Raw genomic sequence first — 57,450 nt, 5'->3', positions numbered from 1 at the left:
CTTATTCCTCAATTTAAAGAAAACAAAGGAGATCATTGTGGATTTCAGGAAATGCAAATTGGATTTCCAGCCACTCATTATTGAAGGGATTTGTGTGGAACGGGTTTTGGTGTTTAGATTTCTGGGAATAGAGCTGAGAGATGACCTGACATGGGGAGCAAACACCAAAGATCTGGTGAAGAGAGCACAGCAGAGATTATACTTCTTGAGAGTTCTCTGGAGGACTAATCTCTCAAGTAATCTATTGTTGGTGTTTTATCGCTGTGCTATAGAGAGTGTGTTGACTTATGGGATCTGTGCGTGGTTGGGGAGTTGTATAGCCAGAGAAAGAACACTGCTGTCCAAGGTTTTTAAGACTGTGGAGAAAATAATTAGGTGTACTCTTCCTACCTTAGATCAAATTTATGCCACTAGGTGTTATAATAAAGCTGTAGAGATAGCGCAGGATCCCACGCACCCTGGAAATGATCTTTTTCAGCTTCTGCCTTCGAGAAGGAGGTATAGGGTCTTAAAGATCAGGACCAGCCGCTTGAGGAGTAGCTTCTACCCAAAAGCGGTCTCAGCTTTGAACGCAGCAAAACACAGCTTCTGAGGGGTTTTTTGTATTTAGTTTTTAGAGTTTTTTAGTGGGTTTTTAGTGGGTTGATGGGAGCGGGGCGTATGGGTATATGTTTAGATTATTCTTGTTAGGTCCTGTAGTAGTGGTTGTAGATTCTTTTCAATCTCGTTGTTCTGCACAGGACAATGACAATAAAGATCTATCTATCTATCTATCTATCTATCTATCTGTCTATCTATCTATCTATCTATCTATCTATCTATCTATCTATCTATCTATCTATCTATTGGAAAGGACCCCAGCAAGCATGCCCCAAGTACCTTCTCAGAAACACTGCTGAGGCTTAGTAGGGCTCCTTTTCTCTTCAAAGGGCCCCACCACTGCTGGTGAAAGTGCATCAGTATGTGAAGGGGAGCCATGGGAAGAGACCCTTCTGTGCAGTGCCAGGGGGGCTCTACAGAGTACTCAGCTTCACTCATTCAGAGTTGAAGTGCTTCACAAGCCAGATAGAGAGTTATGGCATCAACTCCAACTGTGGAGTTAATCATCTGAAAGGAAATACCAAAGGGAAGCAGAATTCAAATGGTATGTCTTGGACGTGATTACTCTTTGAAATACTTGAGCCATACATTAACCCCTGCTAACTTGGCAAAGAGGCACCTTTTTAATGTGGTGGTTCTCTTTATTTAGCAGGGGGAGAGTAACTGGCCCTATCCATCCCCAGCACAGCATCCCTCCAATGGCTGTTGCTGGTGTCTATCTTGTGTTTCTTTTTAGATTGTGAGCCCTTTGGGGACAGGGATCCATCTTATTTATTTATTGTTTCTCTTTGTAAACTGCCCTGAGCCATTTTTGGAAAGGCAGTATAGAAATCAAACAAGCAAACAAATGGGCTCAATCTCTGGTCATGTTTCTGCCTTACCTGCAATGGCATGGTTGCTGCCTTCCCCCATGGTTTCTGTCCTGCTGCTCCATTTAACCCTCTACATCCAGATGGTTAGAATGTATTGCATGCTTACTTCCCACAACAGCAGTGCCTTTGCCATTTGGGGGTGGTCATCAGATTGGTACAGAACCATGCAGTCTGTCTAAAGCACTGTGGCAGAAAATGAAACATGCCCAGGAACAGTGTGGGCACAACAATGAAGGCAATGGCAATTGTGCTACCCCAGTTATTGCATGGACTGGGTGACCTCCCTGGGGACCTTTACAAGGGAGGAGAACTTTTGCTCTTGAGCCACCAGTCTGAATTTGTGGGCCGGGTGGCAGGAACCACTACTCTCAATTGCTCTCTGTAGGGATGGTTAGGCATTTTCCTTTCTCTTTCTCACCCTTGCAGCCTCTTTTGGTCACCTCCTGCTGAAATCAGATAATGAGACTTGCAGCAACCCTCCACCCTTTGTTAAATATTTAAGAGAGCGTCTTCTTCGCTATGAGTCCCACTGTCCATTGAGATCATCAGGAGAGGTCCGTCTGCAGTCAGCTCGTCTGGTGGCTACTCAGGGACAGGCCTTTTCCATTGCTGCCCTGAGGCTCTGGAACACGCTCCCTGCTGAAATAAGAGCCTCCCCATCTCTTACAACTTTTAAAAAGGCAGTCAAGACACATTTGTTCACCAGGCTTTTAATTAGATAGATAGATAGATAGATAGATAGATAGATAGATAGATAGATAGATGAAGGTTTGTTTTATTTTGTAAATCGGTTGGATGGAAAAGCCGGCATAGATTTTTGCATGCGGTAGGAGAACTGTGCATTTTTAGCTCTGTTAATGAAATAAATACTTGAGCTGAGCCAGGGTGGCTTGCTAATAAGGCGAGATGAGGTAATGGCCTCAGTTGGCACCTGCACCAAGGGGTGGTGAGAGCAGGCGCCCTGCCGCCACCACCTGTGGGCATCACCTCACTTGCCTGCTGCTCCCCGGCTCTGTGCTGACAGCCACCTTCCCCTTCTCCTAGCTGCTTTCCTCAGTGGCAGCAGTGTGGAAGGAGCTTTTAGCATGGAGCGGCAGCTTGGCTTCTCTCTCACAGCTGAGCTAGCTGGATGACTCTCTCTTTCCCCGATGTACTAGTGAAGCGGTGAGACAGAAGCCAAACAGCACCATGCTAAAAGCACCTCCCAGGCTGTGGTCATTGAGGAAAGCAGCCTGGAGAAGGGGAAGGCAGTGTGTGAGGGAGGTGTGGGGCTGGGGCAGCTCCACCTCCTTCAACCTCACACATCACCTTCCTCTTCTCCCAGCTGCTCACCTTCTAGCCAGGTTGGGGAAGAGGTTTTAAAGCTCCATCCCAGGCATACCCAGAGAGTAAGCAACCAAGAAGTGGGGAAGGTGGCACATGAAGGCCAGGGAGGTGGAGCTGACCTGGCTGGCCCAACCCCTTGATACTGGTGTCTGCGTCAGGGGTGTGGCCCGCAGCAGCATGGCACCACCTCAAGTAGCACCAGCACCCAAACAGGCACTGAGCTGATCATGTGCTAAGGGGCACCTTAAGTGTGTGTCCTGCCTTTGAACAAGAAAATGGCAAGGAAAGAGTTGTGGGTGGTGAGGAGGGGGTGGAGTTTGTTTTAAGATTTCAAAAGCAAGGAGTGAATTTTTGCCTGGAGTGGGGAAGAATGTTTGCAGAAAGTGTAGTGAGGTGGTTCTTTATCTTTGTCAGGGAGGGAGAGGCTGTCATTTTCAGCGAAAGACAATTACTGGGAGTAATATGCACAAGATCAGGCTGTTTTTCTTGCTGAAGTGGCAGGGTGGAGAGTATGCTCATATGCAAACTTGGTTCTGGATGGGGTTGCTCTTGAAAGAGCAGGTGCACAGCTTGGGGGTATTGCCTTTGCACGGCTTTGGCTAGTGCACCAGCTGTGTCCCTTTCTCAAGAAGACAGATCTGGCCACTGTTACTCACACTTTAGTCACGTAATGGCTGGATTACTGTAATGCATTCTACGTGCGGCTGCTCTCGAAGAATATTCAGAACCTGTAGCTAGTGCAAAATGGGGCAACTATGATATTATGGAGCTGCCCACTGGGATCAGATTACATCCATTTTGAAAGAGCTACATTGGCTGCCAATCTGTTTCCAGGTCCAATTCAAGGTGCTAGTTTTGACCTTTAAAGCGCTTAAGGGTTTGGGCCCTGGATACCTGAGGGACCGCCTGCTCCCAAGGGTTTCTGCCCACTCAACAAGGTCACTAGAGGGGACCCTGCTCCATGTTCCGACAATGAGGGATGCTCACCTGTCGTGTACCGGGACAGGGCCTTCTCAGTCATTGTCCCCAGACTTTGGAATGCTCTTCCGGAGGGTATCTGCACCCTAGTCTCCATCACAGTTTTTAGAAAGCAAGTAAAATCTTGGCTTTTTACCCTGGCTTTTATGTGAGTGTTTTGGTGCAGCTGCTTTGTATCTTATGATTATATTGTACATGTTTTTTAAACTTTTTAATTAGATTTGTATTTTTATATTCCAGTTTAATTTATATTGCACATGTTTTATAGTTTTATATTGTTTTAAATGTCTTGTAAATCACCTTGAGATTATTTTAATGAAAGGTGGTATAAAACATTAACAATCAATCAGTCAATCAATATGCAGCCCTATGCACAATTACATGTCGGGACCAGTTGAGTATCTCATAAGTTCAGCTTTCCCTATCTCTGAAATGGGGCTGAACTGTAGAAGTGCAAAAGTCTACAGAAATCTACTATTGTCTTGCCAGCAGCAAGAGCACTGAAAAGCAGTCTGCACTTGCCTCTCTGTAAATAATATCTGTCTCATTAAATTGTTAATATTCCAGATTCAACTCCACTGACTTGTCATTGCACTCCACAACTATTTCCTCTGGATTCTGCAGATGTTTGCTAAGGTCCACCATTTCCATGCCTTCATTCCAGAAATCCTCCATTTCCCACAACTCTTAAGTAGGGAAAGAACAATTCCATGGCTGCCCTGTGGTCTTGTTCCTCCTCTATGGAGGCATTTAATACAGTTGGAAGTCAGAGGTGAAATACTGGTTTAAATGGCTCATTTGCAGGATTACATAAAGCATATACTTCACCCTCCAGCATCTCACTGATGAAATTTTGGCACATGTGTCTGTGAACGTGTAGGGATGTGTGTGACCAAGCAACCTGGCATGGTATTGTGACTCCATTCTGACTGCAATTCTGTAGGTGAGCCAGCCAAGCCCATAGACACACTTATAACAACTGAGTCATATGAAGGGTTACTGTCCAGCACCTGCCCAACAGTGTGCATTGCTGAAGACTGGTTTAGTTCTTACTAGAACAACTTGTTAGTTGTTAGCAATAGCAATAGCAATAGCACTTACATTTATATACCGCTCTATAGCCGGAGCTCTCTAAGCGGTTTACAATGATTTAGCATATTGCCCCCAACATTCTGGGTACTCATTTTACCGACCTCGGAAGGATGGAAGGCTGAGTCAACCTTGAGCCCCTGGTCAGGATCAAACTTGTAACCTTCTGGTTACAGGGCAGCAGTTTTACCACTGCGCCACCAGGGACTGGTTAGTTGTTGGACTTGTCATTCTGGGATTCAGCTTCCTCCTTAGAGTTTTTCGAAATTAATTTTCCGAGTGGGTGGACAGATGCATCATGTTTCCGGGCCTCCAAGGAAATGGGTATGTAAACTTTTCTAGGATCTGCGCAGCGCGCGCGCTCATCTCTGACGCTGCTACGTATGCGGTGCGCGTGCGGCAGCATCAGAGACGAGCGCGTGTGCCATGCAGGGTGCATGTGCGCCGCTAGCGCTCGTCTCTTTTGCACCTTAAGGAACAATGACGGGGGCAGGGGCGGCAGGGAGGAACTCTGCCGCCCCAAGAAGATTTTTCAAAGGACCAGCGCCAGAGGGGGAAGAGTGGCGGGGGGTGGTAAGTAATACCACCCCCCTGCTTAAAGTTACAGTCCCCCGCCCATCCGAACCTCCGGACCGGTCCGGAGGTCATTCCAATGGTGCCGGACCAAAACCATGCACACCCCTATATTCTAGTATTTCAGAAAGACAGTTAAAATGAGAGAAAGAGAGTAAGAAACTCCCAGTGGGCCTTAATACTAAGGATTTCACACTGATTCAAAGACAAATTCACCATTAATAGCCATATTATTAAGACATCACATTTAACTCACTTATCACAAGAAGCAAAGTAAGAGCAAATGAATATGATCCTAGCTCATAAGCTTCAGCTCAGTATTGACAAACCCTGATTCTCTGTACATAGCGACAAACTGAATATGTGTAAGGTGACTTATATTATATTAAATTTAAAAATTACCTGTAGCCCCTTTGTGGGGCTTCCTAAAGACTGTGGGGGGATCTGAAAAGGTTCCCCCCCCCCCCGCTGGCCTCTAGGGCCTCGCAAGGACCATTTGACCATGTGCGGTGGCTATTTTTAAAATATTTTTTTTTAAAAAAATGGCCACTGAAAACAAAATGGCCACCATGCATGCACAAATGGCCTCTGCGAGGCCTGGCATGGCCTAGGGCCTCACAGAGTCCATTTGAGCATGCACAGTGGCCATTTTGTTTCCAGCGGCCATTTTTTTAATTTTAAAAAATGGCGCCCCCTTTCAAGTGGCACCCGGGGCATGTGCCCTGCCTGCCCCACCCTAGATATGCCCCTGGATGCCAGAGTTTTGGCAGTTCCGGCAGACATGCTTCGGGTACCATCTGGTCCTAATGTGTTGGATTCTTTTCCATTAGTGCAGCCTGAGGATGTGGACAAGATCCTAGGCAGTGTGCGGGCAACATCATGCGCTCTTGACCCTTGCCCTTCATGGCTAATAAAATCTGCCAGGGAGGATACAGACAGATGGTTGGAGGCTATAATCAATGCTTCATTAAGGGAGGGCAAGATACCAGCATGCCTCAAGGAGGCAATGGTAAAACCATTATTGAAAAAGCCCTCCCATGATCCCTCCAACCTGGACAATTATAGATCTGTTTCTAACCTTCCCTTTTTGTGCATGGTAACAGAGCATGTGATGGTGTCCCGGCTACAGATGGTCTTAGATGACAAGGATTATCTAGACCGGTGTTCCTTAGTGTTTTCGGAGTCAAGGACTGGCACATTCTTCACACACAGTTTCCTGGACCAGCAGTTAGTAAATGGGTTTCAAGTTGAAGTTTGTTTGTTTAACAAATTTCTATACTGCTCAAAACTGGGCTATTTACAATTAAAATCATATTATAAGCATTAAAATAATTAAAATTAAAATCTTTTAAAAGCAAACACTAAGTATTAAAACTATAAATCTAATTAAATAAATCTAATTGCTCCCTAGCTAGAGCAACTAGACAGGATTGAAAGAGAGAGAGACTCGTGCTAGGGATGATGGGAGTTATAGTTCAACAACTGCTGGAGGGCCAAGTTTGCTCACCCCTGCCCTAAGGGGAATAATGTACAGTGATCACATGTAGATTCAAATGCAAAACAGGGTAGACCTTGCTTAGCAAATGGGACAATGCATGTTTGCTACCACAAAAACCAGCTTATCAACTTAATTGATAGGAAGCTTAAAACACAAAATCTCAGATCATACTGGAAGTCTGGAACCAAACATCATCCAAAAAACCTCCAAGCAGTACACTCACACAACTAAAACACACAGCCCTTGAAAAGGTAATGTTATGGTAATGAACGTAACACATAAATATGGCATCCACATTAGAAAAGTAAACCACAGGGAATGGGGTGGGAGATTAAACCTTCATATAACCTTCATATAACACATTCATATATATCCAGGTTTTTACAACTGTAATGATTTTTAAGCAGACGTTTAAGGAGAAAAAGTGCTGTGTACCCACACATGAGTGGGAAAACTTTCCATGGGTATCTTCTTCGTCCTTCTTTCCCTCCTTCCCTCTCCTCCATTCACAATTTCATGCCTTGCTACACCCAGCCCCCACTCCATCCCCTTTCTCGTGATCTCTTTTTTCCACTGGTTTCCTCAGTTCACACACATTGCACTAGTTCTCTCTCCTGCCTGCATGCTTGCTTCTAAAAATCCCAGTTTATGTTATCTCCATCCCCCTTTTGGTAAGTCAGTAGCCCACCCCAGCCACCCCTTTCTTCATCTCCCTCATTCCCCCGCCCCCCCCCCAAAAAATTTGATTTCTCTTTTGCATTTTAAATTTTTATTGGCTTTTACAATTAAGTAAATATTGACTTCCCGCTTACCTATCTGCGCGGTTCACGTTAACTATACATATAAACCATTGCTATAATAATTCAAAACATAGATACTCCACATTACTACTTGATTTTACCCAACCCAACCTGCTGTTATTACTATATTTCAAACCCTGCTGAAAAGTCCATATTAGAAAAATTGTTCTTTAAGTAAAGTAAAAATGGTTCCCAATCTTCTTTGAAAGATTCCAAATTTTCATCCCTTATAAGTGCTATAAGCTTTGCCGTCTCAGCATATTCCAAAATTTTTATCAACTAGTCTTCTTTTGAGGGCATTTTAGTGTCTCTCCATTTCTGCGCATATACTATCCTAGCCGCTGTGGTTGCATACATTAAAAATGTTAAATTTCTTCTGGAAAACTCTCCTTGTGTTGTTCCCAGCAGGAAGGATTCTGGCCTCTTAGGAAATTTCATTTAAATTTTTTTCTTCAACTCATTATATATCATATCTCAAAAAGCCTTTGCCTTCCCGCATGACCACCACATATGGAAAAAAGTTCCTTCACATTGTCCACATTTCCAACATTTGTTTGAAACATTTTTATACATTAATGCTAATTTTTTGGTGTCAGATACCACCTATACATCATCTTATAATAATTTTCTTTTAAAGTATAACATGCAGTAAACTTTAAATCAGTTTTCCATAATTTTTCCCAAGCAGCCATATCTATATTATGACCAACATCTTGAGCCCATTTTATCATAGTCATTTTAACCACTTCATCTCTTGTCTCCTCCAAAAGCAACAACTTATACATCTTAGAGACTAATCTTTCATCATTGTCACACAACTCCTTCTCGAATCTCGACATTTGATCCACAAATCCAACTTTAATATCCTTTTTATAAATGTCATTTAGCTGATGATACTGAAACCAATTACTAACCAAATTTTGTACTTCATTTAAATTTTTTAATTTACAGCCCTTCTCTTGAAAACATAACAAATCCCTATAGGTACCCCATTCAGATTGCATATTTGTCTCTTTACGTGCCAAAGCCTCAATCGGGGATACTCATAATGGAGTTTTACACTCCAACCATTTTTTTATATTTTGCCCATGCTCCCATCAGACTCCTTCTTACATAGTGATTAAGAAAGTCTCTATGCACTTTGCTTTTATTATACCACAAATATGAGTGCCAGCCAAACCTTCTATCAAATCCTTCCAAATCAAGTATTCTGGGATTTCTTAATGTTATCCATTCCTTTAACCACATCAAACAGACAGCATCAAAATACAGCCTTAAATCCGGCAGGGTAAGACCACCTCTTTCTTTAGCATCTGTTAAGTTTTTAAATTTAATTCTTGGTCTTTTACCCTTGCCATACAAATTTAGTTATGTCCTTTTGCCATTGCTTGAAACAGGTTAGCGTATTGATTATAGGAATAGTCTGAAAAAGAAACAACATTTTAGGTAAGACATTCATCTTCACAGCTGAAATTCTTCCCATTAAAGATAAGTTCATTCTCGTCCATCTTTGCAAATCAATTTTTACTGTATTCCATATTTTAATATAATTATTTGAAAACAACAAAGAGTTTTTATTTGTCAACCAGACACCCAAATATTTAATTTTCTTCTCCACTTTCAATTCACTTATTTCATAAAGTATATCAATGGATTTCTGGTCCATATTTTATGTCAACGCCTTCATTTTGCTCTTGTTTATATTAAACACGGCCAATTGGCCAAATAGTTCTCTTTTCCCCCAAGAGCCTTCCAACCTTTCCTAATGGATTTTCGAGAAAAAACGCCACATCACCCCAAAAGGCTCTGAGTTTATACTCCTGTTTTCCTACTTTTGGGCCTTGTATTTGGCCATCTTCTCTGATGTTTCTACAAAGCACTTCCAGAACTAATATAAAAAGTAATGGGGAAAGCGGACAACCTTGTCTAGTTCCTTTTTGTATTTTACAATTATCTGATACTTCTCCATGTATAATAATTGTGACATATTGCTCCAAATATATTGTCTTAATGGCCCTAATAAAATTATTGCCAACTCCCATTGCATCCAATAATTTCCACATAAACTGCCAGGAGACATTGTCAAATGCTTTCTCTGCATCCAAAAAGGTCATAGCTATCTGTTTATCGCTATGTTTTTCATAATACTCCAGTACTTTCAAGACTGTTCTCACATTGTCTCTTAGTTGCCTTTTTGGCAAAAAAAAACCCTGCTTGATCTTCATGAATAAAAACTCTTAGTACATTTGATCTCTCAGTTTACACAAATTGTACTTGTTCTCTCCTGCATGCTTGCTTTTAAAAATTCCATTTTATTTGCTCTTCATCCCCTTTTGGTGAGTCCGTCAATGATCAGCCCGCCCCTCACCCTCACCCCCACCCTTTTCATTCGTCTTATCTCTCCCTCACCTTCCTCTTCTTTTTTCATTTGATCAGCACTGTTGCTTACTCTTTTTTTTTTTGTTTCTTATCTTTTGCCTTCCTTCCTTCCTCGTTCCTCCTCTGTAGTAGCAGTCAGACTCAGAACAGAGTTAAGGCATGAGCACTCCAGCCAAGACAAGACAAGCACTCCCTCTCCCTCACCCCATGTGTGTGTTTTTTGCGGGGTGGCTGCATACTAGTGACGTCTCTCGCTCTCAGTCTCTCCTCTCATCACGTGAGAGACTGGAGAGATTGGCTGGGAGCAAGAAACGGCTGCCTGGGGCTCGAGAGGAAGGCAGAGCCCTGCAGCAAGGGCTGCCTTTTTAAAAAGTAACTCCAGAGAGGTCCCGGCGGTGGCGGCGGCGGTGGTGGCAGTGGCCCCCACTGGCTCAAAATTGGGTGTGTGTGTGTTGAATTCTTCAAGTACTGGCACGGACCAGCACTCAACTCCTCATGGACCAGCACTGGTTTGCGGACCGGTGGTTGAGAAACACCAATCCAGCCCCCTTTAAATCTGGCTTCCGTTTTGGATATGGGGCTGAAACTGCTGATACACCCTAGTGACTTACGCCGGGAGCTTGACAGGGGAATGCATCCCTGTTGGTTCTGCTGGACCAGGCATGGAGCCTGACTGCCAGTGGTCTGTGTGCAGCCGCAGTGGTGGCCCCACTTATCCCTCCGTGTCATAGGAAACATAGGAAACTGCCATATACTGAGTCAGACCATTGGTCTATCTAGCTCAGTATTGTCTTCACAGACTGGCAGCGGCTTCTCCAAGGTTGCAGGCAGGAATCTCTCTCAGCCCTAGCTTGGAGAAGCCAGGGAGGGAACTTGGAACCTTCTGCTCTTCCCAGAGCGGCTTCATCCCCTGAGGGGAATATCTTGCAGTGCTGACACATCAAGTCTCCCATTCATATGCAACCAGGGCAGACCCTGCTTAGCTATGGGGACAAGTCATGCTTGCTACCACAAGACTAGCTGATGTCAGACGTGGGGGGCATGGTCTGGCTCCTGAACGGAGCCCTGCGGCTCCGTTCGGGAATGTATATCAGGCCATATAACTCCCGAAGGGGCCGTGTGGCCCCTTTGAGAGCTAGTCTGGGGCAGCCAGGGCAGCCTTAAAGGCAGGGAAGAGCCACTTCTGGCTGTGCTGCGAACACAGCGCCGGCCATTTAACTCTCGAAGGGGCTGCACTTCGGGAGTTAGATTTGGGCTGGCACTGCGTTCCCTTAAAGGCAGGGTGCAGCGGCCTCCGCTCGGGAGCTAATCCAGCACCCCCGCATCTGACATCAGGCTAACATGTTGTATGTGCATCATGTTGTATGTACAATAGTAGCTGTTTTTCTGAATTTTGAGAACAGTTTGTAGGCTTGTTGAGATTACTCAGAAGTAAATGATTTAGTCCAATGGGCTTACTCTTAAGTAAGAGTGCATAGGATCGCAGCTGTAGAAGTGTGGCTTGCTTTTAGAGAGGTGTGTGTCAATTGCCAACATATTTTATTTGCAAGAGTCTGCTGCCCTTGTGCAAATTCAGGAAAAAAGGAGAGGAGGGGAAGTTGTCAGTTACCTGCCCCCTCCTCCCCTTCTCCCTCAGGGAAGTGCCCTGTGTGCAGATGCAGGGGCAAGGGTTGCTTCTCCTCCTCTTCCTCCTCTCTCTCCTCAAAGCCTCAACATGGGATGAGGTAGTGTAAAATCTGATGGGACTAACTCAAACTGGCTTCAAAACTTTGGGACTAGCCTTTAGATTTTACACAACTTCCTCCCGGGCAAACTAAAAAGCACCCAGGATAAGTTGGGTGGAACCGGCTTCATTCTAGTCTATGGGAAGGCCATCGTTTGGCCTTCCTAAGGGGGGCTATGTGAACCCCAAATAGTAAGGCATTCTGGGTCCACGTAGATGACAGTTCTCAAGAACTCTGGGCTAGAGGCATGGGGTTCCATTATAACTGAGGATGGCATTCTCAACTGGGCCTGGGAAATGGAGCTTTCCAACTTCCACTAATCCAACCAGGTGGTAAAAGCCTGGAGCTTTCACTCTCATGAGAGAGTGGATCCACTGGAAAGGTTGCCCGAGGAGGTAGCTGTCAGAGCACTTTTCTCTGGCAGATCACTTCTCTAATGAGCTCATGAAAATCCATCTGAATCGGGACCCTGCTCCTGGGGTCACCCTACTCTGTGTAAAAGATAGGTCAAATTCCCAAGTCTCCCCAAGTCTCCCATCCCCTCGGACCAAGTGGATCTGCATACCCGAGCAGCTTCGGGTTGGGTTCCGAGGAAAGGCTGGGGATGAACTCTACATTCTTGGATGAGGAAGGCCCTGCTAGATGGCATATGCAAATGAGTCGTTAGTGAATTCTGGGGCTGGAAACCTGAAGCTTTGGCTGGTCAGGTGAACACTGCCTGTGGAATGGAGGACTGGATGCTGATCGTTACCTAGAAAGTTCTCAAAGGCACACGTTTTATTCCCACTTTACCAGGACAAACATCATTCATCACAATTTAAGGTGATGTTGCTAAAGGGCACCTGGTAACGAAATTCACCAGAAAAATCAGCTTGGCTGGATGGTAAAATCATTCTCAAAGCATTGCTTATGTATGATGTCCCTTTGGACTGTGGTCTGCACTATCATGAGAGAGTGCTCTGTAGGGGAAGTGCCATCTGGTGCTTATAAGAATGTTAAGATATGCTTCACAATTCCTTGCCACCCCCTGCTCTAAGATGGCCACTTTCTCCTTTCTGGATCTCTGTTCTCATGAATCCAAAATCTTGGGCCTGCTCTCCCAAGGGAGGAAGGCCCTGGGACGAAGGCTATCTGGTGCCAAAAACCTCTAAGAGGGCCTATAGATTTTAACTCTTGTGAAGCTAGTGCCCCTGCATAGATGGCAATTTTCTCCCTGTGGATTTCCTTATTAGTGTGGTCTTAGGGCAGACTGTTTGGCTGGGGGTCCCTATGGGGATCCACTTTTTAGACCATTTTTTATTTGAGAGAGGAGTTGACCACCCTCCCCTCAAAAGAAGGGGCCTGGCCACCCCATTCTTCAACATACCGATAAAAGATAGATTTCCAAATCAGGCGCGGAGCCAGCCGAACGGCGGCCTGGGTCTGGCCCCACCCAGCAGCCCCTCTAGCAACGTCCCATGCGCATCACGTGCACAGAGCGTGGCTTGGGCTCTGAAAGCGCCCCGAGAGAACTCCCCCACCCTGCGCCTGGGCTACAGAGAGCCCCGAGCGCGCGCCCCCCTGTCTTTTTCAGGCAGCGTTTGCTCCCTCCGATGAGAGAAAGAAAGGGAAATAGATGCTTTCACACAGCAAGCGCCACCTGAAATGACAGTGGAGGACTCACTCGGGCTCTTCGGAGCTTGAGGCCAACACCCCCTTTGCGTGTGACATTGCTGCAGGTAGACCTTGTTGATTTCGTTTCCCTCAAAGAATTCAAACACCTGCTAAAGCCTACCCTTGCAGGAAGGCTAATGTTGCCACAGTGGCCAAGAAATTGCTCACTGACTTTATTCCTAGGTTTGGCCTACCCCTCTCATTGGATTGTGAAATGGGAACACACTTTACCAGTAAGGTCATCCAGATGGTTTGTAAAGCGCTTGGGGTAAAACTGCAATTTCATACCCCTCACCATCCTCAAAGCTCAGCTTACGTGGCAAGAAGAAACTTGGACTTAATGACCAAACTGGCGAAGACTGTCAAAGATACTGGCCTGCCCTGGCCAGATGCCCTGCCTGATGCGCTCTTATCTATAAGAAATACTTCAATTCGAAAACATGGATGAACATCCCATGAAATTGTGATGGGAAGGCCACTAAGGGTGGGAGTCAAACCCAGGGTACCAGCTAGATCAAGATATTGTACTGTATTGTGTAAACCTGACTAAGGTGTCTCAGTCTCTCCACTCACAGGTAAAGGAGGCTCATATGCCTCCAAGCACTGAGGCTTGTCTACAACCTGGTGAGAGAGTTTAAACACAAGAACTGTCTGGCACTGAGGTGGACTGGTCCTTTCCAAGTGCTGTTGGTCACTCACACTGCTGTAATTTGGAAGGAAAAGTTACCTGGACAGTCTGGACTCACACTTCTCACTGTAAGAAGGTGCATTCACCAACACAGGAAAATCCAGAAGAAAGACTGGCAACCGTGAGGCCAGAATAACCATCAAAATAAAAAACAGTCCTAATATAATTGGGACTGTTCCATCTCCTGTTCTTTGCCTTTCCAATGTGCAGAGCAAACTTAATTGTTAAATTGTCTTATCAAGTAGCCAAAGCTGAAAATGAGACTGATTACTGGGTATGTCATCACATGCCCGTCCATGCCAAAGCAGGGGTTAACCATGATCTCTGTTCCTTTAAATATCACTGAACTATCAGCTTATGGGGAACTAGGCCAAATAACACCTGGACAGATATGCAAGATGAAATCCGTTCTTACCTATAGGTGCAGCCTAAGGAGGGAGAGTTTTGTTTCCAGTGTAATGGCACAGGTTATCCAGCGGGAAATAGTTCCTGTAAAGTCACCTTGGTAAAGAATGGGGCTAACGTAAACGGCTCTTACAAACCAAATGGAATTCCTTTTGATCACTCCATTCAAGGCTATTATGAACAGGTAGCCCTCTACATCAAAACATGCTACACAGGATATATGGCCCTGGCGGGACACTCTTTTGTATGTTGGAATAGAGCCTATAGGACTTTTCCTCCAAAGTGGTCTGGAAGATGTTATGTAGCCCAGTTAAGGCCTGCTGTTAGAATTACCCAATGCTATCCTAAGGAAGGAATTCGAAATAACTGAGATTTGGGCTCTGGCCAAGATATAGTGGACAGCAGAACCCCTTTAACAAAAACCTTTGACCATGTGCAGAAAACCCAACAAGCGGCCTATGTACCCCCAGATCACACTGAGGATACTGGGTCCTGGTTGATCCCCTGACTGCCAGATTTGGGAGTCTGGGGAAGAAGTATTTTAGCAGTTTGTTCATTATCCTGATTTTCATTGTTTTCTTATATGTTGGGGTCATGTAATTGAAATGCTGTATGCAAACTCTGAACAGAGCTAATGCCATTTATGCCTGCCTCCCTCAATCTGAACTGCGTGAAATTCGTACCAAGCTGCGCAAACAAGAGGCATATCTGCAGAAGTGTAAAATGTAAAGGTGAGGCTTCATGTATTAACATGAAGCCTCAAAGGGGGGAATGATGATGAAAAACTTTATTTGGGTCTGGTTTGGGCCTAGTCAAGAATCTAGGCAAGGCCTGTAAGTTTGGATTTCAGTACCGCTAAAGGGTTGCTATGGTAACAGAATGTATCTAAGTATTGCTTGGAGGGAATTGAAGGAGAAGGGGTAACATATAGACTGGAGTGTTAAGAACTGCTGGCAAATGGTGATTGGTGCATATTCTCAGTATAGCCTGATGTTTGACCTTTAATGTAATTGGGTAACTGGTTATGTTGTATACCCCTGATTGGGGGGAACTTTACAACCCTTACTTTACATAATATTGAAACTTTATTCTATTATGATTGGTTCAGACAAGTGTGCTGTAAGCCCTTAATTGGTGGGCCTATTAGGGTTGTGCATTTTGTTTGTTTTTTTCTGTTTTGTTTTTGGCCCAAATCCGAAACACCCCCATTTTGTTCTTTGTTCGAAATCAACCAATCCGAAACACCCCAATTTTGTTCTTTGTTCGAAATTGCAAAATCTGAATCCGAAATGTTTTGTATCTTTAAAAATGGCCCTGGGCAGAACTAGTGGGTGGGGTGGTAGTGCCCAATGGTTGGAAGATACCACCCACATTTCAGAGGAATTGGGCAAAGGGCTGATTTTTGGTGAATTTTTGAAGTTTAATATTTTTCCATTAGGGAATAATGGAGGTTTCAGCAAAAGTATAGTTTCACATCGGGGCGGGGGGGTGGGTAAGGGGTGGCCCAGAGCAGAATAGGATGGGTAGTAGTGCCCAGTGGGGGCAAGTAAGCTTCCACAATTTTTTCAAAGGAATTGGGCAAAGGGCTGGTTTTTGGTACTTTTTGAAGTTCATGCGTCTTTAAAGTTTTTCCCCATAGGGAATAATGGTGGTTTCAGTAGACCCAAAACTCCACCTGTGAGTCACTGGGGTGGCCCGGAGTGAGTGGTGGTGTAGTGCACATAGGGTGCCAACCACCATAGGGTGCCAACCATAGGGTGCCAGCCAGCGAGTGGTGGTGTAGTGCACATAGGGTGCCAACCCACAAGCCCGTGGGGTACAGGGTTTGGTTGTTTCTGAGGTGTTCTGAATGTAGATTCTCTGGTAGCACATGAGAGAGGATTCATGGTTTGTCATTGAAAATCCCACATGCTACCAGAGAATCTGCACTCAGAACACCTCAGAAAAACAACAACCCATGGGGGTGGTTGGCACTCTCTGTGCAGTACACCACCACTCACTCTGGGCCACCCCAACACCACGCCCCCCAGTGCAGTTATGGGGCTGCTGAAACCTCCATTGTTCCCTGTGGGAGAAAAACCTTAAAGATGCAGAAACTTCAGAAATTAATTTAAAATCAGGCCTTTGGCCTACTTCTTTGCAATCTGGGTGGTGGGCAGGCACCCCTTGGGGTGCTAATGCTCAACCCACTGCTCTGGTGCCCTTTCTTACCCAAGTCTGCCACAAAGACACACAAACTTCAACAACTCTTCCCTCCCCCAAGCCCACGCTCCACTACTGCAACCCCCAAGCCCATGCTCCCCTGCTGCAGCAAACTACAGATAACAGCAGCATCAAGTGTGCCCTCCTCTCCCTCCTCCACCAAGCAAGCAGTTCTCATCCACAGACATTTTTTTCAGCACATCAACAACAATAGTAGACCTTTACAAAGAACCAGTTTCCAAAGCAAGATCACACAGAGTCAGCAGAACAACGAACTATCCTAAGCAGGCAGGTAGGCAGGCATTTGAATTGCATTATATACTATATACACATACATGGTAACTAAATAGGGAGCAGTATGCTGGGCTCACGCAAGTAGCAAGGCAAGCATGGCATCATGGAAACTTGAGTTTAGACAGGCAATGCAAAATTAGTTCTTTCTCTGTCTCTCTTGAATGAGGCAGCCAGAAAGGCAGAAGCAAGCGAGTAACTTGTTAATGAATTGAAACAAACTCCCACGCTCCACCCTCAAAGCAATCAGTCCAGACAGAGTGGAAACAGGGCACTGTTTTTTAGAGCTGGCATCAGAATTTCTTAGCACATAATTGCATCACAATAGAACATATTCCAAGGAAATGAGCTTCCTCAGCAATGCTGTCCCTGCTTTTTGCATATCTTATCTTCTGCTAATCGACAGACACTCACTGCCTCCCTAGTTGCTGCAGTCAGGAGACCAAAGCTCCGAAGAACAAAACAAAACAAAACTTCGGCTCCAAAATAGAGTCATTTCGATTTGTATACAAAAAAAATTGTTTTTAATTTTTTCATTTTGATTTGTATACAAAACGTCCGAAAATGCCATTTTCGAACACAAAACGTTTTGTTGCTGAATTGAAATGCACAAGCCTAGGGCCTATGTTTGCAATGAGACCAATAAACGTATAAAGGACTTTTGCCAAGTCTACTGGGTGTGCAGGCACCCAGCATGTCGTGATAATAAATCTTGAACCTGGTGGAAGGTGTGGCCTCTGCTCATTAAAACGAACTCCTGGAGATTTCTCCAACACTGGTTATTACCTTTAAAGCTCTGAATGGCTTGGGTTTGGGCTACCTTAGAGAGCGCCTTCTTAGGTATGATCCCCATCACTTGTTGAGGTCATCTGGAGAGGTCCGTCTACAGTTACCACCGGTACATCTGGTGGCGACTTGGAACTGGGACTAGTAAACCCCCCAGGGGTATGGGAAGGAAGGGTCAATGCACCACCTGAATTACCTTTCCAGGTGAGATGTCATATGGTGGGATGGAAAAAGCATCTTGACGGGGTTCAAAGTAGAGATTATGATCCAGAGGGCAAGAGAGAGTGAGGGCGAGTGAAGCCCTTTTTACAGGGAAAAAACTAGTTGTCCCTTGCCAACCGTGAGGGTTCTGTTCCTGGAAACCCTAGTGGTTGGCAAATTTGTGGTAGGGAAGTCATTGACTTCAATGGGAGACAGGGGGTTAGGGAAATCACAAGTGCCAAAGTGCCTGAAAACACTAAAAAATGGTAAAACAAATCCCCCCTGACCCTAGAAAAGTTCCCCTGACCCCCAGAACAGATCCCCTGACCCCAGAGATGACCCATGACCCTGGAAATGACCCCCAGAACCCCCAAAATTGCCCTAACCCCCCAAATTCACCACAACCCCCCTGAAATCACCCCTGCCCCCATAAATGACCCCTGACCCTCAGATTGACCCCATGACCCCAGAAATCAGCATTGCGACAAGTCTTTTTTTTTTTTAATGGCACCAATTGCGAATACTCAAGTCATGGCTGGCGAGGGGGGTGACCGTTTGCCAGTCTCAGATACTCAAATCTGTGATTAGCAGACCTGCGATTGGTGATGGACAATTGTCCTTAGAAAATTCCAGTGAGTCCCTGCCCACCTGGTGGCAGGACGAAAAGGCAAAAAGAACAAAAGACAGGAAAAAGCCAATGCAGGAGCCAGACAGGGGTTTATCTTGATGAGATAATCACCAAGATGTGTTTGTGAGGATGGCCCGTTGTCTGCTTTTGGGATTGAGCGATCCTAGAGGATGTGGCTTAATGACTTTAATGCCTTTGGGAGAATGCAGGAAGGAACACGATTAAATGTGCTTCTGAAGCAGACAGGCACCGGGGATTTTGATTTGATTCATCAGACTCGGAAGGGCTCGAAAGTCAATTTTAGGGTGTCGGGAGTCTTGCTGCATGACCCCGAAAAGGTGAAAGGTCCATGTCAGGCTTTCTTACACATGTGAATTTTCCCTTCCCTTCCTTGCCAGTGTAAGACATGCGTCTATTCTGGACTTCTAAATACGGGTCCTCCAAGCCAGGCACCTCATGAAGGGGTGAAGCACCACATAACAAGCGGAACCTTGTTATGGTGAACTTCCATAACAGCAGTGTGTAGTGCCTTGCCAAGCCTCCACCCCCAGTGGCCAAGACATGAGGAGCCTATCTACTGCTCCTCCTCATTCTCTTGCACTTCTCTAAAAGGGAAGAGGGGAGCGGAGGGGAGGAGAGGAGAGGAATGCAGTAGTCCTCTCCTCCACATTTCTTTTTCTGCTCTATTCCTCCCTCCCTTTTAAAGAGAAGGAGGCACAGAGGAGGAGGAGGAAAAGATGTTTCAGAAAAAATTGCCCGGCAATGGTGGTGGCGACTCCCACCAATCTGCCATTTGCGGTAACCACCTCAGCTGTCCTCAAGGATAAGTCGGCACCCGTCCTTGCAACTCCAGAATGAAGACCCTGACAAAAGATATGGCTATGTAGTTGTAGGAAATATGGCAGCAAAATTAACCTGGTTTCGAAATCATTTTTTGGTACAGGAGATATAGTTAGGCATGTCTGGGCTTGTCCCAGTTTATCCATGTGAGGATCTGGAGTGAAACAAAGAGATGAAACCAAGTGTAATAGCCCAAGAGTTTACAAATGAATTAGAGGGAGCTTACACTATGCAACTGTACCAGAAGTATATGTACTACTTTGTTAAACAACTGCTAGATCCACATTGAAGCTTGGCAATTTAACACCACTAACCACCACCACTACTACGAAAGGTAATAATGCAGTGAGGTTATTGACACAATCACAATCTGTGTTCTACCAAGGTTCAGGAGACTATTTATTTCTTCATTCATTCATTCATTTTATTATTGGAATTAAAATGGAATATAAAAATACAAATCTAATTAAAAGTTTAAAAAATATGTACAATATAACCATAAGATACAAAGCAGCAGCAAACAAAACACTCATTTAAAAGCCTGGGTAAAAAGCCAAGATTTTACTTGCTTTCTAAAAACTGTGATGGAGACTGGGGAGCGGATGCCCACTGGGAGAGCATTCCAGATGCCCACTGGGAGAGGTGTGTACTCCCAATTTTCGGTTGTGTGGAAGCAAGATTTTCCTCCTACCTTGTTTCCACACATTAATTTCTACCCAGGTTTTCCTCTTAACTTGCTCCCACACAACCAGCAATTGGGAGCACACACAGCTCCCAAATCTAGGTAGAACACAGTTTATGATTGTGTGAATGACCTCAGTATCACCCCTTCATCTAGGCACTTTACAGCTAGAAAATATACACTGGACCCTTCTCAAAGACCCACAATCCAAAATAAACAAAGCACATGAAACAGGAATAGCTAGGGAATGACACTCAGTTTCTGGTTGTTCGGTATGCTTCTGCAACATGTTGTCTAACTGTAACATATTGCTCTCCTCGAGTGCCCCTGCTCATTGAGGTGAGGTGCATGGCTACTAGGGAGAAGGCCTTTTTGGTGGTTGGATCTCATTTATCGAATCGTCTCTCCAGTGAAGTTTGCCTGGCTTCATCATTGGGTTCTTTTAGACACCAGATAAAGACCTTTTGGTTCACTCAGGCCTTTTAAATTTTAAATTTTGATGTGATTTTAACTGATTTTTTTGTTTTAAAAAATGTTTTGTATTGTATTTTGTATTTTCTTTCTATTCCCTTTTTGGTCTGTTATGATATAATGTGTTGTATGTTTTTATATCTCATGTTTTAATGTTGTGTTGTAAGCCGCCCAGAGAACAATTTGTTATGGGGCAGCTAACAAATAAAATTATTATTATTATTATTTTACACAGTCAGACAGGTGTTATTGACTGGTTTGTTTTATCCAGACATCGAGTCCTTCCCAAGGACCTGGGATGGGTGAATTTTATTGTCAATGTTGTTGCTGTTATAGATATCGTCGCAGAATATAGGCTGTTCCCAGTAAAGTTGCTTTTTGTAATTGGCTGATGGTGATTTCTGTGGCCCCTATGGTGTTGAGGTGCTCTTCAAGGTCTTTTGGAACTGCACCCAGGGCGCCAATTACCACTGGGATTATTTTGGTCTTCTTCTGCCACAGCCTTTCAATTTCAATTTGAATTTTGTGATTTTTTCTATTTCTTTTTCTTCTATTCTGCTGTCCCCTCGTATTGCTATGTCGATTATTTTAATTTGTTTTTCTTTCTTCTCGACTACAGTTATATCTGGTGTATTGTGTGGCAGATGTTTGTCTGTTTGTAGTTGGAAGTCCCATAATATTTTTACATCTTCTTCAACTTTTTCAATTTTATGGTCCCAACAATGTTTGGCTACAGGTAGCTTGTATTTTTTGCAAACGTTCCAGTGTATCATCCCTGCTACTTTGTCATGCCTTTGTTTGTAGTCAGTCTGTGTGATCTTTTTACAACAGCTGATTAGGTGGCCCACTGTTTCATCTGCTTCTTTACAAAGGCGGCACTTGCTGTTTGTTGTTGATTTTTCTACTTTTGCTCTTATTGCATTTGTTCTTAGTGTCTGTTCTTGTGCAGCCAGTATTAAACCCTCTGTTTCTTTCTTCAAGTTGCCATTCTTAAGCCATTGCCAGGTCTTGGTGATGTCTGATTTTCCACTTATATTGTGCAAATATTGACCATGCAGTGGCTTATTTTTCCATTTTTCTGCCCGGTTCTTGACTTGTTCTTTCTTGTAGGCCTGCTTTCTTTCATTGGTGTTGAATAGTTTCTCGTTATTGACTATTTGAAGTGCATCTTCTTCACTGTCCTTTATGTATTCTTCAAGGCCTCTTTTCTTCTCCTCTACTGTTTGATGGACTTGCAGCTTTCCTCTTCCACCTGAGCTGCGAGGGAGGTAGAGCCTATCTACATCACTGCAGGGGTGCAGAACATGATTGATGGTCATGATTTTCCTGGTCTTACGATCTAGCGTCTCTAGCTCTGCCTGGGTCCAGTCTATTATTCCTGCAGTGTATCTGATAAGAGGTATAGCCCAGGTGTTTATGGCTTGTATGGTGTTCCCGCCATTGAGTTTGGACTTGAGGATTTTTCTAACTCTCCTGATGTATTCACTTCCAATTTTTCTTTTAACTTCAGTGTGTGCGATGTTATCAGCCTGGAGAATGCCCAAGTATTTGTAAGGTTCTTTCTCTTCCAGGTTCTTGATCTTGCTTCCATTGGGCAGTTCTATTCCTTCTGTTTTTGTTATTTTTCCTCTGTTCATTATTTATGCAGCACACTTGTCTAGTCCAAACTCCATTGCTATGTCGCTACTGAATTTATGGACAGTGTTTAGCAGTGATTCAGTTTCTGACTGAGACTTTCCATAAAACTTCAGATCGTCCATGTACAGCAGATGGTTGATTTTACTTGATGTTTTAGATGTTTGGTATCCGAGGCCTGTTTTGTTTAGTATTTGTGAAAGTGGGGTCATGGCGATTACAAACAACAGAGGGGATAGTGAGTCTCCTTGGAAAATGCCTCTTCTAATGCTAACCTGTCCAAGTGTCTCGCCATTGATTGTTAACTGTGTACTCCACATGCTCATTGCTTTTTTTTATAAATATCTGAATGTTTTTGGTGACACCAGTTGTTTCTAAGCATTTTAGTATCCATGTGTGAGGCAATGAATCAAAGGCTTTCTTGTAGTCAATCCATGCAACACTTAGATTGGTTTTTCTTCTCTTGCAGTTTTCTAAAATCATTTTGTCAATCAGCAGCTGGTCTTTTGTGCCTCTGGTGTTCAGGCAATTTCCTTTCTGTTCAACTGGAAACTGTTTGTTAGTTAATAAGTGTTGCATCACTTCATCTGCTATTATTCCAGTTAATAATTTGAACATGGTTGGCAGACAGGTTATTGGTCTATAATTACTTGGAACTGCACCTTTTGCTGGGTCTTTCATGATGAGATGAGTTTTCCCAGTTGTTAGCCATTGTTCAATATCCTTCCCAAGGACCTAGGACCTAATTATTCCCAAGGACCTTATTATTTCTTGTTTACACAGACAGGTGTTATTGACTGGTTTGTTTTATCCAGACATCGAGTCCTTCCCAAGGACCTGGGATGGCTGAATTTTGTTGTCAATGGTTATAGATATCGTCGCAGAATATAGGCTGTTCCCTGTAAAGCTGCTTTTTGTAATTGGCTGATGGTGATTTCTGTGGCCCCTATGGTGTTGAGGTGCTCTTCAAGGTCTTTTGGAACTGCACCCAGGGCGCCAATTACCACTGGGATTATTTTGGTCTTCTTCTGCCACAGCCTTTCAATTTCAATTTGTAGATCTTTGTATTTGGTGATTTTTTCTATTTCTTTTTCTTCTGTTCTGCTATCCCCTGGTATTGCTATGTCGATTATTTTGACTTGTTTTTCTTTCTTCTCCACTACAGTGATATCTGGTGTATTGTGTGGCAGATGTTTGTCTGTTTGTAGTTGGAAGTCCCATAATATTTTTACATCTTCATTTTCTTCAACTTTTTCAATTTTATGGTCCCACCAATGTTTGGCTACAGGTAGCTTGTATTTTTTGCAGGTGTTCCAGTGAATCATCCCTGCTACCTTGTCATGCTTTTGTTTGTAGTCAGTCTGTGCGATCTTCTTACAACAGCTGATCAGGTGGTCCACTGTTTCATCTGCTTCTTTACAAAGGCGGCACTTGCTGTTTGTTGTGGATTTTTCTACTTTGGCTCTTATTGCATTTGTTCTTAGTGCCTGTTCTTGTATTAAACCCTCTGTTTCTTTCTTCAAGTTGCCATTCTTAAGCCATTGCCAGGTCTTGGTGATGTCTGATTTTCCACTTATAATGTGTAAATATTGACCATGCAGGGGCTTATTTCTCCATTTTTCTGCTCAGTTCTTGACTTGTTCTTTCTTGTAGGCCTGTTTTGTTTCATTGGTGTTGAATAGTTTCGCGTTCTTGACCATTTGAAGTGCATCGTCTTCACTGTCCCTTATATATTCTTCAAGGCCTCTTTTCTCCTCCCCTACTGTTTGATGGACTTGCAGCATTCCTCTTCCACCTGAGCTGCGAGGGAGGTAGAGCCTATCTACATCACTATGGGGGTGCAGAGCATGATTGATGGTCATGATTTTCCTGGTCTTACGATCTAGCGTCTCTAGCTCTGCCTGGGTCCAGTCTATTATTCCTGCAGTGTATCTAATAACAGGTATAGCCCAGGTGTTTATGGCTTGTATGATGTTCCCACCATTGAGTTTGGACTTGAGGATTTTTCTGACTCTATTATTATTATTATTATTATTATTATTATTATTATTATTATTATTACTTCCTGGTAGAAGTAGACTCTGACTACTCAAAGCCAGATTGCTCTTTAGGTACAGCCTCGTATCTTACGAAAACCAATTTTCTGTGCATGTCTTAGGGCAAAACTCCATGTTACATACCACACAAAGATGGTACTGAAAATGGACTCCCCCTCACAACAATATTGATCTATTTCTCTCCGTGGTTATGTTTAGGAACACTTTCGCCATGATGTGATATCAAAGTTATGAGCATAATATGAAGCTTAGCTCTGAACTCTTAGCTATGCAGTACAGATACGGCTTGGTTAGAGTTTGTCCGGAAGGGCGTGAGAGTCCCTGACAGAGCTTCATTCAAACCTCTTGCCTGGAACTTGTGCCCTGAGGCAAATGGTGCAGATGCTTCTCAGTCACAGTTGGCTTTGTGGAATGAGTTGTGAGAAAGACTCCCCCTGCAAGTCCCCTCTGTATCATCAGCAAGGAAAAGCTCCTTGACTCCTCTGTCATCTGGTCACACCAGAAATATGTGTGACCAAGGGATGAAAGTACCAGATTGGCTTTTTCCCTAAACCATCTGAAGTCTAAAATTCTGTGAAACAAAATTCTGTGACTTGAATAACAGAACTATCATTATAACATAATTATAAGTATGACATATAACATAAATGATACAAATAAGCATCATTTGTATCAATTTCCATAATTTGCAAACTTTAGTCTGACTGTACATTGTTATTTATATGCAGAAGTCTTCTGGCTCAGATTAACTGATCATGAATGGGAAGAAAAGTAGGACGGGCAGAATGTCATGACATTTACTGTATGTAGAAGGGTTTGAGGAGCCACAAGGAGAATGAAGTCTGTGCTGAATGAAGAATTAGTGCCCTCCCACCATCAGACCTTACACTTCTTCCCACGAATGTAGCAGAAGTGCCCTCACATTTCCCAGTAGCCATAAGAAATTCAAACATGCTCTTGGAGGGGGAGGGTAGAAATTATTCAACTTTGTGTGTGGGCAACCAGGTTAGAAGCCGTGTTCTACACATTGTATAGAGTATTAGTTATTCACGACAAGGCAGAGACCTGGGCGCCTTGGATATCTTCAACCTAGCTGCCTAGATTGATCAAGAGCCCCCGCCCTGCCCTACTATGGCCATCCCAAGTCAAGGACGCCAATACTTTTTTTTTTTCAAATTCATTTTTTATTAATTTTATCAATAGCAATATCGTCATTCATTACAAATACACACATAAAAGATGGACTTCCCGCTCACATTTCTTCGTGAATCATCAACTATAAGATTTACCCTTGCTATAATAATAATTCAAAACATAAGTTCAAGCCCTTACGAACCTAATTAAACTAACCAACCTGCGATTTATACTAAATTTCAAACCCTGCTGTCAAGTCCATGGTAGGGAAGTAATTTTTTAAATACAACAAAAATGGTTTCCAATCTTCTTTAAAACATTCCAAGTTTTGATCTCTTAATAGTGCTGTAAGTTTTGCCATCTCCACATATTCCAAAATTTTTATCAGCCAGTCTTCTTTTGAAGGCAGTTCACTAGACTGCCAATACTTGTTTACCACACACTCTGGTTTTGCTTTGAGGGTTGCTTATCTCTCATTCTGAGGGCCATCTGAAAAGACAGTGATGACCGTGGGGATGCATGATCCTCAGTAGCATTTGGCCCACTTCAATAAATCCTTTGTTGTGGGAGTACAGAGTTCTTTACTTTGATTAAGAACAAAGTGAAATAAAATTGATGTCCCAGCAGCAGCTCTCTTTACTGCGTCAGCCCTAATGGGACTCATATAAGGTGAGTTTCATCTTGCACAAGAGCTGCCTTTATCTCTGAAAACTGACAGTTGATGTTAACATTACCTGAAAAATAGTGCAAATTGCGTGGCTATCATCCATACTTCATCCTGGATTCTGTTAACACTCCATTTCTGGGTTTCTTACTGTGAACTCTTGTTCCGACCATCCACTTTTGGAGCCTTTTTTCCTTAAAAAAAGAAAAGAAAAGAAATCTTAAGGAGATTTTGCATATATTTAACACTTCCCCACCAACTAATCTTTCTTTTGGAGGAGGGTTGTGTATTACCCTGCATTACCATGACCACAGTATTTCCAGTTCCATAGAGATACCTTAAGGTTCCTCCCTGATTTGGGGGTGGAGTTTCTTTGTTTTACACTCTAGCGAAGGTATTGGCATGTGCAGAGGTACACAGTGCTCTGTATGCATCGCACTATTAATAAAAACCAACCAGAGAATCTCAAGTCACATCTTGGAAGGAGGAAACACCTTTGGACTGGAAATATAGAAGAGGAGCAACACAAGGCCGGAGAGGAGTGAAAGAGGAGGAACAAACTAAGCCAAAGCAAAGTGTGAAGAAGAGCAAGAAGGAGGTAGATGCTGCTGCTACTGCTGCTAGAGACATATTTTTATGTCTGGGGAAATCGCTTGCTGTTTGAAAGCTTGAAAATGTTAAAACTATTTGAGTTAGTCCAATAAATTATGCCCTTATATACCCTAATTCACAGAAAAAGTTCATTCTCTCTCTCTCTCTCCCCACTTCCCCCCAGATATGAAATTAGAACAGGTGAAGTTGAGATGTTTTCTGTTCTTTATGGCTTATTGTGGATTGAATTTAGGCTGTGTGGAGTGCTAGAAGATTTTAATTCAGGAGAGTGTAATGGGATTACAGGGTGTAGGGCAGGTGAATGGTTGGTTAATTAGAAGCAATTAGATTTGGGGAAGGGCAGGAAGTGGAGTAGTTCGTGTGGGAAGAAATTCTAAAGAAAAATATAAAGGAAAACAGTGTGGGCTGACTTGGATTTTTGCCATCTATTATATCCGTGTTAGCTGAAATATTTTCATTAGTGTGGATTCCAACATGCTGACACACGTTTCATCTCAGCTGCCTGATACGTCATTCAGTGCAGTGATTGTTTAAATGATCAGCAAGCCAGTCAGTTATACAGTAACTGTATTCTTGTAATGTTTATCCAACAGAGCTGTGAAAAAGTGTCATTTTGGAAAGGGAGGTAAGATGAGCTTTATCCATGGAGTGTCCTAATGAACAGGGATTAATGTGTGAACTTTCAGAACCATATCTTCCTTTCACAAGCAGCAACTCATGCCTCCAGTTATAGATTGACAAACAGTCTTTGGCATGTTGACTAAAGTCCTCCAAGATAATAAGTATGCCTGTTGTCCAACTTCCCCCTTTCTTTAGAGAGCTTAGCCCTGCTTTGCCGTTATGGGAAGCAGCACTGAACGCTCGTCTCGTTTCAAGGTAAATATGGACTGTTTCTAATTACAACAAATAATTGCATATGCTTTATTACGCTGAAATGTTAAGTTAGTTAAGAGGACAAGGAAATGACTAGACTGGGGAAAGAAACTGGAGAAAGCCATCTTGGGGGGAAAATCATTGTGAAATGGGCACCAGATAAAAACTAAGGTATACTCTTGAACAGTGGTGTACACTGCATAGAACATTTCCTTTAAAATGGTATTTGCCAAACAATGAATACCTGGGAATGCTGTTTGCACATACTCAGATGCATCTTTCTGTAGACTAGAGTGGGCATCATTTTGTACAAGCTCTCCCTGCAGTAGAACTTGTTTCATTGATTTAAAGAACACACAAGCAATTGAGTATATGACTTCATTTGTGAATTTTCATAGGCTTCCAGCGGTGTTGACCATTGTTAGTTTGGTGTTTTTGGCTAATCAATTTCTTGATCCAGGTCAGCTTTTGAATGGTGCTTTAGTTACTTTTAATCCAGTCCTGGACCTGGAGTAGAGGTGGGGCTAACAAACAGCCAGCAGTAAGAGCCTTGAAAGCAATCTTTGGCTGGCCAACGGCTGCAATAAAAAATTGATTGAAAACAATCTGCACTTGCCTCTCTGTAAATAATTTCTGTTTTCATTAAACCATCAGTCAGTCAGTCAGTCTTTATTACACTCTTTGACCAATACCAGGACACCTAATACAATTACATTAAACTATTAATATTCCTGATTCTACTCCACTGCCTTGTCCTTGCGTGCCACAACTCTTTCCTCTGGATTCTGCAGTTAGCACGTTACTATTAATACCTGTTCCAGTGCTGTTGATAGTGGTTGTTTAAGGATGGATAGATGAATCTCTATCCATCCTTAAGATCTCCCAGACAGTCTCTTCTCACCTGGAAGTGAAAGCTTGGCTTGTCACTTCTGCCCTAAATGAGATCAGGGTGAAAGATTAGTTGTGAGAGAAACAAAATGGCTAACATTGCATAACGAGCCCTTCACCCAAGGCTGCTGAACAGCTGCGTACGTTTCGGATGCGGCTGACGTCCTATTCACATGTTATTTTCAACACATGTACAATCTATGTACAGTGTACATGTGTACAGTTATTTACACGTTATGTTGTATGTATGGACAGTGCATTTCCTCTCTAGCCCTATTCATATGTCACCTTCAGCACAGGTACAACACACATACAGATCTGTACACAAGCACAATGATTCACAAGTTATGCTGAACGCATGTTTTGCAGTACACTTCCTATCTGCACATATATTCGAGAGTGTCTGTGTACCTGGGTTCACTTTTGATGTATTCACACAAAAACATGTACATGTGTGCAGACACCGGAATGCCATACAACATAACATGTTAAAGCTTCCTTTAAAAGGAAGCTTTTAAAGACTTGGCTTTTTACCCAGGCTTTTACATAATCGTTTTTACTGCTGCTTCTGTGTGTTTTTATCTGTTGTCTTGTTTTTATGCTTGTTTTATATGTTTTTAGCTTGATGTTTTTATTGCTTTTTATTGTATGTTTTAATTTTTGTAAACTGCCTTGGGGTTTTCTTTTAACGAAAGGCGGTATAGAAATGTGAAAATAAATAAATAAATAAATAAATAAACATATGAATAGGATTTCTGTATCTTGCATTTCTGTAGAAGTCTGCACCTAGTTTTACTTTGAAAAAGAACACATACAGTTATTCACACAAAAGCATGTGCATGTATCATGTGCAGACACCTGACTGTCTTCATACAACTTAATTTTTGAAGGAGGGATGTACTCGAAATGCTATTTGATGTCTGAATCACAGGCACATCCCTTTAAAAATGACGTCTTACACAGCCTCTTTAGAGCAGAGGAGAGCAGGTCCATCCCTGCTCCTGCTCCGATGGCCGCCATTGCCATAATCCTGGTGCTCCCCCCAGCTATGCTTGCGTGCTAGCAGAGCATCTCCCAGCTGCCCCTGCGTGACACTGGCACATAGCCTCCGCGCATGCACAATGGCCATGTGCATGCCGGCATTGTGCAGGGGCAGCTGGGAGACACCCCACCGGCCCAAAGGCATATTTGGGGGGAGCGCCAGGATTATGGCACTGGCGGCCATTGGAGGAGCAGCTATGGACCTGCTCTCCTCCACTTTCAAGTGGCTGTGTAAATCCTCATTTCAGACATCGCATTGCGTTTCGGCACATCCCTAGTCTGAAGAGGACCTCTGTGTTAAGATATTTCATCCATCTGCTTCACTCACAGCTAGTAAATTATTCTTGCTGTGGCATACACAAATATTACCTCAACACTTGCTTTCAGCTGGCATGTAAACCCTGTCTCCATTCCACTCTTCAGTGTGACATGGTCTTCCGGTGGAAAGCTGGTCTTTTGGTAATGTGCATGAATCGTTCCTTTTGCTAAGCAGTGTTTTCCTTGGTTTGCATTTGGATGGGTGACTACTTGTGAGCACTGTCTACTGTAAGCTATTCCACTTCATCTCTAGGTAGGGCTAGGAACGACTCCTGCTTGAAACCTTGGAGGGCTGCTGCCAGTCAGGGTAGCAGACAGTCCTGAGCTAGATGGACCAAGGGTCTGACTTATACCAAGGCAGCATCCTATGTTCCTATTTTCATTTTCAGCAAAACACAGCCGTTGGGAATCATGCAGGGCCACCAGCATCCCACAGAGAGAAGGATTTTGATATGATCTACACAATTGAAGATGTGCCTCCATGGTATCTCTGCATCCTGCTGGGATTTCAGGTACCAATACGATACCAAGCTCCCTCTGTGGCTAGGCTCTTGCTACTGGGACCAAAAGAAACAGCTTTCTTGTCTGCTTTGTTGGCTTAACAACCCTCTTGGTGACTGTTTGCCAACCCAATCGGTCAGATTCACTATTCACAAGTATTAAAGTTTTACTGTCTGACATTTCCCCATCACCAGCACCATTGTTTAAAAGGAACAGGTCATACCTTTGCTATGAAAGCCTGCAGATTTGAATTCCCCCGCTGTTGTTTACAACAATGAAATCATCCGTCTTGTTAATCTGCAATATTAACTTATATAGAACGGGTTGCCTTTTTACATCCCACCAAGTCCCCTCCCAGGCTTTTGTTTATTTTCAAACGAGTTAACACTTCTGAAAGCCTGTGTTGAGGTAGACTGTCATACTCTCAGGTAACAGTCTTTTCCCAAGATGCTGTTTTGCTTCCTTTGCACACATACAAAAGGGAAAGGAATGAGTCACCTTGCACTCTCACATCTCACACCAGTTCTTCTTATATGGTAGAAGTAGCTATATACCGTTTTACCAGACTTTTATGGCTTCCCCCCATTTAGGAAACTTCAGAGCCTCTGATGCCTCATTCCAGGACATCCACAGGCCTCCTGGGCAATGTTCTCCCTAAGAAAAGTGTTGACCCACTAGCATTCATACTCATAATTCAAATTCATCACATTCTTTTTAATGATGCTAGAAGGGGAAGGGCAGGCATCTGGATATGCATCTATTCCACAAAGTCCAGAACTATTGGTGACCCCAGTATTAATACCATAATACAAAACTCTGTAGAAATGTATTTGGCTAGTATTTTGCTGGTACACAGAGCATATAACTGGAAATTCTGCCAACAGCACAAAAGAAAAAATGGTTTAACAAGTAGATTAAGGCCAGGTGAATACCAGACTTTTAAAATGCTTTCTTCTCTTTTCTTAGTTGTATTTGTAGGTAGTTTTTGTTAATGTGTTTTTAATTGCATGTTTTATTTTACTGTTATTTTATTGTTTTGTTTTGTGAGCAGCCCAGAGAACCATTTGTTGTGGAGCGGCCAAATGAATAAAGTTGTTGTTCATTACTACTACTACTACTACTACTACTACTATTATTGTTGTTGTTGTTGTTGTTGTACTTGGGGCACTGTTTTGCAGTGGTTCCGTTCCTTCTTTAGTGGGCGCTTTCAGTCGGTGTTTATTGATAGTGAGTGCTCTGCCCTGTGGCCACTCCATTGTGGGGTGCCTCAGGGCTCGGTTCTCGCACCCATTCTTTTTAACATCAACATTAAACCGCTGGGGCAAGTCATCTGTCAGTTTCGGGTGAGATTCCATCAATATGCCAATGATACTCAAATGTATATTGCCATCCCAGGCCATCCCAGAGATGCCGTTTCTGTGTTCTCCCAGTGTCTGAAGGCTGTCAGGGTCTGGATGGGCAAAAACAGGCTCAGACCTAATCCCTTCAAGACTGAGTTGCTCTTGCTTACTCCTCGATCTGGCCAGTTGCTGAGTCTGAGTCTCTCCCTGGATGGGGTTGCGCTATCCCTGAAGGAGGTGGTCTGTGATGTGGGGGTCCTCTTGGACTCACGGCTCCTGCTCGAGTAGCAGGTGGAGGCCGTGGCCAGAGGTGCCTTTGCCCAGCTTTGGCTGGTCTGCCAGTTGCAGCCCTATCTTGACTGGCAGGCCCTGGCAACAGTAACTCATGCCCTGGTAATCTCTCATCTGGATTACTGTAATGTGCTCTACCTAGGGTTGCCTTTGAAGATGACCCGGAAGCTTCAGTTGGTCCAGAATGTGGCGGCCCGCCTGCTTATATGTGCTAGGAGACATGATAGTGTGACACCTCTCTTGCAGTCACTCCATTGGTTATCTATTTGCTTCCGGATCCTACTCAAAGTGCTGGTTCTCACCTTTAAAACCCTTCAGGGCTTAGCACCTGCTTACCTTCAGGAATGCCTCACCCAACCAGTTTTGCCCTATCCTTTGAGATCTTCTCAGGTTGCCATTCTTTCGGTCCCTGGTCTCAGAGAGGGCCATAGTACCAGGGCCCGTGGAAGGGCTTTCTCTGTTGCTGCCCCTTCACTTTGGAGTTCTCTTCTCCCTCAGATTGGGTCTGCCTCCTCCCTTTAAGCCTTTTAAGATCTTATTGAAGATGTTTCTTTTCTGCCAGGTGTTTGCCCTTTAAATCCCTCCCTGCCTCCCTCTCTTTTAAATATTGGATGCTGTTCTTGCCTGTTCTTCCCTGAGTCTGTGGATTGGGCAGTATATTAAATCTTCAAATAAATAAATAAATAAATAAATAAATAAATTCCAAAGAATCACAGCAACAAGGAACATATGGATGTGACCAAGTTGGATGTATTTTTTCCAATTGCTTATTACATTTTGATATTGCTTTTCCTTCAAAAGCTAGCTCAAAACAGAGGTACTATATACCTGTAGATCATGTACAGGTATATACCTGTGTAGAAGGTTCATTTTGTTTCTGAATAGAAGAGGACTCATAGGATGGTTTTAGTTTGGAGAATGTGTTTCATAATGTGCTCTTTTGACCTCCCCTCCTTTCCCCCAAATCCTCCCTCCAGCATTATTTGACCTGTTTCAGTGGCACCATAGCTGTGCCTTTCCTTCTGGCAGAATCCCTGTGTATAGGAAAAGACCAGTACACCATCAGCCAGCTCATTGGCACCATCTTCAGCTGTGTGGGGATCACCACTCTGATCCAAAGCACTGTAGGGATCAGGTAGGTTTTACTCAGCAGCACGTCCTTCCTTCACTGACTGTCAAGGGAGCAAGGAGTTGTTCGCAAACCAAGCTTTTTCTTTTTGGCCATCCAGACTTCCTCTGTTTCAAGCCAGCGCATTAGCATTCTTGGTTCCTGCCAAATCGATCTTGGCCCTGGATAAATGGAAGTGTCCTCCAGAAGGTAATTCAGACACTTTCAGCCTGTAGGGTGGGGGGAGATGGTGCATGAATACCTTGAGAGTCTCTTATGGAGTGAATCAACCAAGTGGTGACTTTGTATATTATGAATGTTATATATTATATTATATATTATACACAGAAGGCTCATGGTCTGTAATATCCCGCCATGCAATGAAGAGGATGTTGTCAAACATCTGCACCTGATCAGAAACTGGGGGAAGCAGGAGAGTGGTCACCTTCTCTTCATCACTTGGTGGGATGTTACAGAAGGCTGGCTTCCCACATGATTATGGGCACACCATGGTAAGTTACCACTAGTATCTAAGGATCAACTTTTCCCAAAGGAACTTGCCTGCCAGCTGATATCTTGGTCAAGGTCTCTTCCTTAGATGCCCCCACTTTCAGAGGTTAGGTTGGTGGCTGTCAGCAGTTATGGCTCTCCCTTCCTAAGCATATTTGCCTGTTATTTGAAACATCAGGCTGAATCTCACATATATGGGCTGACATCCTGATTAACCATGCCCAGAAAACAGTAAGGGCCTGGAAGGAGGGCTTGGGATATACTAACTGACCCAAGGTATCTGCAACCATATTCCACGTAAGAGTTACAATGGCAATGATGTCTTGGTGGGGGGTGGATGCTGAAAACTGCATTTTCACATGTAGAATGTTTTGAGGTTGTGCAGATGAACAAAATAGCTGCAGGGAAGGTGGGTGGAGGGGAAGCCAGGGATGGACTTACCTTCTCACCAGACGGGCATTGATGTCCTCTTTGGCACACTGGCATGTGCCCACATGATCTGCATGGGAGATTCCCCCGGAGATCGGTCACTTTAGGAGCCTAACTCTGTGTATGCTTGGGCTGTGTAGAGCCCGAGCATACACACGACCCTGGCACTGGAGGTTAAGGGCGCGAGCCCTTAACCCTGGCTAAAGGCTGGGCTTCAAAGCCGGGTTAGGCTGGGCAGGAGTGCTGGGATTGGGAGCGATCCCCGTGCTCCACCTGCGTAGCCTAACCCAGGCTGGGCTGTCCTAGCCTGGGTTAGGCTGCTCGTGAGAAGAGTCTTATAGTAAGTGCTGGGAAATGACAATATCCCTGCATTGGATGCACAAGCTGGAGGACAGATATCTGGACTGCATACAAAAAATGGTAGTAACACTGTGAACTGATTGAGTAAATGCTAGTAAAATATGGAAGATACCTTGCACTGAGGCCTTCTGTGACAGGGAGGAATAGCCTGTTAAGCCTAATGGCAGATTACTTCAGACCATTTAGTAGAACTCTGATGAATAAGCTCATTGACAAAAGGATTCTCATTATGCCTGTATCAAGCAAGTTGCTTCATTCTGCTGATTCATTTTTACTGTTCCCATGCATATTCACCTTTATGCAGAGGAGATCTATGGCAACTGGACCTTACCACTGAATACGTCTCACATCTGGCAACCAAGGTTAAGAGAAGTAAGTTGAACCAAGCCTCTAGCTTGGCCAGGGATAACCCAAGTTCCGCTCAGCAACATTAGTCAGGGAGCAAGCATCTCTCTACCAGTATCCCCTAAGGTGTGTGCATGTGCACATGCTCACAATTATTATTTTTTATGTCCACTCAGTTAGTTTTAGATCCCACTCAGGTTGAATCAGGAAGGCCCCATTTGGAATGTATGTGCGCTCACACTGCCTTGATACTGCCACCCAGAACAAAACCTATTCCACACACACAGACGAAGAAAATGAGAGAGAAGACTGCTCTCTGCCTTACCACATACCTAGGATTTCAGAATATTTATTCTGGAGAAGTTATTTAGAATTCATCCCACTCAGGTATAACCCAGGTATATATGTGGAAATATGTTAAAAGTGCTGCATAAAAATCCATATTGATTTTGCAGGAAAGGTCAGTGAACAGGAGGTAACAGAAATTTTAACTACCTCTCAAAGATCTTTCCTGTGGAATCATGACTGTTTCATTGCTTCAAATAAGCAAACACTGATGCAACAGGAGAAGCACCCGGGTAGCAGGAGTGCTTCTAGAGAGTTCCAGACTAACGCTGCACTGGTGTTAGTGTGTGTGTGCGCGTGTGTGTGTTGGGGTGGGATTTCAGTGACCTCACAGAAGCCCTCGGGGACATATTTTCAGGTGGCACCAAGTGCTTCTGGAGGAAGGGGAGGTTATCCAAATTTGCTCCCATCACTGAGCCAGCAGTGGAGTTGAGTAAGTTGAACTTTTTGTGAACACAGGTGTGCCTCCCATTAAACCGGCACTTCTTTAGTCATTATGTCAACCACTGAAAGTAATAAAGCAGTGCCCTTGCATGATCTGCCAAAGAGATGGCTGGCACTGTCAGCTTTGATTGGCATGCGGGCACTAAATCCAGGTGCTCCCTTACAGCCTGTGAAGATGTCAGGACCATAGGCTGTGTTTCTAGCAAGCATGGTTGCAGAGTGGGAAGAATCCAGAGAATATGTGTGGAGTTGCTATTAATGGCTGATAAAGCCAAAGAGGTTGTCTGTAGAGGAGAGGTTTCTAGTGTGCATTGAATGGGATTTCACTCAGCACTGCTCTCCTCTCTGCCATTGTCTCACACACAGGCCTATGAACTTCATATACTATCTAGTGATCCAAGACAAAGAGGAAACCAACATTATATTTCAATTAGGCAACCTGAATGAGGTTTATATGTTAGGTAAAAGGCGCAGTGGGGAAATGCTTGACTAACAAGCAGAAGGTTGCCGGTTCGAATCCCCACACTGGTACTAATCGGGCAGCAGCGATATAGGAATATGCTGAAAGGCATCATTTCATACTGCGCGGGAGGAGGCAATGGTAAAACCCTCCTACCAAAGAAAGCCACTGGGCTCTGTGGGCGCCAGGACTCGAAATCGACTTGATGGCACACTTTACCTTACTTTACCTAAATCCATGCAAATATTAGCAATTCCCATAATGCATCCCTATTACAGAATCTTGGATTTCTGGCTGCAAACATTGGATTTTTAGTGCCATGTGACTTGACTGCTCTTGCTTAACTATCCATGTTTCGTGTTTGTCAGTGTCGTTATCTTTTCCCCATTTCTGCCATAGATCCAAGGAGCAGTCATCGTTTCCAGCCTGGTGGAAGTGGCAATTGGGTTGGTGGGCCTCCCTGGGGCACTGCTCAACTACATCGGGCCCCTCACCGTCACACCCACTGTCTCCTTAATAGGTCTCTCTGTCTTCCAAGCTGCAGGGGAGCGCGCTGGATCACACTGGGGCATTGCAGCACTGTAGGTTCTTGTTTGTATTTTCCAATTTCAGACTGATGCAAAGTATACAGAGGTGCAAAATGAGTGCAGAATCTCTGTGGAATGAACTTCAGAGGTACAAACTGGCCAGACTCCCACATGCTCCTTCATCATCTTACTCTACTGCCAGCCCAGCCCAGATGAGGTGGAGAGTGAGACTGTAGATGGTTGTCCTTCTACAGACAACTGGCCAATATTTAGAGTCTGGGGAGATCAAGACAAGAAGGGTGAATCAGTACTAGGAGCACAGGGGGAGTTTTAGTTAGAGCTGGGGACAGTTTAAATTAAAACATGAGAACACATGCATTAAAAACAATGCAAATGTGATGACAATAAAAGAAATAGACTTATGGCACAGGGAGAACTTTGTAACATGGGTCACAATCTCATGTATTGGGTAGAATTTGGACACAATCCATGGAATTTGTGGCTCCACAGTTCTGCGTAGAATAAATTATGAGAAACAGATTATAGAGGCAGATATATTTAATTTGCACCTTTTATTCTTGGTGCTGCAGACCCAAATATCCACAGCTATTCCCCTTTCCCTCTGCTTTTCACTCTATCCTTCCTCTTTTTAACAGGTCGATTTTTTTAATCGTTTTGTTTGCTCAGTACCTACGAAATGTGTCTTTTCTCCTTCCTGGCTATAAATGCGGAAAAGGGTGCATTGTGTTCCGGATACAGATCTTCAAGATGTTTCCAGTAAGGATGGTCCCCCTTTTAAATTGTCTGATAATAAGTTTTCCATGGTCCAGAACTTAGTCAGATTCTGATTCTTTGAGACAGTTACATTATTATCCCACTCAGAGCTCCAAGGATCTCTGAGTGGCATCTATGGCTCTTCCCCTGCTCACGCCATTGAGGTAGGCTAGGTTGAGAGAGACTGACTAGCCCAAGCTTGATGGAAGAGCAGGGGTTTGAAGTTGAGTCTGCAGCACTCATAGGAACATAGGAAGCTGCCATATACTGAGTCAGACCATTGGTCTATCTAGCTCAGTATTGTCTTCACAGACTGGCAGCAGCTTCTCCAAGGTTGCAGGCAGGAATCTCTCTCAGCCCTGTCTTGGAGAAGCCAGGGAGGGAACTTGGAACCTTCTGCTCTTCCCAGAGCGGCTCCATCCCCTGAGGGGAAGATCTTGCAGTGCTCACGCATCAAGTCTCCCATTCATATGCAACCAGGGTGGACCCTGCTTAGCTATGGGGACAAGTCATGCTTGCTACCACAAGACCAGCTCTCCTCACCAATATAGACTCCATACAGTCTACCACACTAGCTCTCTTATGCACATGATGCTCAACAGCATATGCCAGGGTTCATCCATAAAGTATGTTGTACATCAAAGAGGGAAAGGCAAAATTGCAAAAAGGAGGGATTGGGAACTGAATACAATAGTGGAAAGCAGGCCTGGCTGAAATCCCTGCCCCCACCAGCACATGAGGCAGTTTGGTGGTGCACAGAGTGCACCACACTCCTCCCACTGGTTTCCTACCTATTTCCATCTCTATCCCCATAGAAGGTGACCAATCACCCCACTCCATCCACCCCCGGGTCCTTCCTTGCCCCTCCCCAGGTCAACAGGAAGCCTTTTATAGCTCTTCCTGTCTTAGAGAGTCAATGGTTTATCAAGGTGTGCATGGCCAATCCAGAGCCTGAAACACACTTGACTGCTGCCCAGGTCCAGTCCTGGTGGCTCACCACATGAGGCAGCTGTGCACAGAGCCAAAGATCACTGGTTCTAGTCCTGGTGGTTCTTGATAGCCTGGCACTAAAAAGACATCAGGGTTGGTACAGGAAAGCTTGTTGGGGGCGGGGGCAGGGGCAGGTGGGAGTCACTTGCATGGACAAGGAGCCACAACTGAAAAGACCTTCTCTGCACTCTCCACCCACTAAACTTCAGATGGCAGAGGGTCTTGGAAGAGAGCGTCAGATGAAGAATGTACTGTTCAGACAGACTCATGGGATAGGTGGGGGTCCTTCAGGTGCCCAGGTCACAAGCCATTTACAGCTTTCAGGGTAATCACCAGCACTTTGAACTGTGCTCAGAAATATGGAAGAATCCTTAGGCATTTCACATGGAACATGGGGGTCTTCAGTTCTGTGATTCTAGATACCACAAATTATTCCAAGATAGAAGGGCAAAGGTATGTGGGGATTCATATCAGCTCAGGAAGACTCTCTTATTTCTCCATTGGATTACAAAGTGGGCCCATGACCCCCCCCAGAAGCTTTATGGTAATTAGTGTAATAAATTTGAAGTCCAAAATATATTAGTCTCTCTATATTTCGGGTGTGGCCCCTTAGCTTTGGAACACCCTCCCTGAAAAGCTCTGCCAGGCTCCCTTCCACAGTGTTTTAAAAAAAACAATCTTTTAAAGATGCTTTTTAATATGTGCTGCTTATACCTGGTAGCTTCTTTAGTTTTTATAGTTCTCAGTTTTTAGCTTGTCAAATAACTTTTAATTTGACACTTTAAAAAATGTAATTTTAAATGCAGTTTTAGCCTGGTATTATAACCTTAACTTGCTTCATTTTATTAGTCTTATTTTACATTGTATCTGTTTTATTAATGCTGTGAGCCGCTCTGAGCAGTAGTGTACTAGAGGGGCGGGGTATAAATATTTTAAATAAATAATAAATATTCATCTGTGTTTCATTGTGGCCTTGCCACTTTTTGTAAGCTGTCTTGTGAGGCCTTTGTTCATGAAAGGCCGGATAGAAGTCCCATCAATAAATATTCGGTGATACTTTAGCCACATTCTGTTTCTCCTTCTGCTGTTGCTCCTCCCTCAGACTTTGATGGATAAGTACAGCTGGATGTGCATTGTACTATCCGTGTCTTTTCTCCAGATCATACTGGCCATTTTGGTGGTCTGGCTCCTGTGTTATATTCTGACAGTGACAGATGTCTTTCCTCGTGATGCAAAGGCCTATGGATATAAGGCCAGAACGGATGCGAGAGGAGAAATCATGTCCATTGCACCATGGTTCCGTTTACCCTACCCTTGTAAGTAATGGGTGTTTGAGGCATGTCTGATGTTGATTTGTGATATATAATCAGAGCCATTAATCCTCTATGATTTTCAAAATGGAGAATTTCATAAAGCTTCTGATAGGATTTTGGAAATGTAGGGGTGTGCAGGGAGATTGCCCTTACCTCCCCACCGCGGTTCCCCCTCTGGCACTGCTTCAAAAACTGCTGGCACAGGGCAGCTGCATACTCTTCTAGTTTTACGCTGACCAGGGCGGCAAGAAGGTATACAGCTTCCCCATGCCAGCGGTTTTTGAAGCAGCATTGGAGAAGAAAGCACAGCAGCGGGTGGGGGTGGGGTAAGGGCACCCTCCTCACAACTTGAAGTGACCCCCCATTAAGGCATTGTCTGCAAACTGCTCCAGTCTCCTGGAATGGAGCTCTGTGCCCCACATGGCGTATTGTTCCTTCCCCATAGCCCTCAGTTATGTACTCCCATTGATACACAGTAGCTCTCCTTCACTGACCCATACTTCTCCTCCTGCTACTGCAGTGGTCCTTGGGACTATTCCCACCAAATTCTGAGACAAAGCCTGTAACATAAGTTAATGAATCCAAATAAACATGCATATTTGCTGACTTGATGTTGTTTGAGTGCCGAATTGAAGCTTTATAGATTCATGTTTTGACTTGACATTCCCAAGGAAGTTTTTCACACCCAAGATTTAGTCCACATCTCCTCCAGAATGGAGGTGTGCCTTCACATATCTGCCAAATTAACCCCAAGTCCCCATGAGCTTTCAGGGAGCACTTCACACACAATTCAGGTTTTTCATCCCGCATTAGAGTGTAGCCCTAATTATATCTGGAGGAAAAAAACCCCACTTTTTGTATTGGGTTTTTGGTGCAAGTTCAAACTTGCAGTAAAGCCTCACAGAAAACCTGTGGTAAAGCCCTGCTGTCTGGGAAAGCTCAAGGTAGGGGTGTGTGTGTGTGTGTGTGTGTGTATCACCTCTTTTCTATCTTCCTGGTGCATGGAAATGAACTGGACCGTCTTCTCACCAAATGTTCCTTTCCCCTGCTCTCTTTTTCAATGTCATCTCCTGAACTGTGCTGAGACCCTGCACTCTGTTCTTCAAAGGGTGCATAGCCAGAAAAAGAACCACGTGGTGGAGGGTAGGAGAAGGAGAGAACAGATTTTCCCAGCAACCCACAATGTGCTTTTCTTTTGCTTCACATTTCTACCCCTAGGTTTCAGACTCATGCGCCTAACTGCAGTTAAAAGACGGAGGAAGTGAAGGGGGTTGACCCCAGTGACAGCTGTTTCCTTGGCCTTATGCTAGCAGGAAACTCCTAGAACAGGAACTGAGGGGAAATGATCTACACTAATCCACCAAGCTTTTTGTTGTTGCATTCCATGCCACCCTCCATACAGGAGCAAAAGCTATGAGGTCACAACATAAATAGACCCTAAACTCCTTTCTTCTGCCTCCATTGCAAAATAATGTGTCCACTAAGTTCTGGAAACTTCCATGCCACAAGCCCAGCTCTTTCTACATGCATCTTCTGTAATGCAGGACTTTTGAGGGTTTTGCCATCCTGCATAAAGGCTTGTGTGGAAATCTGTGGGAGAGTTGATGTGTGATGTAGATAACTAGGGTCTGCATATAGGACTGGGGTTTGGACTACATGAATTGGGTTCTGTGCCATGTGCTTGGGATGCCTGGCAAGATACATTATGAGCGAATACCTACAATATTTGCCTTTCTTCATCCTAGGTCAGTGGGGGCTCCCCACAGTGACAGCGGCTGCTGTGCTGGGCATGTTCAGTGCTACCTTGGCTGGGATCATTGAATCTATTGGGGATTATTATGCCTGTGCTAGGCTTGCAGGTGCTCCACCTCCACCTGTGCATGCCATTAACAGGTAGGAGATATGAAGCTTCTTTGCATAGCTTGTTTATGTGACGCGTAACTCTGATGCATCGTTTACCAGGCCCTGAGTGTTTGGAAGAAACTGGCTGTAGGTATTATTATTATTATTTCTTGTTTACACAGTCAGACAGGAGTTATTGACTGGTTTGTTTTATCCAGACATCGAATCCTTCCCAAGGACCTGGGGTGGCTGAATTTTATTGTCAATGGTTATAGATATCATCGCAGAATATAGGCTGTTCCCAGTAAACCTGCTTTTTGTAATTGGCTAATGGTGATTTCTGTGGCCCCTATGGTGTTGAGGTGCTCTTCAAGGTCTTTTGGAACTGCACCCAGGGTGCCACTTATCACTGGGATTATTTTGGTCTTTTTCTGCCACAGCTTTTCAATTTCAATTTGTAGATCTTTGTATTTGGTGATTTTTTTCTATTTCTTTTTCTTCTATTCTGCTATCCCCTGGTATTGCTATGTTGATTATTTTGACTTGTTTTTCTTTCTTCTCGACTACAGTGATATCTGGTGGATTGTGTGGCAGATGTTTGTCTGTTTGTAGTCGGAAGTCCCATAATATTTTTACATCTTCATTTTCTTCAACTTTTTCAATTTTATGGTCCCACCAATTCTTGGCTACAGATAGCTTGTATTTTTTGCAGATGTTCCAGTGAATCATCCCTGCTACCTTGTCATGCCTTTGTTTGTAGTCAGTCTGTGCGATCTTCTTACAGCAGCTGATCAGGTGGTCCACTGTTTCATCTGCTTCTTTACAAAGGCGGCACTTGCTGTTTGTGGTGGATTTTTCTACTTTTGCTCTTATTGCAATTTTCTTAGTGACTGTTCTTGTGCAGCTAGTATTAAACCCTCTGTTTCTTTCTTCAAGTTGCCATTCTTAAGCCATTGCCAGGTCTTGGTGATGTCTGATTTTCCACTTATATTTTGTAAATATTGACCATGCAGGGGCTTATTTTTCCATTTTTCTGCCCGGTTCTTGACTTGTTCTTTCTTGTAGGCCTGCTTTCTTTCATTGGTGTTGAATAGTTGCGCGTTCTTGACCATTTGAAGTGCATCGTCTTCACTGTCCCTTATATATTCTTCAAGGCCTCTTTTCTCCTCCCCTACTGTTTGATGGACTTGCAGCATTCCTCTTCCACCTGAGCTGCGAGGGAGGTAGAGCCTATCTACATCACTGCAGGGGTGCAGAGCATGATTGATGGTCATGATTTTCCTGGTCTTACAATCTAGCGTCTCTAGCTCTGCCTGGGTCCAGTCTATTATTCCTGCAGTGTATCTGTTAACAGGTATAGCCCAGGTGTTTATGGCTTGTATGGTGTTCCCGCCATTGAGTTTGGACTTGAGAATTTTTCTGACTCTCCTGATGTATTCACTTCCAATTTTTCTTTTAACTTCAGTGTGTGCGATGTTATCAGCCTGGAGAATGCCCAAGTATTTGTAAGGTTCTTTCTCTTCCAGGTTCTTGATCTTGCTTCCATTGGGCAGTTCTATTCCTTCTGTTTTTGCTATTTTCCCTCTGTTTATTATTAATGCAGCACACTTGTCTAGTCCAAACTCCATTGCTATATCGCTACTGAATATACGGACAGTGTTTAGCAGTGATTCGATTTCTGACTGGGACTTTCCATACAACTTCAGATCGTCCACGTACAGCAGATGGTTGATTTTACTGGATGTTTTAGATGTTTGGTATCCGAGGCCTGTTTTGTTTAGTATTTGTGAAAGTGGGGTCATGGCGATTACAAACAATAGAGGGGATAGTGAGTCCCCTTGGAAAATGCCTCTTCTAATGCTAACCTGTCCAAGTGCTTCGCCATTGATTGTTAACTGTGTACTCCACATGCTCATTGCTTTTTTAATAAAAATTTGAATGTTTTTGCTGACACCAGTTGTTTCTAAACATTTTAGTATCCATGTGTGAGGCAATGAATCGAAGGCTTTCTTGTAGTCAATCCATGCAACACTTAGATTTGTTTTTCTTGTCTTGCAGTTTTCTAAAATCATTTTGTCAATCAGCAGCTGGTCTTTTGTGCCTCTGGTGTTTGGGCAATTTCCTTTCTGTTCAACTGGAAGTTGTTTGTTAGTTAATAAGTGTTACATGACTTCATCTGCTATTGTTCCAGTTAATAATTTGAACATGGTTGGCAGGCAGGTTATCGGTCTATAATTACTTGGAACTGCGCCTTTTGCTGGGTCTTTCATAATGAGATAAGTTTTCCCAGTTGTTAGCCATTGTTCAATATCACCGCCTTTCATAATTGATTGAACTGTTTTGATAGTTGTTTATGAAGGCTTGTTAGGTGTTTAAGCCAGAAGCCATGCAGTTCATCGTCGCCTGGCGCAGTCAAATTCTTAATTTTCTTTGCTCTTTCACTTATTAATTCTGGTGGTATTATTAGATCTTGCATTTGCTGGTTACATTTTTTGACCTCTTTCATCCAGCCTGCTTTTTTATTATAATCTATTGGATTGTCCCATAATTTCCCCCAGAATTGCACTGTTTCTTCTTTATTTGGTGTTTCTACGTTTCTTGCAGTTTCTCCTTCTATGCTTTGGTAGAAACGTCTCTGATTTGACTGGAATTAGAGATTCTGCCTGTGTTGTGTAATTCTGGCTTCATATCTGCTAATCTTCTTTGACACTGCTATTATTTGCTGCTTTATTATTTCCAGGACTTCTCTAATTTTCCTTGAATCTAGGTGGTATTTTTGGATCTGATACTGTTTGGTGTTTTCATTCTTCAGCTTCTTGTCTTTCATATCTTTCAATTTACTAGCATCTGATCTAAGCCTGGAGATTTTATTTTCTAATCGAATCTTCCATTTAGGTGATATACTGCTTTCTTTTTTTACAGGTCCACTGATCTTATATCCGAGCTCTTGTGTTGTTATTGTTGCTGCACTGTACATTAGTTGGTTTGTTTCTTGCAAATTATTAGTTGATATTTCTGCAAGTGCAGCATTGACATCTTTTAATGCCTGAGCAAGTTGTTTTTTGGCAACTGTTTTTAGAGCGGGAAGTCGAACCCTGGTGGTTGTTTGGTTCATGTGCTCAGTTATTTTTTGCTTTATTTCTTGTTGCTTTTCTGTTAAACGGCATTTGGGTTTTTGAGGTGAAGGCAAAGGGGAGGTTGCCTGGTTTTGATTTTGAAACAGTTCAGCAACGGTGGTATCCTCTATTTCCAACACCTCCTCCATCTGCGCCTGAGCAACTGCTTCAGTTGGTGGTAATTCTTCTTCCATATCTTGAGCCTGTGTTGCTCTTTGCAGTTCTTCCAGCTCAACTCCTGTGAATACTTTATTTCTTATTATGAATCTTCTCTGGTCTGCTAGCCTTTGTTCTGTTATTTCTGTATCTGGATGCTTCTCTTTCCAAATTTGGTACATTCTTTTTAAATAACCTCTTCTAGTTGGACTAGACTTGTAATAGCAGATCATTATTTCCTTGTTGGCATTTTTGGTATATTTTTTTCGGTTAAGCGACGTTTCTTCCAGTAGCTTTGCTGTCTCCAGCCCTGGTTGCTCAACTGACGATATTTCATTATTATTATTATTATTATTATTATTATTATTAATAATAATAATAATTCGGTTTCTATACCACCCTTCCAAAAATGGATCAGGGCGGTTTACACAGAGAAATAATAAATGAATGAATGAATGAATGAATGAATGAATGAATGATTAAGATGGATCCCTGTCCCCAAAGGGCTCACAATCTAAAACATCTATTCTGTGATACCCACAATTTCCCCCCAAGTCATAGAGGATTGAGGGGTTGGAGGGAGAAGAGCTTTTTACTCAATCAGTTGTGTCAGGAAACAACAACCTCTCTTCATTTCAAGCTTTGGTTTTTTTACATAGCCAAGGAGTCATTAGAAGAAACTGTAGTGTCAGCCTTAGATGTTTTCATGTATGAAGCAAGATATCAAAATTATTCCCACCTTCTGGGAGTTGACAGAACAGTTGCTGCTTTTGGCATATTATATAGAAGGGTAAAGGGTTTCCACTGTTGTGCTTTAGTTTTGAAAACACTAAGCAAATTCAATAGCCACTCTGAAACTTGTATGACATCAAAAGGCCTTGACCAACATCCTGAGTTATGAAGGTGCTGGTGCTAGGGGAGAAGTGCTGCTGCTGCAGTCTACTAGCATAACTCAAGTAATGGGGTGGATGGGTGGGATGGTTGATGACCTCCTCTTCTCCTGGAAGTACAGGTGAAACTCGGAAAATTAGAATATCGTGCAAAAGTCCATTAATTTCAGTAATGCAAATTAAAAGGTGAAACTGATATATGAGACAGACGCATTACATGCAAAGCGAGATAAGTCAAGCCTTAATTTGTTATAATTGTGATGATCATGGCGTACAGCTCATGAAAACCCCAAATCCACAATCTCAGAAAATTAGAATATTACATGGAACCAAGAAGACAAGGATTGAAGAATAGAACAATATCGGACCTCTGAAAAGTATAAGCATGCATATGTATTCAGTACTTGGTTTGGGCCCCTTTTGCAGCAATTACTGCCTCAATGCGGTGTGGCATGGATGCTATCAGCCTGTGGCACTGATGAGGTATTATGGAAGACCAAGATGCTTCATTAGCGGCCTTCAGCAATTCTGCATTGTTTGGTCTCATGTCTCTCATCCTTCTCTTGGCAATGCCCCATAGATTCTCTATGGGGTCAGGTCAGGCGAGTTTGCTGGCCAATCAAGCACAGTACACTGTATACTTTTCAGAGGTCCGATATTGTTCTATTCTTCAATCCTTGTCTTCTTGGTTCCATGTAATATTCTAATTTTCTGAGATTGTGGATTTGGGGTTTTCATGAGCTGTACGCCATGATCATCACAATTATAACAAATTAAGGCTTGACTTATCTCGCTTTGCATGTAATGCATCTGTCTCATATATCAGTTTCACCTTTTAATTTGCATTACTGAAATTAATGGACTTTTGCACGATATTCTAATTTTCCGAGTTTCACCTGTACTTTGTGCTATGCAAAAATATGTCCCTGAGGGTCATGCAGCCCTTAGGGACATATATTTTTACATGGCACAGATCACTTCTGGGGGGAAAGGTGGTCATCAAAATTCTCTGTCCCCCCGCCATGGGCTAGTGTCCATGAGGCGTTACTCTGAAGGTCATCTGCCCTAGTACCTGGCACATCATAACTCAGGATGTAAGCCCCCTCTAATTCTCAATTTTATTTTTGAGACTTTCTTCTCTTAGCAAGGGATTGGATGAACCACTAACATAATTATGCCTAAGAATTTATCTAGGCTTGGGGCCTTACCATGGCCTCAATATTTCCAAGTGCCTCCGTTGGGGTCTGAGCCTATTGTACTTCATATGCTTGGTTTCTTTAAAATTTCAGCTGTTCCCAGATGAGGAAGGAGCTATGACACCATGCATGAGGAATATGTTGCAGAGAAATTACTGATCCTTTATAAGTAATTGAACAGGAAGCCAACTTTAACTGAGAAACAAGAGCTTGATAATTATTACTTACGAAACATAGGCTAAGAAAACAATAAGCAGGCTAACGGTCTCTTATGCAGAGAGAGGGAGAACCTCTCAGTTTGAATTTAAGTCAGCAAGAGTAGAGCAAACAAACTGTTTCTCCGCCCCGGCCCCCAAGCCAGTATAGCTACATTCAAATATAGACAAGCATGCCCCATATAAAGAACTGAGACAATGTTCATGGCAAAAACCCAACAGAATGGTCAAATACTTGTGGGTTTTGCCGAACAGGGGAGCATGATTGTTTTGGGGCATACCTGCATAAGAACAGCCAAAGAAGGGCTTGAGTCATAGTGTGGTAGGTGATCCAGAATAGAGTTCATGATAGAACCTTCAGCTTTTTTCAATCTAGCACTGTTATTACATGGTCTGCTGTTGGTGGAGGCAACATATCCTTTGCATGGTTTGAGTCTCTGGGCTAATGTTTATGTTGCTGATCTTATGTATTAATTATTGGTTTAAATTGTTTTTATGAGATTTGAATGTCATCAGCTAGTGCAGGAGCCCTTGAAGACTGAGTATGACTGGAGTAATAAATAACATCAATCCGAAGTAAAAGATATTTTTGTAATTCTCTCCTACAAAAAGTCTTGGAGACAAACATGGAAAACCTAATGTAATTGTTGGGGTTCTTTTTCTTCTTCTTTCCCTAGAGGCATTTTTATAGAGGGAATCTCTTGTATAATTGCTGGGCTACTGGGCACTGGCAATGGTTCTACTTCCTCGAGCCCTAACATTGGAGTCTTGGGCATCACCAAGGTACCACACTGCCATGTTTGATAGCATCTTCTGTTTGTAGGATCTCGCTGGATGCCTGCCAGTCATGGCCAATGGGCCTATGCTGAGAGGAGACTCAGGAACATCTGGCTGGAGCTGGCTGAGAAATGAACCAAAATAATGTTCTCATGTGCAAAGAGTGGAAGTGGTTAAATCATGTTTGTTTCAAAGACATTCTGCAAACTGGGGTGTCCCTGTATCTGTGTTTTCTTATCCAAACCACTGTAACCTACTTAAACCTTGTGTTATTGTCACAATAAGCAGTGCAAAATATAAAACTGTTATAACCTGTGGAGAAGTAAAAGTCAAAACGTGGAGGGGGTGGGGGAAGCCAGTTGAAATAACTGTTAATTTGGTCTCAGTTTTTCCATCAGAAAATTTGGAAGATGTCCCTCTATTACAGTTAGAAGCCCTACTAAAAGGCAAAAGACTACTTGTGCCAGACAGGAAAAAACAAAAATATGTTGGCCAACATACCACACAGCATACCATCTATTGAAGAAGGGTACATGCTCAAGGCTTGTGAGCCAACCAAGAGCCCATCCTTGCTGCTGGCAGAGGCAGGGGAGGCTCTGTGTACACTTATAATAGCCGCAAGCCCTGCAGATGCATTGGTCACTGCCCCTGTATCCTAAGAGTTTCAAGTCTAGCTGCAGTACTACAGTCAAGAGCTGTATGCAAGGAAAAGAAATGTGGAGAGCAGAAAGCTATAGAAAAGAGTAATAAAAATATTGCAAAGGTCCAATGTACAGTATGCACAACTTCATATGGTTGGCTTTCCAATACAGGTGGGTAGCAGGAGAGTGGTGCAGTATGGTGCTGGAATCATGCTTATTTTGGGAACGATTGGCAAGTTCACAGCTCTGTTTGCTTCCCTTCCTGACCCCATCCTTGGTGGGATGTTCTGCACATTGTTTGGTAAGTTACTTGTAAAAACACCATCATGCCAAATACAGCCAGTAGGAGATTAAAAGGAACCACAGTGATAGACATTTATTGATATACTAGAGTGGAGGTACCTTGAAATGTTCAGTCATAGTTGGAATGTTAATTGCACAACTGAAATTTCAAGCAGGCTGTAGTGATTTTAGAAACCAAAGGCAGGAGTATCAATCCCTCATGATGATGGGAGGGAATGCATATAACCATAGAGCACTGAAAATAAAAGGCAGAAATGTATATCTAACCTTGTGTCGGACAAAAAGAAATAAAGGATCACATGAGATAGCATGCAGTTTCTCCTGTAGAAAGTGGAGGAGCACCAGGCAGCTCACTTGGCAATAATAAATCATATAAATAATAAAATAAAATGGAATTAGATATGCCAAGATGATTGTTAAACTTTGACTGCAGCTGGACTGCAACTAGGAAATAAAAACATTAATGGTTTGATTCCCTGGTAGTAAGTCAGATGTTAGGTGTGATTGTTTTCAGAGTAATAGGCAGTACTTGAATTTAGGTTTTATAGATGGGACATGAAGATACTTCATTTATTTGGTTTATATACCGCCCTTCCAAAAATGGCTCAGGGTGGTTAAATTAAATGGAAGATCAAAATCCGTTTAACAAAATTATGACAAAAGGCAACAATTTGGCATTTTATAAACACCTCTTAGACTCTCCTGATTAACCAAGAGCAGAACTATTATTAAAGGATGTGTTTCTTGAAGAAGATTAATCAAGATTGCTTCTTCCCTGTTTACATTTTTCCATAAACACACAAAAACCTGTGTGAAACAAGTATTAAGAAGAATGCCCAAACAATATTTACTTGGGGACAACTCAGCTCTACAGTATTCCTCCCATATTTATTCTCTGCAAAATGCTACACACAGATTAATCTCTTTCTCACAAAATGCTCACTTTGGGATAACTTCCTTCAACATTATCCCTCTATTCATCCTGGAGTATATGCACTGCTGATCCTTTCTGGAACAAGCAGAGGGTTTTATTTTTCTTGATGTGGACTAAAGGAAGCAGTATGTAGTCTCTGTGCTGTACAAAAATAGCAAAATTCTGTGCCCATCAAGGCTGACGTCTGAGACGTGTATCAAGTGTGCAAAACACAAATTTGCATATAAGCTTGTTTTGCATAACATATTCTCCTTCTGGTAGTCATGAGGATGGCAAACACAAGAAATATTACTGACCCCTGTGGTTTCTTAAGATTTCACAGAGCTTCCTTTGTCTGCATATGATGGCCTGTGGCAGCTCCCATGAAAATTGATATACTAAAAAAAGCATTCTGGGGTAATTGTAATGAAGCCACCTTAGTCCATAGCGTCAGTGAACACTTAGAGTAGTATGTAGTATAGCTATCATGGAACATATTGTATTCAGAGGTTACTGGCTTTAGTAGTCCTGAGTTGCAAGTTTGACTGAGTTACTTGGAGTATAATAATTTCAATACAGTTCCATTTGGATTTTGAAGATGCTCTGTGTCTAAAGTGTCTGTAAGAATAGCAGTTTAGGAGCACTTCTCTGAATCATCTAAGAATTATCCTCAGAAATATTGCATCTTTTGGACTCCTACATAACATCTGTCCACTTGAAAAAGATAACTGAAATGGAGGTCACTGGGTCACCATGATGAGCATCTATATTTCTGTGATAGTCTGTTATTGTTTATACTCAGTACAGTTGCATGTGTTGTTTATATAAATATATACCTGTTTTGAGATACACTGTGATTTTGGTAGCTCCCATGAGAATGCTATTAAGTTCAGTGCATGAGTAGACTCCACTCACACAGAAGCCTGGTTTCTATTGCCTTCACATGACAGCTGCACATGTGGTTGGTGCAACTGGTATAATCGCAGGACTGAGCAAAAGGGCAGCTGTGATCCTTGCTCCTGTGGAAGCATCGATCCGTACAACTGGCACCTTCACGCCAGTGCTGCTCAGCTGTGAGTCTAATAGGAACCACAACAGATTACTAAGGCATTCATATGGGGTCTGCCACAGATATCAACCCGTTGAAAAAGATCCGTAATAACTAGAAACTTGCTTTTTTCTTTTTAAAATGGAAGCTAAGGTTCTTAGGATACTGAAAACCAAGTTCTGTGTGCAGTACAAATAGTGTGATTGCCATATGACTGTGCAAAGCATGTAGTCTTGCCTATTAAGATATTTCTTGGCTCAGCTCTGTTTTCTTATCAAGAGAAAGAAAGAAAAAAGCCCAACCGAACAGCCTATAAATGGTCTATTAATGTGGATTTAGAGCGGGTTACAAAAAAGCATCAGGTTTTCCTCCTGACATGCTGTTGGTTTCTTTATTTAAAAATAAAAATAAAAAATTGTTCCAAAGATCAAACTTGCCTGGGCCTCTGACTTGGCTGTGAATTTTGCTCTGCTTCCTGAACCCTGAAGTCTGGGGGCTTGCTACAGACATCTAGGTGCTCACTGAATATGACACATTAGCACACACATGTTATTGTTCTGGCTCCCCATTTTGAAAAAAAGCAAAGCTGCTTTGGGAGGAAGAAAGAGGAGTCTGGTGACTGAGTTGTACTTAAGGGGACTGTGCACAGTTCATTCACTGTGCCTAAATATAACACACTCTCAAAACAGCTTTACTTAAATTTTAAAAAAGCTATAAAGGCAGTGTTACGGACACATTATCAACAGCACAGGCCTGTTCTATACCCAAGGGTATTTATGCTGAAGCATCAGCAGTAAATTCAATACCCTGGGATGGCACTCCTGATCTTCCATTTTAGCCAAACAACTCTGCATTTATAAAAAAAGTTGAGTTTCTTCTTCTTCCCTTTTTGCAGGCATGATCACAGCAGTGGGGTTGTCCAACCTGCAGTTTGTCGACATGAACTCCTCCCGCAATCTTTTTGTTCTGGGATTTGCCATGTTTTTTGGGCTCACACTTCCAAACTACTTAGATTCCCGACCAAATGCTATCAACACAGGTACTGAAATGGGCTTTGCCTACTCAGATGATTTATTTATCTATATTTATTTACTATATTTATATCCTGCTTCTCCTCTGGGCTCCTCCAAGGAGTCCAGAGTGGTATACATTTTGTTTTATCCTCACAACAACCCTGTAAATTACGTTAGCCTGAGAGATAATCGACTGGCTCAAAATCACCCAGTAAGTTTCATGGCTAAACTGGGATTTGAACTCAGATCTACTCAGTCCTAGTCCAACACCCTAACCCAGTGGTTCCCAACCAGGGTTCCTCCAGATGTTGCTGAACTACAACTCCCAGCAATCCCATAATAAATTGACTCAGTGGTTGTGAACCACTGCCCTAACCTCTACACCACAATTTCCCCTCTGATAACGGCCTCTAATGAAGCTAGATCTCTCAGGCACTAGGACAAGCTTATACTTGAGGGGGAAAAGCTCTATGATCGTGTGACTCTTGTGGTAGAATTATTTCTGCAAGTTTATATTATTTGCACCACAATACCCAAGGATACAAAGCCAAAGACAAAGCTCCAGTGGCAGGCCTCACTCTTAAGTAGTGTTTTGGGGGTTGGTTTGTTTTTTGCAAACCTCTGCATGACTGGGGTGTCACATTTTAAAACAGGATCTGCTTTTAAATTAGAAAATCACCTGGAAGGAGCAGTGCAATGACATATATATGTTGGTAATAGATTTAATTTTTCTGCTTAGCCTGATGATAGGAAGGACCATCTACATCCAGGTCATGATATCTCAATAGCTAAGGATGATTGGAAAATAATAAGTGAGAAAGCAAGCCATGGAAACTGAGTGTAGAGCTTTATACCAATTTACTGATGCTCATCAAACCAAACTCTATTGTCTAGACTGAAGAACATGTTGAGATAAATGTACAGTTGCAGTATGTATGAATACTGGCTCCATTGATGGAAAAGAAGCTAGAGGGGGCAAGACTAGGACTAGTGGGGGTGGGGAGGGGGCGGATGTGAGTTCACTTAAATCTATAAGCTTCAAATGTGCATGTTGGAATCTATATTACAAAATCCAGGTGTTGACAGTCTTCAGATACTGCTCCCTGTTCTGCTGCATTAGGAGCAGTATCTTAACTAATGGGATCAGACAGCACAAGACCCTTGTTAATCTCTCTTGTAGGCATTGCTGAAATTGACCAAATATTAACAGTACTGTTAACCACAGAAATGTTTGTTGGTGGCAGCATTGCATTCATTCTGGACAACACCATTCCAGGTACAGCTTTTATTACATTACAGTGGGCTGCAGCTGCAGCATGTATTTCATGTCTTGAGTGCACATAATCATAGGGATTCAAAATGGATCCAAAGCAACCTAGACCACACCCCTGCTCTATGTGAAACCCAAAGAAAGACTACACGGATGGAGAACAGGAGCTGTCAATTGGGCCATCCCCCTTTCCCCCCTTGACTCTAGTGGCATCTGTGTTATATATTGAGGTAGTGGTAGTATGAATGTAGCATTTATTGAGATAAACAGAGACAGCCATTCCTTTATCTCATAGGCATGACTAGGAGGCAGATGACCTTCCAGTAGTGTAACCACCTTCTTCACTGGAATAGAAGACTCTGGCTGACATGCAGACTAAGGGCGGCTTCACATGACCACCTGAAAGTCGGTAAGCTGGGAACCAGAGTTTCATATGAAGCCTCCAAATCCAGCAGGCATATCATCTGAGTCCACCCAAGTTCTGTCCCCGCACCACATTACCGTCATTCTCCCGACTTCTTCCACCCGACTTCTGCTCTTGGTTACACAGAAGCTGAGCAGAAGTGGAGAGAATGTCAGTAACATGGTGTGGGAACCAGACTCTGGCTGCTTCAGGTGACACACCTGCTGGGCGTGTGCACTGCCAGGAATCTCTAGGTCCTGGCTTACCGAATTTTGGACAGTCATGTGAAGCTGCCCTCTGGAAGCACCAGCACTTCTTATGAAGCACTGGTGCTGCTGTGTTGCAGCCTAGCACAGCTCTGCTGTTGGGTCACATGGTGGGGAGTGGTTTTCACCAATCTTCCCTGCTCCTGAAATGCTCCCTGCAGCCCAGAAGTAGATCCTTGAGGACTGCATGTCCCTTAGGGACCTATTTCCAGGTCTCTTCTGGGGGCAGGGGAGGTAGGCAAAATTGTCCTTGTGTTATGGGGTTAGCATGGAAGACAGCAGCAATGCTCACACAGCACTTTGCTGGGAATGCTAGTGCTTCCTTAGTATGCATGCCAGCCTCTTGTCATGCACACTAGAAATTTGTCTTTTTAATAAAATTCTGGGCATGTGCTGGAATCTGATCACTTGTTGGGGTGCTGCTTCCTTGTTGAGTGGGGGGAAAATCCATACTGTGGCTTTTGAGACGGAACTCTACATTTTCAACCACGATTTTAATTAACCCTTTGGAGAATTATTATCTAAGAAATGAGTCATTTACAAGATTGGCTAGACACACCCCTATTCCTTTTATTACTGTCATCTCACTATAATTGACTAAGATGCCCACCACTAAGAGGCAGTGTTTTAGTGTGAGCTTTTAGGTTGCCTTAACTGTACACTTAAGTTAATGGCAAACGTATTTTTGTTAAAAGATAATGTGGCTTTAGTCTTTGTTCCAAACTCATTTTTCAATCATCTGTAACCCTTCCCAGGGACACAAGAGGAACGTGGCCTAGTACAGTGGAAGGCTGGAGCATATGCCAACAGTACCACATCTGCAAAACTGAAGAGTTATGATTTTCCATTTGGCATGGGTGTTGTTAGAAAGGTCCAGTGGCTAAAGTATGTGCCAGTGTGCCCGGTTTTTGTGGGTTTTAACTGGAAAACAAGGAGGGATCCCGATACAGCAGAAGATACTCCAAACACAACAGATATCACAGTCATATGCACAAAGGTTTGAAAATGAAGCATCACAGAAAGCTGGACAACAGCAGTCAATCAGTGGAAGGAGAGTGTGCAGGATTCCCAGAGTATTTAAGTCATGTCCCAGCAGAGACTCTCCAGGCAAAGCTGGATCAATGGCTGTTAAATGGGAAGACATGTGTGGCTCATCAAGGCTTCTTCCCCGCCCCACATTGCCCCCTCTGACAACTGGAGTTCAAAGAAAGCAGGTAAGGGTTCACCCAGAGCCCCCTCTAGAACCTGAACACTCTCTAGACACACTTGTTCACAGGCAGTATTTTTTATTTTGAATTTTACATATCCAATTTGGGCTTAGAGGAGAGGTAAAGTAGTGCTCTGGTTTAATACTGGAAGACCATTAGCAAAGCTTGTGTGTATTCTCTAATTTAAAAAGGTTTTGCAGCCAAAATTATGCAGTCAGGTCCAATTCCATACATCTGGTTTATGCTATTTTACTCTCTGTACTGGTCAAAGACTGTAATAAAGGTTATCTAGCTAGCTCTGGTTTTGCAATTCATTATTTAAGTAATCTGGACTTTGACAAAACATCAAGTAATAAATGGAGGATAATCTTCATGTGTACATCCAAGCTTTTCTTCACAACCATGCAGATTTTATTTTTTAAAAAATCAAGTATAGATTCTAGTATCAATACCCAGCATGCTGCGCAGAGTAGGTAAGAATTTTGAACTAGCTGCACTGCTGCAGGCATCTAAAACAATGCCTGTGGTATTGCAGAACAGGGCTGGTGTGCTACTACTTAAGATTGTGCAATCACACTTCTGCGATACTATACATATTCTTTCTAATGTATTTAGTGCAGTGGAAGCATCTGTGCAGCATGATAGCCACCAAATTTAGCTTTGATACTAATGATGTGGAGCACTATGAACTCTCAAAAGTGCTATATAAAACAACACCAGGAGTATGCTGCCACTTAATGCAATCTAATAAAGACTCTAAAATTATGCTGCTATGAAAGCCAATACAAATTGAGTAGTTTTAGGGGACATTAGGCAAGATGCCACAGAACACCTAAATGTTCTAGATTGTTGCAGGATATACTGCATATTTTGTTCTTTGATAATACAGCAATGCACCTTTGTAGACATGCATGAGTTCTAAGGCACAGATTCTTAGAACCTTAACAGGGAATAAGCCTGATCCAAATGAAACTAGAGAACTGTAAAAGATCAAGAATAACTCCTATAATCAACAATATGGTTCTTAATCAGTATCCATTATAATATGTATGAAATACATATGAAATATATGTATTAATCATCCATTAATATATGTATGAAAATGTAATTGTGTATATTGAGATTCTAATAAATGATTCACAAAGCTTTATCCACATAAATACTTAAAAGTTTCCCCAAAAAAGCTTTTTAATACACAAAAGTTTTCAGAAAGCCTCGTTAATGCATAAAACAGTAAAAATGCTAAAGGTCTTGTTGGTATAAAAGCTTTCAAAGGCTAGGAAACAAATACTCTAACTTCAGTATTAGAAGTCCTCAAATAGGGCTGATTAATAGGATGAGCTGTAGCTGGATGTCAAAAAAGCAGCGTCAAGAATTACAGTGAGGGAAATAAGTATTTGATCCCCTGCTGATTTTGTCCGTTTGCCCTCTGACACAGAAATGACCAGGCTATAATTGGAATGGTAGGTTTATTGTAGCTGTGAGAGACAGAATAACAACAAACCAACCCTCAAAAGCCCAGTGCCCAAAAGTCAGCGATGGATTTGCATTGTAGTGAGGGAAATAAGTATTCGATCCCCTATCAACCAGCAAGATTTCAGGCTCCCAGCTGTCTTTTCACTATATGCAGGTAACGAGCTGAGATGAGGAACACCCTCTGTAAGGGAGTGCTCCTAATCCCAGCTTGTTACAGTACCTATATAAAAGACACCTGTCCATAGAAGCAAGCAATCACTCAGCTTCCAAACTCACCACCATGCCCAAGACCAAAGAGCTGTCGAAGGATGTCAGGGACAAGTTTGTAGACCTGCACAAGGCTGGACTGGGCTACAAGACTATCGCCAAGCAGCTTGGTGAGAAGGTGACTACAGTTGGCACGATAACTCGCAAATGGAAGAAACACAAAATAACTGTCAATCTCCCTTGGTCTGGGGCTCCATGCAAGATCTCACCTCGTGGAGTTGCAATGATCATGAGAACGGTGACAAAGCAGCCCAGAACTACACAGGGGGAACTTGTCAATGATCTCAGGGCAGCTGGAACCATGGTCACCAAGAAAACAATTGGTAACACACTACGCCGTGAAGGACTGAAATCTTGCAGTGCCCGCAAGGTCCCCCTGCTCAAGGCAGCACATGTACAGGCCCGTCTGCAGTTTGCCAATGCACATCTGAATGATCCAGAGGAGAACTGGGCGAAAGTGTTGTGGTCAGATGAGACCAAAATCAAGCTCTTTGGCATCAACTCAACTCGCCGTGTGTGGAAGAGGAGGAATGCTGCCTATGAGCCCAAGAACACCATCCCCACCATCAAACATGGAGGTGGACACATTATGCTTTGGGGGTGTTTTTCTGCTAAGGGGACAGGACACCTTCACCGCATCGAAGGGACGATGGACGGGACCATGTACCGTCAGATCTTGGGTGAGCACCTCCTTCCCTCAGCCAGGGCATTGAGAATGGGTCGTGGATGGGTATTCCAGCATGACAATGACCCAAAACACACAGCCAAGGCAACAAAGGAGTGGCTCAAGAAGAAGCACATGAAG

At 43.1% G+C, this 57,450-nt stretch overlaps 1 protein-coding gene across 7 annotated transcripts; it reads left to right on the top strand.

The window, feature by feature from the left end:
* Positions 1-11,642: 11,642 nt before the first annotated feature.
* Positions 11,643-55,197, top strand: SLC23A1 (solute carrier family 23 member 1). 7 transcript variants are annotated; one of them, XR_008314007.1, is made up of 16 exons: positions 13,048-15,545; positions 27,605-27,664; positions 30,298-30,420; positions 33,018-33,175; positions 33,270-33,358; positions 34,752-34,819; positions 36,441-36,622; positions 37,225-37,345; positions 39,492-39,648; positions 41,391-41,538; positions 47,738-47,843; positions 48,650-48,779; positions 51,638-51,781; positions 52,936-53,031; positions 53,321-53,434; positions 54,450-54,586. XR_008314007.1 is itself a non-coding variant. In XM_053286592.1 (16 exons), the coding sequence occupies exons 3-16, from the start codon at positions 27,629-27,631 to the stop codon at positions 54,695-54,697; spliced, it is 1,806 nt and encodes a 601-aa protein (XP_053142567.1). In that variant the 5' UTR covers positions 13,048-13,557; positions 13,676-15,545; positions 27,605-27,628; the 3' UTR covers positions 54,698-55,197. The 7 variants fall into 7 exon arrangements, 6 of the variants coding, with proteins under 6 accessions (XP_053142569.1, XP_053142567.1, XP_053142566.1 ...); XM_053286592.1 differs by lacking the exon at positions 53,321-53,434 and having other exon boundaries at positions 13,048-13,557; positions 13,676-15,545; positions 54,450-55,197; XM_053286594.1 differs by lacking the exons at positions 13,048-15,545; positions 53,321-53,434 and adding an exon at positions 11,643-12,661 and having other exon boundaries at positions 54,450-55,197.
* Positions 55,198-57,450: the final 2,253 nt, after the last annotated feature.

The sequence above is a fragment of the Hemicordylus capensis genome, chromosome 1, assembly GCF_027244095.1.
Source record: "Hemicordylus capensis ecotype Gifberg chromosome 1, rHemCap1.1.pri, whole genome shotgun sequence".
Lineage (NCBI taxonomy): Eukaryota > Metazoa > Chordata > Lepidosauria > Squamata > Cordylidae > Hemicordylus > Hemicordylus capensis.
Note: the sequence above shows the minus strand (reverse complement) of the source record. Positions and strands in the feature narration are given on the sequence as shown.

Excerpts from the sequence above, each read along its gene's own strand:
- SLC23A1 (XM_053286594.1), top strand. The coding sequence starts at position 27,629 with ATGGGAAGCAGCACTGAACGCTCGTCTCGTTTCAAG. Across the intron at positions 47,844-48,649 it reads GAGTCTTGGGCATCACCAAG|GTGGGTAGCAGGAGAGTGGT; the intron begins GTACCACACTGC and ends TTTCCAATACAG. Across the intron at positions 53,032-54,449 it reads TCTGGACAACACCATTCCAG|GGACACAAGAGGAACGTGGC; the intron begins GTACAGCTTTTA and ends AACCCTTCCCAG.